Source organism: Coptis chinensis, chromosome 6 (genome assembly GCF_015680905.1).
Source record: "Coptis chinensis isolate HL-2020 chromosome 6, ASM1568090v1, whole genome shotgun sequence".
Taxonomy (NCBI): Eukaryota; Viridiplantae; Streptophyta; class Magnoliopsida; order Ranunculales; family Ranunculaceae; genus Coptis; species Coptis chinensis.
The window spans coordinates 36,318,672-36,390,760 of NC_141461.1; the positions used below are offsets into that span (position 1 = coordinate 36,318,672).

Genomic DNA, 72,089 nt, shown 5'->3' on the forward strand with positions numbered 1-72,089 from the left:
GACCAAAACCTTAAAAATCCTAATTATTATTGTTGGTCAAAAGTTCATGGAGACAACGTGTTGAAGTTTCCACACTAAGTAGCGTTCGGGTATGGGTTTGACTTTTGAGACTGTTTTCTTGGACGGTGATTTCCATTGGATGGTCGACAGGGACTGTCGAACTTTTGTCTCATAGTGAATACTAGCACTTGATGTTAGTAACGAGAAGTTTCATACTATCAATTTCTTTCCTTCTATTGAGCTTCAAGACCCCTTGGTCTTAAATTCTTAATTAACTTTGTGGTGATCAGATGTGATCAATGGATGAAAGAAGTTTATGATTGAAGATTGAAAGTAAATTTAATATGAACTGAGTAAAGCTTTATTGATCTCTAATAGCGGTTACAAACTCTCTCTGTTTTCTCTCTTTCTCTCTCCAGTTTAAAATGATTTTGTGGGGGAGAAGATAATGATCTCTTTCTTATGCATTCCTCTTTATATTGTCTTTCCAAATAGCTTTGACCCAATCAGATCGTGATGCATGTCCATTCTTCTTCTTTCTCCTTTTCCTCCCGCTCATACCGACAACATTTCAACATATGGTATGGGGAAGATACACCTCTTAACAGTGTTTACCTTACATTGTCACAGACAAGGGCAAAGAAAAAATGGCTTCGTATGATATGGGGAAGATGGGTTTTGCCTTGGCATGCATTCACCACTTGGCAACTTTTTTCGAATAGCATCCCAACTCAAGATAGGTTGGTGCAAAAGAACATTATTAATCAATCTTCTTACTGCTTTTGTCAAAACAGTAGGGAGTTCTCCCAACATCTATTTTTTGAGTGCAGTTATTCAAAAGAAATCTTCTCAAGAGTTAAAATTCTATTGGGAATATATATCGACAGCAGCAATGCAAACAGAGAATGGTCAACCATTATTCGACTATGTAACATAGATGATCTGGGAGAGATTTACAAGGTTTTTGTTTGTGCATCAGTGGATTACATTTGGAAAGAACGAAATGCTCGTAAATTCCAACAAACTTCAAGATCGGCATTAGTAGTCTTCAACAAGATGCTCAGAGACATTAGAATATATTTGCAAGTCTTAAAGCCTTAGGTAAAAGACACGGCCTCAATCAGAAGCTTGTTTCAAAGATTGAATATTGAGGTTCAATACAAGCAACATCTCAACGTGGATTGTTGTTGGACACCACCACTAGGAGACAGAATCAAGGCCAACACTGACGGTGCATTAAGTAACAAGGGACCGGGTCATGGGGGCGTTATGAGAGATGGAAATGGTCGGGTACTAACTGGTTTCACTGGAAGTGGGGGTTTACATTCGGTGATATACCAAGAGCTCAAGGCCATTGAAGTGTGTATATATAGATGTATTGAGGAAGGCTATAAAGAAGTAGAAGTGGAATCGGACTCATTGAGAGCCATCAATGCAATTAACAAACTCAAGAAACCTCCTTGGTACTGCCTAGATGTGCTTGCTGCCATTGAGTTAAAAAAGCAAGAATTCAACTTCATATCCTTCCCACATGTTTTTAAAGAAGTGAATAGAGCAGCAGACTATCTTGTAGGCTTAGATCAATCTATTAGCTTTAACACTTTACATTTTGTTCCTCCTATAGATCATGTCCTACAAAATATTGTAAATGAAGATGCGAGGGGAAATATTTATGTAAGAAGAGGTTAATTATTAATACAGGTGAGGGTCTGCCTAACCCTAGCTTATCTTTAAAAAAAACATTTCAACATATAGAGAGATATCGACCCTTATGTCGATATCTCGATATTTTGACTATGCATAAATGGGTTGAAATATCAGCTGACAATATTTTCCCACGACATCACCCCCTCTCGAAACTTTCAACTTTCCCACTTTGAAAATTGAATGTTTCAAGAAGAAAATGATTACCCATATCTTTAAAACAAATCAAATTTTTGGGGAAACGAAACGGTTGCGTCTGGAAGTTGAAAAGACTCCCAAACTCGTGAGTATAAAGCTTTGCTGGCACTTTCTCTCTCTTCACTTTTGTAGAAAATCTCAAAAAACAACAAACAAACACCCAGAGCTATTATCTCCAGGTTTCTCAACGAAGCATTGATTCTCTTTTCTTCTGCATACTCAAGCAAACAAGTTAGATTTTAACAAAAAACCTTCCTATTTTAACTCTTTAAACTCTTATTTTTATCGTATCTGTTCGTCTTCTTTATTACTTTTATCATGCATGTTCATCTTCTTATACTATTTATCTGCCTAGTTAGAAAAAACTAGATCTAGGGTTTTTACTTTATGTTTTAATGTTATGCACTGTTTATATTTTTCGATACTATGATGGCTTGAAAAAGGATTTTCTTGAAATCCATGTTTTTTATTTGTTTCAGTATGGCTAGGAGAAAAACTTTTGGTAATTTTAGACAAATTACCTCGATGCACTTTTAGCTTTGAAACCGAGGCCTTATGACAAGACGTCATATTCCACCTCTTAGAACTCCATCACCACCACCTCAAAATTTCGATACATGTATAATAAATGATATAATATATGATCGTAACGAATATAGTGATAGTAGTACCGATAGAGGATATAATTTTAATGAAAAATTCCTTTTTTCTAGGGATAACAAAATGTCTAGTGAAGATACCGAATCTGTGATAAGAGTTAGTACCTCTACCTCGGCATCGACATCGAATAGACGCGTATCGGAAGAACCATGGGAGATTACCTTTGTTGATAATGGGTTGCCGTGTCATCCTTTCGAGACGGTGACCTCAGAATCAGAACGAGAACTCACCGAAGACACGAGTGTATGGAGCCACGAGTTAAACCCTTACTTTCCTAAAAGATTCAACCTAACTTTGGTTCGAGCTGCTTATAATTTACCCGATATTGTCCATATTCGACACTATGCTGGGGCAAGAAAAGAGACCAAGTGCCAAAGTGGTAATCCTCATGCCATTATTATTATCGTTGGTCAATTAGCTGCAGGATTACGACTCCCCTTCACCAGCCTCGACCGCGAAATGCTTAACCATTTGAACATCTCTCCTGGCCAAGGCATGGGCAACTTCTGGAGATTGATGTATATCTGTAATTTCTATAATGCCCATTTAACCTCCGACGTGTACGAGTCAAAACGGATTAGGTTGATTGATATTCTCAATCACTACACCTTTGTCGAGGGTACTATGAAAGAATCTACTGGCCCCGACAAATACACTAGCTATTTCTATCCCAAGAAACGAAATAATACCTTAATCAAGGGCATCATTAGGGTAAACTGAGACAGTGACCGACAGTGGCCTCGCTATCCCATAATAGTTTCCAGCCAATGGGAATCAGCCGAAGCCAAAACGGTGCCTCCCTTGGTGCATCAAGTTTTCAATCTTGGAGGTACACTAACCTTTACCATCTTTTTGATAAAAAAATCCAATTCGTTACACTGTCTCCCAATTCCATATCTAATAAATCCAATTGTTCTGACGTTCTTAGTGTTACGACCTGCCAGGAAACTCAGCGAGAGTGATAGAGCTTTTGAAATGCTCCAAATAAGAAGTAGATGTCAAGACTAGTGCCGATATCTACGGGAATCCCGCTTCTCACACCTTGCACGATGTAGATAACTATCTCCCTCCTTTATACTTCTCAAAAGTAGTGTGCTCAAAAAGGCTGAAGGTTGAGGTCGAGACCCTAAACCAAAGACCCAAGCTCAAGGTTCCTTACAACCTTGCTATTCTCGTGCTTTTCGAAATACCTTTAATTTGGAACTGCCTCAGAATGTGTCTCAATGTTATTTTGATTATGTAGATAGTGGCTTAGTAATAACTAAAGATATTTTCCCTAAAATCAAATAAGAAGTCCCATATTTCTATAATTATGCTCTTTTGCAAGATGTATTTGATCACCATTCGCTACTGTACACATATATAACTTCTAGAATTAGGAGAAACTACGATCTTCAAGGATTTCTGAATGCCTTTCAGCCAACTACTGGAGGTGAATCCTCAAATGCTCCTTCTCGAGAAAAAGAAACTCATTCCGACTCTAACTTGAATCGAAGAAAAAGAAAGAAACTATCCGAGATCGAGTCCGAGAAAAATGCTCCACCTCCTCGCACCTCGGTTGCTCCGATATCACGACCTCCGATGGTTGGTCATACTGCTTTTGAGCTTCAATTTCTTCTTGAGAAAGGCCAAAAAATCCCTCTCCATGCTTCTCTCTTTGCTGAAAAACCGATACTTGGGCTCAGCCGAACTCTTGCCACAACTGCCATTCTTCCAAAAGATCGATCAGTGATGAGTAAGCTGAACAATTTTGATCGTTTCAACATCTTTTGTGATTCGATGGAAAAAGTAAGTATTCTTTCCTCTCCTCTTGATGATTTATACAAGGCTTTGCAAATTTCTAAATAAGTTATTTATCTGATTTTAGATGAGGGATGTTGTGGTGAGCCAGTTCAAAGTCGATGCTGCCACAACTAGTATTTTCAGGTGAGAGAATGACATTCTGAAGAATTCGCTTGATGGAGAGAGAAAACACACTAGTCAACTCTCTAACCAACTTGCTGATGCGGAAAAAGCTAAGAGGGATTTATGTAATGTAGTGAAAGAGAAGGATGAAAAACTGAAGAAAATAAAGGCTGATCTAGAAGAAAATGTAGTGAAAATGAAGAAAATGGAGGCCGAGTTTGAAGCAGAAAAAAACAAACTCATTTCTGAGTATGAATCTGAGGGTAACACATTGGTGGATTAGATGGAATTTTGTGTGAAAGTAATGAAAAGCTTCACTCCTTATCTGCCTCAAGAACTAATTGATAAATATCACCTTGGTTCTGGTAATGGTAAGGAAGATACTACTGAGACTGTGGCTGAAGAAACTGGTGATGAAGTAGTTGAAGTTGTGAAACTTTCTAAGACTGAAACTGTGAAGGCAAATGAAAACGAGGATGTTATCCATGATCCTGATCTGCTTCAAGCTGCCCAAGATCTGGCCGATGTCAATGCTGCCTTGGATGAACAAGCTAAACAGTAATATTTAGCAAAAAAATTGTAATAGTTATAAACAATTTTTTATATGGTTTTGTAATATAATACTAGTTTTTATCACTTTTATCCATTCTTGCCCAATTTTATTTTGTTGATTATTGTTGACTTGGAAAATATGAGTTTTTATTGTATACCATATATTTGCTTGCCAATTCAAATAGTACTTAATATTAGTGAACAAGAAAAGAAACCTTTGATTTCAATACCACTATCACCAAAAAATAGTATCAATTTAATACTTAATATTTTTTAATCTGAAAAAGAAACTTGGGTTTCGGTACTACCATCACAAAAAGATAGTATCAATTTAATACTTAATATATTTTTAAATCTGAAAAAATAAACTTGGATTTCGATACTACCATCACAAAAAAGATAGTATCAATTTGATACTTAATATATTTCAATCTGAAAAAAAAACACTTGGATTTCAATACTACCATCACAAAAAGATAGTATCAATTTGTTACTTAATATTTTTTAATCTGAAAAATAAACTTAGATTTCGATACTACCATCACAAAAAAAAAAGATAGTATCAATTTGATACTTAATATATTTTAATCTAAAAAAAAACTTGGATTTCGATACTACCATCACAAAAAAAAAAAGATAGTATCAATTTGATACTTAATATATTTTAATCTGAAAAAGAAACTTGGATTTCGATACTACCAAAAAAAAGATAGTATCAATTTGATACTTCATATTTTTTTAATCTGAAAAAGACACTTGGATTTCGATACTACCATCACAAAAGATAGTATCAATTTGATACTTAATATATTTTAATCTGAACAAGAAACTTGGATTTCGATACTGCCATCACAAAAAGATAGTATCAATTGGTACTTAATATATAAAATACCTGGATTTTTGCCCTGAGCCTGATATTTGATTAATGCTCCTAACATCATGATATTGCTTTCTTTACCTGGTATCGAGCTCGGCGCTACAGATACCAGGATTTCCTTTATTTACCTAGTATCGAGCTCAACACTACAGATACCAGGATTTTCTTTATTTACCTAGTATGGATCTTGATGATACACATCACCAGGATTTCCTTTATTTACCTGGTATGGATCTCAACAATACACATCACCAGGATTTCCTTTATTTACGTATCACCGGATTTCCTTTATTTGGTATCTTTATTTATGTGATTATAGATTTCGGTATGGATCTTGGCGATACACATCATTAGGATTTCCTTTATTTACCTTGGTATCGATCGGCCTCGACGAGATTTCCTTTATTTACGGGATTTCTTTATTTACCTAGTATGGATCTCGACGATACACATCACTAGGATTTTTTGTCTTTGACCTGGATCGAGCTTGACGCTTCTGAGATAGGATGATTTTTATTTCTTGGATCGATGGATCGAGCTCTTTGCTTCGAGCTGATCCCAGGAGTTTTTGGCATAATATTTCACCGATACCAGTATACTTATATTTTGGCATGAATATTATAATTTTGGAAAATTTGAACATACATGATGATATTGAAAAAATATAATTTTTTATTGCCAGTGAATTACTTATTTACTTGTAATCATATACAATGACAATGAATCAAACTATTCTTTATTGATAAAATGCTTTCAAATTATTTACATTTTGAGGCTTTGGTAATATTACACTTTCAACAATTTTTAAGTAATAAACTCCATTGATTCCAACCTTATAAATGATATAAGGGCCTTCCAACTAGTTGCTAATTTGTCAACCCCTTTTTCCTTGGTAGCTTGAGTAACCATCTTTAAAACTAGATCGCTTTCTTGAAAATGTCTTTCTCTTACTTTCTCGCTGAAGGTTTTTCTGAGTTGTCGATGATATGTATCCAACTTTATTCTGGCTTCATCTCGTTTTTCTTCAAGGTTGAGTACTTCTACCACCATTGTATTGTTATTCTGGCCATTCATCAAGTTTTTGGTTCTGGATGTATTTACCACCATTTCTGCTGGAGTTATTGTTTCCATGCCATATGCTAGAGTGAAAGGAGATTCTCCTGTAGCAGTTCGTGGTGTTGTTATGTAAGCCCAGAGAACACTATTGAGTTCATCGACCCATACACTTTTCTTATCTTCCAGCTTAATTTTTTTTTATATTATCCATGATCGTTTTGTTCGTTGCCTCTGCTTGGCCATTGCCTTGAGCGTAATATGGTGCAGATGTGAAGTGATTTACCTTGTTCGATTCCAAGAAAGCTTTTACTTTTTCTCTTTTGAACTGTGGCCCGTTATCTGATATGATGGCATAGGGCAATTCATATCGGCAAATTACTCTTTCGAAGAGAAAATTGATTACATCTTGCTCTTTTATGTGTTGTAACGCTATGGCTTCTACCCATTTGGTGAAGTAGTCTGTGACAGCCAGCATAAATCGTCTTTTAACTTTTCCCGATGCTAAAGGATCGACAATATCCATGCCCCACAGAGCAAAAGGCTACAAATTCAATAGCAATGCAACTCCTCAGCTGGAACTTAACATGTATAGCTTTTCCATGTATTTGGAGTTGAATACACTTTTTAGCATATCGAAGACAATCTCATCGCATTTTAGGCCAAAAATAACCTTGCCTTGTTATTTTATTTGCTAATGATCTTCCCGCTTAATGATTTCTACATTCTCCTTTGTGAAGCTCATCAATGATTGAATGCGTGTCTGCAGATGATAAACATTTCAGATGCGGGCCTCCTAGATTTTTCCGATATAATTCATTATCAAGTAGAACATATCTTTGAGCGCCCGACTTAACCCTTCTTGCTTCGTTTTTATCCTTAGGTAATTTACCATCGGATAAGAATGATATATATGCTTCCATCCATGATGCCCCCAGCGTGTCGATTTCCATAACCTCTAATTCATCGATATCAATGCTTGGCTTCTGTTGAACTCCGATGTACAAGGTGCAACCTTCAGTATTTTCTAACATTGCTGCAACATAGGCCAGAACATCGGCCCATGCCTATTTTCATTTATGTTGAGGTGTTGAAGCCTTATCTTATTAAAATCTCTCAGCTTGGTTTTTATAAAACTCAAGTAATCCACCATGTTTTCACATTTGGTTGAATATCCTCCATTAATTTGGCTGAAGACTAACTGTGAGTCATTAAAGATTGGCAGGTCTTTTACTTTGAGAGATTTGGCCATTTCCAGGCTTGCTATCAATGCCTCATATTCTGCTTCATTGTTAGAGGCATGGAAACCCAAAGTGATTGCTGTTTTGAGCCTTTGGTTTTCAGATGCGACTAATACAACTCTGATGCCACATCCCTTACTTCCTGACGACCCATTAACAAACAGTTTCCAACCATTTGTTCTAGCCCATGGATCATCTTCATCAATAATATCCTCAGGCTCTTGCAACATAGAAAATTCTTCTTCTTATATTCCCCAATTTGCATCTTCACATGGAAAATCTACAAGGAAATCTGCCAGCACTTGGCTTTTTTTCGATACCCTGTTTTGGCATTCGACACCGAATTCGTTCATCAATACCGACCACTTCAACATTCTTCCTGACTTAGCTGTTTTGGTTAGAGTCTGTTTAAGTGGAAGATTTGTCATAACGATCACAGAATGTGCTTGAAAATAAGGTTTTAGCCTTTGAGAAAAGAACAAAAGTGCAAGAGCATATTTTTTAAGCATTAAATATCTTGTTTGTGCCTCCAGCATTGTCTTGCTTTGAAAATATAATGGCCTTTCGACACCCTTTTCTACTTTCACCAATACGAAACTTATGGCAAATTTTGATACGGCCAAATAGAGAAGTAAGTTTTCTCCCTCATCTAGTTTCGTAAGAGTGGGCATTTCTTGTAAATATTTCTTTAACTTAGAAAATGCCTTTTCACATTCCTCATTCCAATAGAATACTGTATTTTTCTTAAGCAACTTGAAAAGTGGCTTACATTGATTTGATGTTCGGGAAATGAATCTATTTAGAGCAGTTATTCTTCCCGTTAACCTTTGTATCTGTTTCCTTGTTTTTGGTGATGGCATCTGCTGAATTGCTCGTATCTGATCTGGATTAGCATCGATACCCTTTTGGTTACAATATATCCCAAGAATTTTCCTAAGTTGACCCAAAAAGTACACTTCTCTGGGTTAAGCTTCATGTTAAATTCCCTCAGTACCCGAAAGACGGTATCGAGATCTTTCACGTGGTCTGCAGCTTTCTTAGATTTTATCACCATATCGTCGATATACACTTCGATGATTCGTTTAATGAGCTTTTCGAACATCTTTTCAACTAGCCTCTGATAAGTAACTCCCGCATTCTTTAAACCAAAAGGCATTCTAATAAAGCAATATATGCCTCCGTCCACGACGAATGCCATTTTGAGTTGGTCTATAATGGCCATTAGAATTTGAAAATATCCTGAGTATCCATCGCAAAAGCTAATTAATTTGAATCCCGCTGTTCGATCAACCAGTTCATCTATCCTTGGCATCGGATAGTGATCTTTGGGGCATTTTTTATTTACATCGGTAAAGTCAACACATATTCGCACTTTACCATTCTTTTTAGGTACCACCACGATGTTGGCCACGCACCCAGTTAGAATAGTCTACCTCCTTAATTATGTCATTATTCAACATCTTCTTGATTTCTGCTTGCACCGCTTTTTCATACATTGGTCTTACTTTTCGATGCTTTTAATGGACGGGTATTACCTTTTCTCCATATTCAGCTTATGTGAGCAAATAGATGGGTCGATAGCGGTGAGATCCGCCATCGACCACGCAAAAACATCATAGTTTTCTTTTAAGAAAACCATCAAATCATCTCTTATGGTCAAAGGTAGTTTTGTACCGATGAATGTATGATGATCATTCTCTCCTGTGCCAATATTAACCTTTTCCATTACTTTTATTGTTTTTCTTTCCCACACTTCATTTTGTTTTAACTCTTGTGTGAACTTTACCTGCTCCTGTGTCTGCTGCATATCAGTATCGGCAGGTAAAGTTTTCTGTAACTGCTAACTAGAGCTTTCCAAGACGCCCTAATGTCTTGCTTCTTTTCCTTCATCATACCCTTAACTGTGACAAAATTACATTTTTCTGACTCAAATTGGTCCCCTCTTATCTCATGTAACCCATAAGTCGTTGGGAATCGAATCACTTGGTAGAACGTACTTGGAACTGCTCTCATATCATGAATCCACTTTCTACCAGTTATTGTGTTATGATCGGAATAATGTTTGATAACCACGAATTTGGTTATCACTGTTTGTGGTCCCATTATGACGGGCAACTTGATCTCCCCAGCTGGTTTGGTGGAGCTTCCGTTAAAACCATATAAGCTGAACTGTGGCACTTTTAAATGAGTCTCATTGAGACAGATGCTGGTGAACACTTTCCAGAATAGAATATTCATGGAACTACCACAGTCTACTAAGATTTTTTGTACATCATATACTAAAATGCGCAACGTGATTAACAACGTGTTGTCATGAGGCAACATAACCTTCGATAAATCCTCTGGAACAAACATTATTGCTCCTGGGATACCGGTTGACATCAGATTTAGATTTACCGGTATGGGCTCTATATTAACCTCTAGAACCTCCCTTACTGTTGATATTTTTCTGATTTTGTCTCAGATAATCTTCTTCTGAGGTATCACCCCTTTATAAATCATATTGATGACTCCTAGTGGCTTTTCATGTATCGTGGTCATGACTTCTGGTCGAGCATCAGCTCTAAATTGTCGCAGCAATCTATCTTTCATTAATCTATTAATCTCTCTTAGCAATTGCAGACACTTGTTTATTTCATGATTCTTAATTTTGTGAAACTGGCAATAGGGCTTATCTGGCAATTCTTCATGAGTGAATTGCGGATACTGATAAGAGCCCAAAACTGTAGTTTTAACCCCTTAACTATATTACTTTTAGACCAATTATGTGATTAATAACTAAGAGTTAGTACTGTTATCGTGTTCTTATGTATTTCAGGCATTGGAGTCGAATATGTGCAGAAATGCGCCCTTTTTGCGAGATAATAGAGAAAAGGTTGGTTGTTAAGAAGTTTTATGATTAAAGGCCAAGATCCAAGGAGGAAAAGCCCATTTAAAGCCTGGTCAAAGCTAAAAAGTCAAAATCAACGCGGGTAGAAATAGTGCACAAAAGTCAGCAGAACTTTCGGAAGCCGTATTTTTGGACTCAGACCTCGGAATTGGGCCTACCTTATGTCAAAACGACCGGCTCGGAACGATTTTTCTAATGGTCTAAGACTTGATCCAATCAGAGGAGTAAAAGTGGATGAAAAAGCTATTGAAGTTAAATCTAGCTGAAAACCCCTCTGTGGGATGAAGAAATTGGGTTTTGGGCTCGATTTTTCGGCCCAAAACATGGCTCCTCAGCCCATGCACGAAAAAGTGAATCTTGTCTCCTCCATTTGAAGACACAAGACTTAACTCTTAAGCATCTAGTTTTTTAGTTAGCCATTATCCAAGAACTGGTTTTAGATCTAGTTTTACATTCAATTAATTAGTTTTAGAACAAAGTAGATTATTATTTAGAATTAGATTTAGTTTTATAATAAAATATTAGTTTTTCATTTCAATTTAGTTTATTGATTCAATTCTTATTTAGATTTAGTTGTCTTAAATTCATAATTAGTTTGTTTTAATTTGATAATTAGTATTCATAATCTTAGTTCTAAATTAGTTTTAAATTCGGTTTAATCCATTTTGAACCTTAGACTAATGTTAAATTAGATTATAAAGTTTAATCATTTATTCAATAATGAGTTGTTATATTTGTTATTGTTTATATATAAATGATAGTATGATGATTCAAGGCTAAAACCTCCATTATAGGGGTTTGAAGAAGCCTTGATGAAAACTTGATTGTTGTTAGCGTAAAATAGTTCGTAATATTCTATTCCATTTTAGAAAGTAATTAATTCTCTATGAGAATGGGTTTGATTGCTTCACATGCTAGTTGTTAGTTGGTAGAGATTACCATGAACAATGAACAATTAGGGATTAGAAACACCCAACTGTTATGCGGAAGTATTGCAATTCGGATTACGACAATTTTTTGTTAGTAAATTAAATCGAGTTAAGGTGGAATCAAATTCCCCTAAGTCATTATCATATAGTCAAATTAGTATTTCCGTATTTTGAATTATCGCATCTTGATTAGTATAATTTTCCATCGTTACTCTCATTAACTTTGGTAGAACTGATAATCGTAGTTAACAATGAATTCTAAAGAACTACGAGTGGAATGAACTTTCTATTCCAACTATATTGCAATAGCATCGAGAGTAGAAAACTTTGATAACATAGCAGAAATCAGTTTTAGTTTTACTTGCGTTTGAGTTTCGTTGCTTATGTGTGGGTAAAACTATTTGTTTTACCGTTTATCAGATACCGCGCATAATCTTCTTTTCCAACACTTCTCAATATATCCTCAGGTGTCGTGTTGATAGCAACATAGTTCTTGGGATCTAACTCTTCTTTTAATGTTATCTTAAATCTCCTTTTAGGTGGGTATTGAGACTCCGCTCTTGCATAGTTAGCCTGAGATCTCCTCTTATCTGGTTTTGAATACTCTCGATTTTCACCTCGGTCTCAAGTATCCTTTTCCTTTTTTCCCAAGTCCGACACCTGAAGCACAGTTTGAACTGTAATTGCTTAGATCCCATCCTCGACTCGAATATCTCTTTCCGCTTTGTGATAAGTACCCAAAACTGTAATATTAAACCCCGAGAGACATAACATTTTGGTCAATTATGTGTTTAATAATCATGTAATAATTATATTTTCGTACTTTTGCAGGTTTCCGCAATTAAAATGAATATAGTGATAAAACATGCATCAAAGTACAGGAATACGGGAATACTTGGAGTTTCCCACTCGACCCCGTGAAGCCGAAGTTTCCAAAAGAACAGAACCAGTGCGGAACGGGCCCACATATAAAGAAGCAGGAAACTTCCGAAGCTCAAATCGGATAAATCTACGTCGCCGGCGTTGGCTAGTGAAGTCGCCAAGTACAAGAATCTGGGAATATTTGGAATTCCCACTCAATTCCGTGAAGCCCAACAAAAAGCGACTAGAGGCGAAGTTTCCAAAAGAACGAGAACCGGTCGCGGGGCCGCCCACATATAAAAGGCGAGGAAACTTCCGAAGCTTAAATCGGATAAATCTAGGTGCCGGCGTTGGCTAGTGAAGTTGCCATAGCGACCGGCGGCGAACTTCTGTATAAGGACAAAAGTCGTAAAAATGCCAAAATCGGGCCGCCGCCATTGGACACCAAGTGGACACTACTCCGTGGGCCCCGAAGGCATGATGAGTCGGCATAGGCGGTGGCAAATGATGGTTTCAAATTGATACCATCGGCAAGAAAGAAGAAGACGTACCAATTCAAACCGGGTGGTTTGAATTGAAATTAGCTAACAAACAAAACTTAAAAGCGGCAAAAGGCGAAAAGTTAAAAGCGGTTAAAACAAAACTTTGATTCTCAAAGTTTTGAACCATTCAATTAGCATAAGGCCAAAAGCAAATTAAATCGATCCACGGATAGTCATCCTATGATGCCTATAAATATGAGGGGTGGCCTTCATATATCTTCCTTCGACATATTAATGCTTTAGCTACACGTTTAGTTTTCTTTTTCTTGATTACTTACCTTCCGCCAATTTTATTTATTTGAGCTTAATACGATAAGTTATTTTACCCTTAATACTTGATCATTTCTTTTCTTGTTTAATTTACGTCTGCATTTATTTACTTAATGTATCTGACAAGTTTTATTATTCCTTCTATGATGATGAGCTAACCCCGAGGAGGGTTATCTTTGCTTCGATGATGAAAAATCGGATTGACTTCGTTAATATTCTAGAATCACTACTTAGGAATTAGGCATAGAATTAACATCCGGTCCCAAAATGGTGAGACTGTACAAAGTTGGAGTGATGATGCTCGAAACGGTCGTAGCGATCTAAAAATATCGTAGCGACTTCTAACAGTGTCGAACGACTCTCCAATTCATCCGGTGATGTGAACTTGTGCGGGAGCTGAAATAATATACCGAGATGAGGTATTATCGAAACTCCTTATGCTAGTGAAATCGACCTAGAGATGTGGGCATGCACTAGGGATCAATACTTTCGGCGTCGTCTCAAAGCGAGGCGAATTAGAGATGTAGTGATTTAGTAATAAAACTGTTAAAAATGATTCTTGCATGAGCATGATTAACTCTCTCCCTGTTTCTCTACATTTTGTTTACCTACATATAATCGCCGTAGTAATTTATTTTATTTGCATTACCGTTATTTTAATTAAAACCAACTAAAAAGAAACCTAAAAATCCTACTCACTTAAAGTTGTAATTTCGGTTGTGAACCTATCCGAGCCCTAAGGTTTGGGCGATCCCTTACTCGACCTATCCTACCAAACCCGTGAGTAAGGTAACTTGACTAAAGCGTCACGACTATCTGAGGACGGACGTTGGAATTTGGACTTTGGACTATGGACCTCGGACTTAAGAAAATAAATGGCGAAAACCAATAAGCGTGTGTAAAGAACGCGTTTTATCAAATGGGCTGCACCGCAGAAGGACTCTGGACTTAACGCGTAAAAGCTGGAATACATCCATAAAACCCTCCCTTACCTCCTCATCTTTTTTAATTTCCATTTTACATTGTTACAATACTAACTATTTACCATATTTTTTTCTACTAACAAATATCTGTGAGCCAAGTTTTTTTAGCACGCAGTCTAAAGTACTCGTAGGAATTTGAAGTACTAAACGGATAAAAGAGTCTCGGACGAGACTGAATTAGTAAGCAGCCTTGAAACTAACACGGAGTATCAACACTCCGGTTTTCAGTCTGAGCCACTTTCCTTTTCGATTACTCTTTTTGGGCTCTTTGGTCTGTTTTTCTAGTAAGCATAAGCTTGGGAGTAGTCGATCGCTATCGAGGAATCGCGGGGCCTAGCTAGGTTTCAAACTCTTAAACTCCTTAAACTTTGTCGAGGATATTATTTGTTATAACCTGTTTTACCTCATTATATTTGTATGTTGGCATGAGAACTCTATGCATGTAAAGGTGGTTCGTCATCACATATTCACGTAACACAATTAATATGATTGAATATATTTTGATATATCGTAGCGTCAAACCACCTGCTTAGAATATTTTTGTATGTGTATGTTACATCAATTCCGCGTCGCAGCGGTATTCAATTGCATGAGTTAGTTCTCGACATTCCCCTAGCTCATTATAACTTACACATAGTTAGCCGCATTATAGGTAATATAGATTTGCATGGGTAGACTTTACGTGTAAACTAGTATATGCTAGTTAGTTTCTAATTTGGCATCTATCGTTTTTAATTGCATATTTAAGTAATCCGTCCCCATAATACACTAATTACGAAAAAAAAAAAAAAAAAAAAAAAAAAAAAATTAAAATTAAAATAAAAAATTAAAAAATCATAGTAATTAAAATTTCATCTAAATCATCTTAATAACACCCCTCGCATAATACACCATCATAAAATCATCCTATTCCATCGATTGCCTAGGAAACTTGAAAAAAATTGAGGTTGCCTAATTAAAGGGCGTCTTAGCGCGAACAACCTCCCTCAATTCTCTCGGTGACACGGCTGCTGGAATATTCACGCGTTATCCTAGCTTCCCCGCTTTCGAGTTAGCAACATTTCGAGGAAGGCGTGTTTCTACTCCTCTCTTTCCTAAATTCTAAAACCTCCGGTCATTATTAGTTTCCTTATGAGCACTAAATTAAAATTCATATTTGTATGAGACTACGGTCGGTAAACATAAGGAATTAGAACTTACATATCATCGTCGAAAATACAAGAAACAATTTGTTTATGTTATCTCCTAGGCATAGTTCCTCCTCCGTAAATCAACCTCGTCAAACATCTCCGTTTCCATTATCTCCTTTAATTATGGTGAAGAAAATCTCACAGTCGAGAAACCCCTTTCGGATTTCTATACTGCCCTACAGGAAGGACCTGCTTCCTGCATTAAACTCGATGCGATTGTAGGTGATTTTCAGTATTCGCCAAACATTTTCGGTTTGTTACCTGTTTACCATGGTTTAGACCATGAAAAACCGTCAATCATCTTCGTCGGATGCAACAAGTAGTCACCACTTTCCGCCATCCGGCCGTTACCAACGAACAAGTCTTGCTTAGGTTGTTTCCCTTCACCTTAGGCGATAAAGCTTCGGTTTGGCTCGCCCGGACAAAGCGCCCGCAATCCATTGACACATGGGCCAAACTTGTTCAAGCATTCATGATAAAGTTCTATACTCGAAGAAAACTTCTGAAATGCTTCAAAAGATTCAATTCTTTTCCCGGCACCCCGGGGAATCCTTTTCGGGCGTGGAGCAGATTTCTTGATCTACTTCTCGAATGTCCCCATCATCAACTTCGACACGCTGTATTAGTCCGTTCATTCTTTAATGGTCTCTCGACCATCAAAGGAAACATTAGATATCATGAATGGCGGTTGTTTTTTTCATGGACAAAGGTATTTATTGAAGCATATACACTTTTCTTGAGAAGCAGGCCTCACGAAGCACCCATTGGGGAAACAGCGATTCTTCTAGATCTTCTAAAGACACTCCTACCAAAGTTACGTCTATGTTTGAGGTCAAACCCGATCCGAATTAAAACTTTAATCGAGTCCCTAAACAAAAGGTTGATGCTCTTTCGGTACAAGTAAATGAACAAAAAAACCCAAGCAGGTCATGGCTGCAACGCTTCCCCATGCCCTCTTTGCTTAAGTCCGAACGCGCCCGATTCTTATTGTCCTTTGGTATCACGAGTGTCCTCCCCAACCTTCGAAGAGGTTTGTGCTTTCAACATCCCTAATGCACCTTGGCGACAACATCCGAATTTAGCTTGGGCACCTCTGTCAACAACAAGCTCCTTCGGTGGCAACAGCGTTCTGTCACGACCACTGCGAACTACAATTCCTATCGTCAAGGAAATCCTCCACAATTTCAGCAAGGGCAAAGTAATTTTCCCAACAAGCGCAAATATGGGATACCAAAACAACCGCAACCTTGTTCCGCTAGTCAAGGATATGGCTACCAAAATCAACCCGTGAATAATAACCGTGAACTAGTTCTGCTACCCCTTTAGTCAATCCACGGCCGATAAAGCGGTGAAACTTTCGACATACATGAATCAACGAGAATCAAATCCTAGCTTCTATCAGCGGTCTCTTGATTTTGTTATTTCGGGATAAAAGTCAAAGGCGTGTTCCACGGCCAAGCGGTTCAAACCCAAGCCTACTAACGCGCCTTTGAACCGAACAATGCACGGGACCTAGTAATCCAAGCGGGTGAGGTAAATGCCATTACCACTCTTCGTTACGGCGAACCATCGACAATAATATCATTATGCGGGCGAGGAATCGGCGGAAGCCCCGACTAACGTCCTTCCAACTCCTACCTCGCCAACCTATAGCGGACGAAGTTGTGCCATCAAAATCTACACCTACGTCCCTAGGAAAAGACACCAGCGATCCTTATATCGCGATTCGTCCAAAAGCTCCGTTCCCTGCCCGTTTGGTAAAGAATAAACATGGCCGAACATTTTGATGAGATCGTGAAACCTTCAAAAATTTGACCATAAACTTACCTTTCCTAGATCGCTAAAGCATTTGCCCAAGCATGCCAAGTTTTTGAAGGACATGTGCACCACCAAATGATGTCACGAATGTACCTCGACAAAGCGTTCCTCAGCGGCGGTTTCCCTCGATTACCACTACCAATGGTATAGTAAAAGTACAAGGACCGAGTCGACCAATTGTACCATGCGTTGGGAGACAAAGTATACCATCTCTTGCGGCTTTTAGACCTAGGTGCGGTGTTAACCTACTTCCTACTACTTATTTAAGCGGTTAGGTCTTCATGAATTGAAACCTACCAATATGACTCTGCAACTTCGCGGATCGGCTCCATCAAGTACCCAAAGGCATAGTAGAGAGCGTTATAGTAAAGGTCCAAGATTTTTACTACCCGGTTGATTTTGTCATTCTAGATCTTGAAGTAGCACTGTGACTCCATTCCTATCATCTTGGGGCGTCCTTTCCTTGCAACTGCCAGCGCTCTCATAAATTGTCGGGGACGGTTCAATGACATTCTTTTCGGGAACCTTTCTGTCGAACTCAGCGTGTTCAAATTAATGAAACAGTTTCCGATCCTATAATGGAGGGCGAGATTAAGCTTGGTTGATAGTGCGGAACATGATTATTTCACAAACTCTTTTCCCCGGACGAGATACACCAATTTCTTTCTTTTGATAATCCGGAGTTTGGCGATGGCTTCATTACATAAAGGGATGTCCATGCATTATTAGAGTCGATTACCACTATTTGACCCTAATAGCCCGGTGCAAACTAATTGAAGAACGGATTAAGCTCTTTTCCATTGAAGAGATGATCCCTCGCGAATCCTTGATCCCCGATCCTCAACTCGGTTTAAAACCTTTACCCCCGGATTTGAAATGCGTGCATCTCGATCCGATGGTAGTCACCCTATAATAATTTCTGCTCCTTGACTCTGGGCGAAGAGGCCGCGTTTGATTCATGTCATTCGTGAACACCGCTCCGCTATCGGATGGTCCTTAGATGATATCAAGGGAATAGACCCTAGCATATGCGCATCGTATACATCTTGATGGCGGCACCAAAGCGTCCACGAGAACCCAACGCCGCCTTAATCCCACAATGAAGGAAGTAGTCGAGAGGAAGTTCTACGTTTACTTGATCACGGGTATCATATACCCTATCGGATAGTGGTGGGTTAGTCTGTCCCACGTTGTTCCCAAAAAGTCCGGCATTCAAGTTGTGCAAAATGAAAATGGTGAGTGCATCTCCACTTTCGCATTCCTTTGAAATGGAGAATTTGCATTGACTATCGCAAACTTAATGCGGAACCGTAAAGATCACTTCCCTCTCCCATTCATTGACCCGGATGCTAGAGCGTTTAGCGGTCATGTTTACCTCTTGTTTTCTTGATGGCTATTCGGATACTTCCAAATTGTCATCGATCCGCCCGATCAAGAAAAGACAACTTTCACATGTCCCTTTGGAACCTTTGCATCTGAGGCGAATGCCTTTTGGTCTTTGTAATGCCCCGGGCTTTTCAATATTTGCATGCTTCACATTTTTAGTGATATGGTGGAGCGTTATATGGAAGTCTTCATGGGCGACTTTTCCATTTACGGAAATTCTTTTGGCGTATTTGTTTATCAACCTTTCTAAAGTATTAGCAGCGTTGCGAAGAGAAAAATCTGGTACTCAATTGGGAGAAGTGTCATTTCATGGTTACCAAAGGACTTGTTCTAGGTCATATTGTTTCAAAAGGCGGGATAGAGGTTGATAAAGCTAAAATTGTTAAAATTTCTTCACTACCCTTTCCCGTACGGTTCGGGATATCCGTGCCTTTTAGGCCCGGCTGGGGTTTCTGAGGAGATTCATTCGAGGATTTTTCTAAAGTTGCTTTCGACCCTTAACCAATCTCCTGCTTAAGGATGTAGTATTCGACTTCAATTTCAATTGCAAACAAGCTTTTGATACTCTAAAACCGCTCGACTACGCTCCTATCATTCAACCCCGATTGGTCTCAACCATTCGAACTAATGTGTGGCGCTAGCGACTTTGCTATTGGTGCCGTGCTAGGCCAGCGGCGTGACGACAAACCCGTTGTCATTTACTCGCTAGTAAAACTCTTAACGCGGCTCAGCGTAATTATACCCTGGCGAGAAAGAGTTCCTAGCTGTTGTCTATGCTTTGGATAAGTTTAAGCCCCTACCTAGTTGGAACATCGACCATAGTATATCTTGACCATGCGCTTGATTCGGTACTTACTTCGCGAAAAGGGCGCCATAAAACAACGATTGTTCATTTGGATCCTTCTCTTACAAGAATTCACCACGGAAATCAAAACAAAGAAAGGAACCGAAAATGTAAAGTAGCCGACCATTTATCAAAGGCTGGTTGGTGACATCGATAGTGATTACGAAGCTATCGGTGATTCCTTCGGACGAATACTTGTACTCTATTTTTCATCTCCATGAGTGCGGATATCGTTAACTACCTAGATTCTTGAGGAAGTCCCCTCCTTTTGGTCGCGTCGATCATAAAAGTTCTTATCCTTTGTAAAATATTATTTTGGGATGAACCCTACCTCTTTAAGTATTGTTTCGACCAACTCATTAAATTATTTGCATTCGGTAGGAACACGCGGCGTATTATCCTTTGCCATGAACAATCTTGCGGAGGTCATTTGATGGAAAGAAAACTGCGGCCAAAGGTGTTACAATGTGGTTTTCTTGGCCTACCCTTTTTCGCGATGCACATGAACATTGCGTAGCTTGCATTTGTTGTCAACACCTAGGTCGAATTACCAAGCGAAATATGATGCCCCTAAATCCTATCTTAATTGTGGAAATTTTTGATGTTTGGGGCATTGATTTTATGGGACCCTTCCCTATTTCTCAAGGTTTTCTATACATTTTAGTGATTTGTAGACTATGTGTCCAAATGGATTGAGGCACTTTCGCGTGTATGCTCAAATGACCATAAGGCTGTATGCGTGAGATTTGTAAAGAAAACATTTTTTCTCGTTTTGGTGTTCCCAAAGCTATCATCGATGATGGGGGGTACACATTTTGTAACAAAATTTTTGGGTTTTAATGAAGAAATATGGAGTTACTCACAAGGTTGCTACTCCATACCACCCACAAGCGAGTGGCCAAGTGGAAGTCTCAACGGAGAGAATAAAGTCTATTACGGAGAAAGCTGTCAACCCATCAAGAATTTGGTCTCTCCGCTTATCGGATGCCTTGTGGGCATACCCGAGCAACATTTAAGACACCTATAGGGATGTCTCCTTACGCATTGTTTTTGGAAAACCTTGTCATCTGCCGGTTGAACTTGAGCACCGTGCCTTTTGGGCCATCAAAAGCCTCAATTACAATATCATCGAGGCGGTGAAGCGAAAAATGCAATTAAATGAAATTTGGAGGAGATTGAATTGATGCTTATGATCTCTCGAAATCCTACAAAGCTAATATGAAAAGAGTGCCGCGACAAGCACATTTTGCGTAAGGATTTCAAAATTGGCCAAAAAGTTTTTCTTGTACAACTCAGTTACACATCTTTCTGGTAAATTGAAAACCGCGATGGTGCGGTCCTTTCATTGTGTCATTTTACCATGAAACATTATGGGGCAATCTCTTTGCTTAATCAAAAGATAACATTGAATTTCAAGTCGATGGACAAGCGCCTAAAACATTACCACGAATTCGCTCACGGATGTTGAGCGGACTTCTTCCCGAGAATCCGGTATACCTTGACTAGATGTTTTAGTTTGGCGTACTTTCGATCTTGTTTCTATATAGAAGTGCGCCATTTTGGTAGCCGGGCCATCTTCTATCTTATGATCTCCAAAGTTCTTTGAAGTGTGTGGTTGCAAGCGCCCGGAACCTTAGTCCACGAAAACTCTTTTCTGAGCGGAAGTATAAATGTATTACGCAACCACGAGCAAAGCGTGCTTTTCGATAAGCGATGGGTACCTAAAATTTCACCTCCTTCCTTCTCTTCCCTTTTCTACTCTCTACCTCGTGAACTTCAGCTAATCATTTGGTGTAAGTCTCACTCATCCGCGAATAGGAAATGGTCGTAGTTCTTTTGCTTTCGTAAGCGGCGTGCTTGCTGAAGGATGGGCTGGTGTATGCATTGCCAAACACCATACATCTAGGCCGGACTTCCTATCCGATACTAGCCGGTTTAAGGTATACTTTTGTCTAACACCAGGCTTAGCGGGATAATCTTTCGTCGCGGCGCCGTTTCTCCAGCGGGATGGGATTAGATCTTGAGAATCGGCGTTAAAAGACTTCGATTCGTCTTGAGGATCGGCGTTAAAAGACTCACCTTGTAAATATGTTTATTTTGTTACCTTTTCCCTTTGCATTAAGTTTTGCACAAAGGGATTAAATTATCAAACCTCGGATGTTGCATACTTGGAACACAAGCGGGCAATGGATTCCACCGGACCAACCCTATAATTGGTTACTTTGAGTCCCTTGGGGCGGTTTGAGGATAGCCAGGTATGTAAAAGGGCAATTTTATTAGACCGTAGTAGCGCCGCGGTCGGGATGGTACCGTCCGCCCCTAACCCATAATACATAGAGGTGAGCCCGCGGTCACGGTTTGGATTGGGTTAAAGCTCGAGGCCGACATGACCGGTTGTCTATGATTTAAGATGGTGACTCCCACGGACATCCGGTGTTTTCATATATATCTCCCTTGTATGTAAAAAAAAAAAAAAAAAAAAAAAAAAAAAAAAAAACAAAAAAGGGGCACTCCTTGTCACATGCCCCATTCTTCTCATCCACACTTCATCCACTTTTAGCATATCTTAGAAGATACCGTGGTCTAACTACCTGTGACACCTCGAAGCGTATCTTTTACATTTTGGATGGGTGCCTATTTATACCAAGGATAGACACCTCAAAAAATTTAACTTCCCTTTTTCCAAAATAATTTTCACCCTCCATCTTTAATGGCCCTCACTTTCGAAGTTTAGATTGCACGAGCAAAATTTTATGGAAAATTTTCAAAATGGTCTTTTTCATCCTTTTTTTGACCTTGAAATATTACGTCGAGGATGGTACCCTCTTTTTACACCATAAGCAAACATTTTATTCGGAGAATTGGTCTTGTTATTTTATAAAAGCGGTTATTTCCAAAGCGGACAATTCTTTGTCCGTGCTAGCGGATCTGAACATGAATTGACTATGGAAATCATCTACGAGGTACTTCAAATTCCTATTACAAACCAAGGAGTACACCTTCCGGGATTCACCTTTTCGATAATATCCGGCATCGATGTTTGCAACTATCCTTCCGCGGCGAATACAACCCGGAAAAACCGTATTGTTTATCGAGAGATCTTTACAAAAGAACCAATTATCGTGATCAATGGGTAGCTCATAATGTCCTAGGCACGTCTAAGACTTCGAAATAACCAAACCCCTCCTCCATTTACTCACGGGTGTTGCGGACTAAGCTGCAATGATTTTTGCATTATTAAATTTCTACGGAATGCGATCGCGCGTGCGGGGAAAAAGGCAGCCTTTACCAACCATTGTGACACTTATCATGATACATTGGGGTTTTCTAGTACTTCTCCTCACACACCTCTTGAGCGGCTAACATTCTTACCATTCCTTTCGGTATGTAGGAGCGGATTGGAACCCGGCGTTGCAAAAGAACCATGTCGGTCGCGAGGAACCAGCGAAGATTGTTCCACCGACAACATCTTTCATGAAAATGCATTATGCAGCGTATTTAATCCCATGGAAGGGCTTGGCAATTCAACAGGGATCCGATGACATTATTCAAGCGTCGAACATTATTATCACCGACCTTCTTGAATTTCGGGACTGCGGACAATAAGCGAAGAGGAACAAGCACAATTCTTGCACGACCACAACCAATTCTTGGCAAATCACACTCTCATAATGGAAAACCACGCCAAGATTTACTAGAGAAAGCAAAATGTTGCAGCGGTACATTTGCCGCGGATTAATGGCATAGAAAATCTTATAAAAGCGGATCCCTCCCACAAAAGGATCCTCGCCGTTACTTGGGCCAATAAAACCATTTTATATTTTGCAATTTTATATTATTTATCATTTTCTTTTTAGTTTTTAATTTTTCATATGGTAATTTGTTTTTACTTAATTATTCTCATCATGCTCTAATATTTGTTTATCCTTGTCTAAGCAGGTCACATTTTTTTCACACAATGGAAGCTCAAAGATGATTCGAACAATCTTTCCATTCTTTGCTAAATTCTCCGGCATATGGACATCTTTTCGGAGACTACATCACTCAAGTTGGATGGAACTCTCTCATTCTACACCGGGCGGACATACTCCCAGGTTTGGCAACTTATTTTTATAATAACATGGAAGATCTACCGGTATCCGGGGTTTCCCTTTGAATGGGTTTACACTACGTATTGGTAACACCGACCGCCTTTTATGAGCCAACCGGTGGCTATGGCTCTAGACCTTCCTCCTCTTCAGCCGGATCTCCCCATCAATATATGATAGAGAATGACCTTAATGACTACTCTAGGGAAGATTTTCTTTGCCGCTATGGCGATGGCCTTGCCAGCGTCAAAGAAGCGCGTGCGAAGGCGGCCGATGGCGCGAATTCACTATTCCACTAGCCGGTATGACCATGAATGTTGGAGCTGCCATGTTATTTATTCTTCTGAACATCATGGGAGATTGGCATTTTTCCACGGCATCAAAGGAAGGCGTGTAAGACATTCCATGCATTGGCCCGATAGCGTACCACCCCGACATTCTGAGAACTAGTAATTGAGAATCTTAAGAAGGCTTCGGTCTTTTCGGCAAGACTATATCACCACCCGATTTGGCATGCGGGATAGTGAGGGACATACTTCCACGAGTTTGCAGCCACCTTTCAAAATTTGGGTAAAAGGTCGACTCTATGTGTCCAACAAACAAGATAATTAGTTCCTTGCGATTTGGGACATGGACCGCATGCAAAGGTATCTTAAGAAAGTTCGTTCTTTCCCTAATGATGATAAAATGATAGCTCATCTAGACAATGCAAAGAAAAGGAAGTGGAGTGAAGTCTGGAAAGCTATGATAGATTGGCGGGATCTTGAAGGAATGACATTTCTCTGAGGGGACGAGGCAAAGGAAGGACTATCCCCGGTTCAAGGTTGGGGCAATGTGAGTTGATGCATGTACATATTTGTTTTATGTTTTGATGTGAAATAAATAAGTGACCTAACGATTGTGCTACTCTAACGGTGTGCTTCTACTTTTATGATGTATAATATATAGTGTATTTACAATAAATTTACGTGGAAGATGTCGACTTTATTTTTGCTCAAAGCCTCACCGGTATACTCTTTCTTCCTCTTAACACTTTGAGGACCACGGTGTCCACTGTTTTGGGGTGGTGAGAACCTTTTGCAAAAATTAGGCATGCATAGTTGTATATAGTTACTTAATGTCTAAATAAGCGTATTTAGTGACAAATTCTCGTTTCTCTTTCTATGATGAAAAATATTTAGAAATCTCACCATAGCATCAAAATTAGGACTTGTTCTTAGAAACTTAATTTAATCATTATGCAATAGTTTTTACATCTTTTCATGAGCATTCATGCGGCGACTATCATTAAATGTACCACAGTGATAAGTTTAAGGACCCGCGGTTAGACAACTTAGTTTCCATATCTGTAAGAATCTAACCAAAAGCCTCAAAAATGTATGATATGAGTAATGACCACGGAGGAGTAGTTCTTCGAATAGAAGTTCACCGCGTCTACTTACTTGATCACTACCCAAATCTGGCGAGAATTTAGGCCTTCTTTGGATCGATATAGCCAAAAATTCTTTTTGTAAAATTTTTTTTACAGCTAGTTGCCCATTTGAACCTTTCATTAATCCTTTCTACTTCACAAAAATCATTACCCGTCTAAAAAAAAAAAAAAAAAAAAAATCATTACCCATCTAGTAACCACAAATAAATAAGCCTACCTAGATGATGAGTATGAGAAATAGGATGAAGTCTTGAGAAAAATGAAGAGAAAACCTTGTCACAAATCAAAATCGGTTACGTTTTGAAAGAAAGAAAAAAAAAATAGAAATATGTTTCCAAAAATCAAAAGAAATATCAAGGTTAAATTTCCCCAAAGATCAAATCAAAGGGAATACAAAAGCTTGAAAAATCAAGAAATATGGAAACCATGTTAGAAGCGGGGAAAAAAAAAAGGATTTCTCTAGTATAAAATATCGAAGACCTTATTCTCTCATACTTATCATTTTTTGAATTTTCCATTCGGTTTTTTTTACCACACTACCACCTAAGCCCCATAACACCTAATAAAGACCTCTAGCTCGATTAGGAATAGGATAGTGTGATAATAAGTAGTAGTTGTGACTTCTCGACCTCGGCTCCTCATTTGTCATTGAGTATGTGAGGAAGCGTGTACTTACTGCACTTGGAATATAGCAAAGCTTGAGTGGAAAAATAAAGAGAAATTGTGTTTCGACATACATACTGTGAGAACCTACTTAAGGGGCGCTATCCAAAGGATCTAGAAAGCGGCCCTGCTTTCGTACATTTCATTATTAGATCCTTTGCATGCATGCTCATACGTAGATGTTTTGATTATTGTATGTATATTAACTTGAATTTGAAAGAATAAAATCCTTGTTTCCCTTGCTAGTGAGATGTCTAGATACAAAAGATTAATTAAAGAAACAAGCCTTTGTTCTTGAGTCGTTGTAGTATAAATGAAGTTTGTGAGTATCTTCTCTGGAAAACTCTCACGAGGCTATAACTTCGTCCACTAGGGAATTCCTAGTGGTTCAAGGCCTTATTGCATCGCACGGTGATCAACCGCCGCTCTGCTTGAAATGAGATTTAGCTTAGGAATGACACATTTTTGATCACTTATCGTTTTAATGTCTCTTCTTTGCTTGAGGACAAGCAAAGTCTTTGTTTGGGGGTGGTGTGATAAGCACCTAAAGCTGTAATATTAAACCCGAGAGACATAGCATTTTTTGGTCGATTATGTGTTTAATAATCATGTAATAATTATATTTTTGTACTTTTGCGGGGTTTCTTAATTAAAATGAATATAGTGATAAAACATGCATCAAAGTACGGGAATCACGGGAATATTTGGAGTTTCCCCTTTCGACCCATGAAGCCCGAAGTTTCAAAAAAAAAGAACCGGTCTTGGAGCGGGCCCACATATAAAGAAAGGGGAAATTTTAGAAGCTCAAATCGGATAAATCTAGGTGCGGCATTGGCTAGTGAAGGCGCCAAGTACAAAGAATCTGGGAATATTTGGAATTCCCACTCAATTTCCATGAAGCCCAACAAAAAGCGACTAGAGCGAAGTTTCAAAAGAAACGAGAACCCGGTCGCGGGGCGGGCCCATATATAAAGGCGAGGGAAACTTCGAAGCTCAAATCGGATAAATCTAGGTGCCGGCGTTGGCTAGTGAAGCTGCCATAGCGACGAGGCGGACGAACTTCTGCGCAAGGACACAAAAGTAAGTAAAAGCGCCAAAATCGGTAGCCGCCATTGGACACACCTAAGTGGACACACTCTGTCGGCCCCGAAGGCATGATGAGTCGGCATAGGCGGTGGCAAATGATGGTTTCAAATTGATACCATCTGGCAAGAAAGAAGACGCGTACCAATTCAAATGGAGGTGGTTTGAATTGAAATTAACTAAAAACAAAACTTAAAAAGCGGCAAAAGGCGAAAAGTTAAAAGCGGTTAAAACAAAACTTTGATTCTCAAAGTTTTGAACCATTCAATTAGCATAAAGGCCAAAAGCAAATTAAATCATTCCGCGGATAGTCATCCTATGATGCCTATAAATATGAGGGGTAGCCTTCATTATATCTTTCTTCGACATATTAATGCTTTAGCTTCGTTTAGTTTTCTTTCTTGATTACTTACCTTCCGCCATTTTATTTGTGACTTAATCTGATAAGTTATTTTACCCTTAATAGCAGTCATTTCTTTTCTTGTTTAATTTACGTCTGCATTTATTTACTTAATGTATCTGACAAGTTTTATTATTCCTTCTATGATGATGAGCTAACCCCACCGGGGAGGGTTATCTTTGCTTCGTGTGAAAATCGGATTGACTTCGTTAATATTCTAGAATCACTACTTAGGAATTAGGCATAGAATTAACATCCGGTCCCAAAATGGCCCGAGGCTATTACAAAGTTAGATCTTTGATGCTCGGAAACGGTCATGTAGCGACCAAAATATCTGTAGCGACTCTACAGTGTCGACGACTCTCCAATTCGTCCGGTGATGTGAACTTGTGCGGGAGCTGAAATAATATACGAGAGATGAGGTATTATCGAAACTCCTTATGCTAGTGAAATCGACCTAGAGATGTGGGCATGCACTAGGGATCAATACTTTCGGCGTCGTCTCGAAGCGAGGCGAATTAGAGATGTAGTGATTTAGTAATAAAAATTGTTAAAAAATGATTCTTGCATGAGAATGATTAACTCTCTCCCTGTTTCTCTACATTTTGTTTACCTACATATAATCACCGTAGTAATTTATTTTATTTGCATTACCGTTATTTTAATTAAAACCAACTAAAAGAAACCTAAAATCCTACTCACTTAAAGTTGTAATTTCGGTTGTGAACCTATCAGAGCCACTAAGGTTTGGACGATCCCTTACTTTCGACCTATCCTACCAAACCCGCGTGAGTAAAGGTAACTTGACTAAAGCGTCACGACTATCACGGACGTTGGACTTTGGACTTTGGACTTTTGGACTTTGGGTGGACCTCGGACTTAAGAAAATAAATGGCGAAAACCAATAAAGCGTGTTCATCGGCCTTCGTCCGACTTTCTACAACTTAATAGCCCGGCCTAGAACCTCGCCGAGGAAATCCTTAAATGACTCTTTCTTTCCTTGCTTCAAATGAAACAAAGGCGATGCACGCTCGGCTTTATTTCGCGATATCCGCGGCCGATTTTCTAAACAATTAAAATAAATGAATAATTGAAATATAAATATCTGACCATCACTTGGTTCAATTGTCTAAAACCGGGCTATGGCCGGGGATACAACCCATGTAAAACCTAAAACCACCTCCTGATAGGATCAACTTAACAACAAAATCTCCAAATTTCTCAACTATCAATTTATTAAAACTTTCTTCCATCCCAATACAAACATAAACAACTTTAAGAATAACAATTTCCAACATCGTATATTCTCATGTCATATAAAAAATGTAACCTACGTTATTACATCCTTCCAAAGATCGGACCTAATAAACTAAACTCCCGTTGCTCGGTGAGAATCCCAATCACACGCCATGGTTCCCTGCCTTCCACCTATGTTCCCAAGAACACACCCCGTTGCCAAAACAAAGCAAACATAAGATTGACAAAATGGAATTTGCTGGTATGAGTGAACTAACCACATATAACATTATCATACTTTAATTATATTGCTACCGCTTTACCAACTCAATTCATGTGGCCACTAAGTTTACATGCAATCAAGAAGGGCATAAATCATTTTAATCCTCACATATTGCGAGCTCACAACACTTGATATCTACTGTTGCTTTATGGTGTAGCTGAATCTGTCACAGGTCGTTCCGTTCTCTACCCATTGCAGGCCGCTTTCACAGTTGCAAATGATCGACTTGTGAAATTTATTACAGTCAAACTTGATTGACTGAAAATTGTTGCCATCAAGTGCGTATATCGGTAACTTAAGTTACAATTCAAACTGGGGGCTAGCCAAAACCATCCATCTGAGCTGGGGCTAGTTATCGTCATCTAATCATATTCAATTTAGTTATTATTTTGAGCTCAATGCTTTATGCATATCCAGAATTACTCTTGTTAGTTCATACTAACTCTTTGATGCTAGCTTCGCATTTTATGCAGTCAATCAAGCTCTAAAAGCGGGGCTAGCTATATCATGCCAATTCAAGGCTACCTATCAGTCCAAACCTCCAAATCGAAACACTCACTCGAACTCTCCGAACTCAAACGCTCTAGAGCTAAAACTTAACGTTCTCTCTGACAAAACGCTTACTAGAGCTCAAAGGCTACATAGCCCTAATACTACTCACTAGTTGAGGACCTATATTTCTAGGATCAACTCAGTGTAGAACGCTTACTTAAGCACCAATGGTCCCTTGACCCTCGCCACTTGAATCGAATGCTTACATAAGTGCTAAAAGGTCCCTTGACCTCGCTCCACGGGAACGTAACGCTTACTTAAGCACTAAGGGTCCCTCGACCTCACGCTCACTCGGCGAACACTTCCATAAACGCTAAAAGGTCCTTTGACCTATTGGAGCGTAACACTTTTACATAAACGCTAAATGGTCCCTTGACCTACACTCACTCGAAAGGCGCTTACTTAAGCGGTAAAAGGTCCTAGACCTACACTCACACGAGCTCCAACACGCTCGATTGTTCCAATTGGACCGCGTGTCAAATTTTTCTCGTCGGATCGTTCTTACGAAAGCCGCGACCCATCTAACGAAGGGTTAATGAAGGACATATATTGTCATCAATATATTTGCGACACGTGTCATCGCCATTAATCATATCTTGAGACTAACTTATTTGATCATTTCAATTGGTCATCTCAAAAGTCATAAGTTACCAAATGGTTACAAAATGAACATGAATACATGCATAGCTATCAATGCAATACTAAATATCATCAATGAATGGAGCACCAAAAGTGAATATCATTCAATTGATATGAAGGGAGCACCAAAGGGGGGAGAGAATTCTATATATTTCATCTCCACTCTCTAACACTTGGGAGGAGAATTCTATGTTTCTTCTCCACTCTCCATCTTCTCCATTCGCCATCGATCATTCGATCACCAAATCCTAATATGAACTACGAACTGACTTGATTCCAGTTCTCCGGAGAATTGGATACGTAGGCAGTTCGATCATTTGAACTCAGTCACAACATCATTCTCCCTAAATTCCTACACATGTAAGATACGCCCAATTATTACCTTTACACTATTGAGACCGAGCGGATTGATAAAATGATAGATTGATAAAATGATAATAGATTTTACAACAGAATATAGCATTTCAAATTCATTAGAGCATCCGTACCGTCTTCTAACTTATAAGTATATAACAACTTTGAAAATTGTCAAATAAAAGATCTTCTGTTGCCAATTTACGTAAGTTCAAATAATTGAACTGTTTGAACTTTAAACTTTATTTTTTGTTCTCCGACAAAGTGTACAAATGGAACTTAAAATTGGTTTAACATTCTTGACTTACTGATGCCCTTTGTTCTAATTGTTGAATATGATAACTGTGTCTTTACAGGATATAGCTTTGAGATATTTTTTTCTAAAGTTTTTCCTTTGAAAACTATAAATACTCTTTGACAGTTTTGTTGCATCTGATTTTTGAAAACAGCAAATGACACTGATTAAAGCTCAAGCAGGAGTGAAGAACAACATGAGGAGGCTGAATTGGAGCATCATTCAGCAGGGGTCAAATCATGTATTGCCTGTTGTTCTGTTTGCTCTATTTTGCTTTTTCGTGGTCTACTTGTTGGCCAAAGGGGTCTCGAAGATGAGAATTTACAAGCTAGGGATCTCTGTGGATCATTGCATGACCAGTAGGTTTCAGTTTTCGTTGTAAAGTCTTACAAATTTTAGCCTCGAGTGTTATGCTCTTAAAAAGTTTGTCTAGTATACCTCATTTACAACCAAACTGGTGTTCATATATAATGTATCAAAGAATTGCTTCATACGTATTTATTTTCCTTCAGCTTTCTTCTCATATGAATTTTACGGACATGAATTCTAGACCCGAAAACAAGTGAAAGGATAGGGGAGGGGGAGGAGTGTCTGTGTGAGAGTCTGACAGATCTGGGAAATCTATATTGAGGTCATTAACTGACATTCTTAGACGCATACTTTACAGATTAAAAACAGAACTGAAATCGTAATTGTAGTTTATGCATTCTTGGTTTCAGGAATTGTTTGAATGTATATGAATTATTCATTCAACTACTCGTGCACACACACAACTTGATTTTGGTTGCTGGGTTGAGAACTCATCCTGCTTCATTACCTTCACTTGATTGATGGCATTTCTGGCCCACTCGGTGAAGAAAGTTTCATTGTGGCCAACTTGACCATTTTTGTAGATACCGAAGCATTCTGATTCTTTTTCAGGATGGGGGCATTCCTTCTCAACTTGTGGATCCCACCATGCTCCCAAGTGTTTCATTCCCGAATAATCTGCCATCCAATGGTGAGCATACTTGCCTATGCCTGCATACTCCCACCATCCGTTGGGGAAAAACTCCATAACACTGCTGTTCCTATCCATGAAGAGCATGTTCGTCAGTTGGGCCCCGTGTGGTGATGCTACAATGTCAGTAAAACTCATCGCCCTTACCTGAATATATACCAAAATGTTGTTTAGCAATGTGTTTGTAGAATCATTAAATATTGTTTGTTTGCCAGCAATCTGTTTTCTGTGTTAGAGATTTATATGTTGGGATTATATGTTTGCAGCAATATGTATGAACTATTTTCTGACATGTGATAGTTCTCAACATAGTTATCAATATTGTATGATACAATATGCTCGTATTGAAAGCAAATTGATACGTATTACACTGGTATATGGCAAACCAAGAAGGGAAACTGGGAAAGTACCAACCTGATCGCAAAAGCTGAGATTTTCTGATTGAGTAACAGTTAATTTGCATCCTTTAACCCTTGCACACTCGTTACTAAATATTTTAACCACCAATGATTCGTTCTTGAACGACCTTGCTCCTTTCCTCATCAGCAACGTTAGCCTTACAGCAGTGTCCTCTTTTTTATTATTCTCTGCATTACTACTCTCAAAGCTCACATTACAGAATGCTCTCGCCTTACACCTCAACATATCAAACACCTCAAGCCTTCTCTTTTCCCCATCTTCCCTATGTTGTGCCTCATGACAACAGCCTTTTCAAAGCAAGAAGATCCATTACTTTTTCCAAATCCTTCCACTTTTAATTCTCCAAAGGTGGCTTTCATGAGGTTCTCATGCCATGATCCCATTCCAGTGCGGAGTTCCCCCCAGTGGTACAACACCCATCTTGACGGACTTTCACACCCGTTCCTCTTGTACCAACTTACAAAGGGTGCCATTGCCGTCAACCCATGCCAGAGGTTTGTATAGTCATAGTATGTGTCAGACACGAATGTCAGGCCCTCCATTAAGGTTGAGTTGGCTGGAAGACTGTCCTTCCACGCGAAGCCATATAGATTCCTTTCTCCATAATGTGAATCGTTTCCAGCCACACAGAGCAACCTTCCCTTTGATGCCTCTGAGGGAAAGTATAGATGCTCTGTTTCACCTTCTTCACCTGCGTCGTCGCATATAGAGCTCATAAACCATGTATTCCCGTCCATAGCTGTGTGGGCGAATCTGAGGTCCTTAAGTGGGAGGAACGTGACGGAATGTTGGAGCTTAGAGGCCATTGCCTCGAGCTCCCTCGAGCAGTTGAAATGGTAAGTTTTGGTAAAGAAAGTCTTCAAATGTTGCAAGGTAGACCATGAAGTGGAGGAAGATAAGGGAGAAGAAATTGGTAGGATTCTTAAAGCCTGAATATCGAAAAGAGTGAAAAAACCGACAAAAGTGACTATGAAAAACAGTGCAAGTTTTGTTGAGTAGCTACAAATGCAGCAAGTCTTTGGTTTGAGAAAATCTTCAGGACTTCTCTCCATTTCTCTTGTGAAGTTGTGTTTTAAGTGAAGACTGAAGCACAAGATATGTAGGAGTTTGAGTTTTTAGGCTTGACCGCTTGAAAAGACAACAAAAAGACAATAATGCAACACTCTTAATTACTTACAGGATCTGAGAAATTTTGGACAAGGATGGGGTGCTAGTGTTATGAAGGTTAATGTAAATGAACTCAAGGATCTTCAAGTGTTAGACTGGTGTCTTTTGATGCCAATTATAATGATAGGGCTTTAGTCAAAGGTCTCTCTTGTTACATTTGTGAAGTTTCAATCGTAAATTCGTAACACAAGAAAGTCAATGAGATCCATGAGGGACGGTGAAGTTTGGTCTCGATATCTCAACTAAAGTCAGCTATGGGTTTTTTAGTTTTAATGTTAGTAAACTCTTAGACGTGCAAGGTGGTTGCTTATCAAAGCATAGACTCCTAGCAGAACTAATCTAGATTTCAAAGATAGGGGGTAGGGGGATGGAATGATGGCACTGTTAACTTGTTATTGTTTAAGTATATTATCAACTGCTTAAGCAGTTGTTATGTCATGTCTACTAATATAAGTCTATAACAGTTGCTCGAAAATCAATACAATTAACAAGAAGGTACAGCTTTTAATATATAACAGCTTTGAAAATTGTGATGTGTGTGTCTACTAATATATGAAATGTGATGTGTGTAATTCTCTGTAAATGTGAAATGACAAGATTTAATACCCCTATTGGGATTATTGTTGTTTAGACCCATTCTAGAAGTACGTTTACACCAACTCTGATTTTGTTATTCAGTGTTATCTAACATCTTTTGTGTTGCATTTGACTCAAAGTAAACTTTGTATCCCTTACTTTGCTGCTACACATTGCAGGTATCAAAAAGGTGTTAGAATTGGATGACAATGAGGTCACGTACACAACCACAACACCAAAAATTTCATTGTTGATAGACGAAACGTTGTGCAGATTAAGTTATTATGTTGATAGACGAAACATATAAATTCCCACTATTGCACTGACGAACATAGGATGAACAATCCAGTGGTTTATATGTTGCTAGTTTTGCAAAGTTAACTTGACATGAATGAGATCAAATTAGGCCAGCGGTATATTTAGCCCAACTTATGGGATTAGCGCCCCTTTAATAAAATCCATAGTAAAAGCACCCCTCTAATATTCTCAACTGCAAGTACCCCCATTGTACCCACCTTTACCAACAAAATAGACAAACGAGCTCTTCTCTCGCTGCCTCTCCTCCTCATGTCGAACATCACCTATTGTGGCCACCTAGCCACACTTTCCCGCTTCAACTATTTGTAGTTTTGTACAGATCAAATTAGATGAAAACAAACACAAACATGAAGGGTAGGAGCACTAACCTTATCAATCTTTTCGAAACTATCGGCATGTCGAGGACTCGAACCATTAATTGCTTCAGGATAACCAACAGAAGTTTATTCAACATCTAAATGTTTTGCAAAGTCACCCAACCTCAGCTTCACTATATTAGATGACTTTTTTCCTCTTCCCTCTTACTTCTTCTCTCTTTCTTCCCCATTCTCATTCCGGTGACTTTCGCTTCATCGTTGTGGAGATATTTTGATACAAAGAAACAACTAAATCACTCTATTTTACAGCAATACACCCTTCTCAAAACTTTGTTTCTTCTTCATGTTCTATCATAGCAACAAATCTCCGTAACTTATTGGTCTTCACAACTAAATGTGGAATTTGAGGTAATCAAGTCGAATTTTACTGTGCTCAAGCTCGGCTCGTTTGTTTATTAAGTGAGGCTTTGAAAAAAAAACTCAAGCTTGACTCATATAATATATGAACAAGTCCGAGCCTAGCCTTAGTAGCTCGGTTATTGAACACTTAAGTGTTGCTATTTGAGTTTATCGATTAAATGAACGAGTTTGAGCCAAGCTAAATGAGCTGAGCCCGAACCACTTGGCTCAAATTCCACCCTTACTTACCGTCACCTACCATCAACTTTTCCCATCAAAGTATCGAAGTGGCAATCAAATTATGTGAGTTCTTGTTGTTCAGGGTGCTATCTTGCCGCCGAAAATTCGAAAGTTGATTTTGTTTATTCTTGGGGTGTTGGGACATAGGTGGAATAACCTTTATTCTACTACCTTTTTGGCAAAAGGGTGCCAATCCCAAAAATTGGGGTGTATATACCGCCGCCCAAATTATCATATTGTGAAGGCACTAAGCGAAAAAAAATTATATGGATACTGAACTATAGTGGATTTTATATTATGGATACTGTATTATTATTTTTTACAAAATAGGATACCATATATTTCAAATATTACTAATATGAGTACTCGTTATGTACGTTGTTAAATATTTATACGTATTTGATGATTTGACCGTTGTACAATTATGAAGTAAACAAATTTTGACTATTGCAAAATTAGTTCTATGTTTGCCAAATCATCAAATATGTATAAATACTTAACATAGTACATAATAAATACAAGAAATTGGGTTAGAGAGTCTCATTTAAAAAAAAAAACAACTCAAAAGTTCCTACTCATAATATTTTTGGGTTTTAATACCCTTGCATTGTTTTTATTCCCCGTAAGTGTTTTTTTATAGAAAATCTTTAGAATCTAAACTTTTGACTCGAGACCAGGCCGCCACCTATTATTTTTTAATATAATTTATTCTCTTTTTCACCCTTCCAAGATAACTACCTGTAGATAAGATAACTACCATAATAAGATTGAATAATATAACTACATGTAGATAAGATAACTACCATAACAAAAAGATTAGATTTTGGGTTTAAATAAAATTTAGAAGAAGGTAGGAGGATTGCTCCACAAAGTAAATAAGAGACCCAATAACTCATGCTGACAGTGTTTATGTCAATTCCAGCTTCTCCTCCTAGTTACGGAAAAAATTTATTCTTTTTTTTATTTGATTATAATTTTTGAGAATTTGATACTGATGAAAAAGATGAACAATGTTTACTTTTGTATATCCATTTTATTGATCAAAATGTACTATTCTTTCATTTATTATTCGAATATTCTATGTTTCTATCTTTAAATTTGCAAAACTGTCAATGCCATTTCAATTGTAGTAGTTCAATTCTTATATATTGCTACTTGATAATTTCATTGGTGTATTAAATCTAGGCCACTCATAACAGCAAAAGGTACTGGTGTATTGCTCCACAAAGTACTGTCAAAGGCCTAGAAGCCTAGAGTAAATAACTTAAATATATGTTTTAAAATATATATTTTAAAATGTTGAGTTTCAAAATAACTTAAATATATTTAAAATTTATGAATTTTTTAAGAGATTATGAGAGAGGAAATCTCGTTGTTTCACATATTGTAGAAGTAGTTGCAAATAATTAAATAGGGTATTTTTGTTAATTGTTTCAAAAAGTAGTTAAACATGTGTCAAATTCTGGTTTTGGTCAAACTTGGGTGTAAAAACTAAAAATATTATGCCTCTGTTTTAGGAGTCCAAAATATTCTTAAAAGACTCTCTTAAACATTTTCTGATAATAAATACCCATATTATCAATATCTAAGACTATTAATACTGAGTAGTTGAGAATGCTCCAGTGACCCACGTCAGCCCCCTTTTTTCTCTCAGACTGACACATCATATTTTTCTTAAAAAAAGTAAATCTACGCCCTTTTTTGAAGATTTCAATTGTTCGTATCCCAAAATACATATAAACCCAAAATAGATAAGTAGATAAAAACCTCTTTCTTAAATTTTATCTCCAATCTTACTCCATTCTTAAACAAAAGAAAACCTAAAAAATAAGAGCCCCGGTAAATTACTTTTTGTTTAATCTACTTCACTTTTGTCTTTTTGGATATCTGAAGGTAATAGTGGAAACAGATTTGTGTGAAAGTTTAAGATATTGATTTCAACACTATCATTTTTGCTTTAGACAAATTAAAAGATGTGATGCAGGGATTCTACCGAAACCACATGGAAGAAGTCATAAGGTTCTTTGAGACTAACCACAAACTCTCTTCATGACAAACCCCTGCACACACGTAGTTAAAAGAATGAATGTTGCTTTTGGATGGATGTCATGACTAATGCATATAAGTTACCCCTCAATGTAAATTAGAGGTGGGTTACCTGTCTCTAATTTGACAAGATAAACAAAACGGTACTCTTTTTGGTTTGATTTTCATGTTGGACTCACATACTTTTTATATGAACGTAGAATATCTTTACTCCAAAACCAATGAAATGTGCTGGCCAACTTCACCTTTTTATGCATTTGTCAGGTTGTTATGGGCTTACTAACCAAGTTTCTATATGTAGGGAAAGTATAAAGTATATAACCTTTGCTCGAGAGGGTCAGATGACGCGTCACTATTTCAGGGCAAGGTGTGATGTTTTTGCTATCTTATTTTTGTCGTGTTATTTACTACTGATTGATTGCTTGCTAAGCATCTGGGTTGTTTTTTGTTTTGTTTTTAATAAATAATTTGCAAGTCATTGATTTGGTAGAGTTTAGAAATTGGAGAGTTACAAGAAAGGATAATAGGTTAAGGAAACTATGGAATTTGGTACTGTGATGTACAAGTATCAGTCAAGCATGTCATGATTTCAAAAATAGATTAGTTGATTATTCTTGAAATTAAGGACTGAAGCTGAAAAATTATGAGTGTAGTCATTAGTCGTTTATAGGAACTGAATCTTGAGAGATACATAGGTTCCTCTTGATTGGCTTAGGAGTTTACATGGTATCCATACATTGCTTTGTTCAATTTTCCTGTGTGTGTTGTGTACTTGAATTTCTAACTATGGAACCTTTTGACGACCTATATGATAACTATCAACTCCAATCCCCCTTGGTGAAAATCTTTCATTACTGTTTTATGATTATTACAACTATTAAATTAGAACACGTTCTAAGATAATAGTGTCAAATTCTTGTTTGTCGATTTGGTTGTCTACAGAGCTCATTGAATTCTCCGCCGTCCGCTCGAACTCGTTCAAGTTTGTCAAGTCAAGTAGGATATTGCGCATGGACTTGCATGTTGCAAAAGATATTCCCTCGAACTGAAGGTCATGTGGATGTTTTAAGGGTTACAATGTAAAGCTGTATTCTAAAAAGCGATCTAATTTTGTTTATATATTCTATCAATTAGTTGGTGAGGTACCTGAAGAGTCCAGAACTGTTTGATAAAATGGAAATAAAACCGCCTCACGGCGTCCTTTTAGAGGGACCTCCTGGATGTGGAAAGGTTAGTGTTACTTTTGAAACTGCTTTGCAATGACCAAGTTAGTTAGTTAGTAAGTTTTCTTAAAGATCGACCATTCATTGTGTTTTGCTCAGACCTTGGTGGCAAAGGCCATAGCTGGTGAAGTGTCCATGTTAGTTAGCTTATTTTGCATCAGAAGTGGTCACTGCTATCACTTAACGATCTATTCTTTGTTATAGGAGTTGATCTTATTCCCCAAGGATGGAATAGGAGGGGCCCAAATGTCCTGCAGGAAGGTTATGGAACTGCAGCCGTCCTTCCCGAAAGCAAGGAATATATCTAGCGATCTATATATCGACACGTGCTCCGGGATTTTTTTAGTAGCATGTATATTTCTTTGGAATGGATACATGGGCATCTTTGTGTATAGGCTGTAATCATCCGATAACGGGTCGCTAACCTACACAAGGAATTAATGCTGATTTTTTTGTGATGTTAATCCTCACAATAATTTAGTTCATTTGAGGGTTGGCCTTTTTTAACAACTTAATAAATATCGATCATTTGTGAGGATTATCTTTATGGTGTAGAGATCATATTTACTGAAAAATCAGCCTTTTGTTCCCTTTTTAGGTTAAATCGGTCCGGTTCGATGTACACCGAGATATAAAACGAGATGGTCATATAAATATAACATATATATTCCCATCTCCCACAAAAAAAATTAATAGTGAACAAAATATTCACGAGTTTGTATTGTTGAACTGATACATCCTATGGCTATGCCATTTGAAGGTCCAAAGTGACTTAATGGTTTATTTGCATCATGGATTTAAAAATATCTTTCACTTTACTTGGTTGTATACGATCAGTTTTGCCTTGCAACAGTTTTAGGCTGAAAATGTTAGGGTGAGCCATACATAAACCCAATTGAATCGTGACTAAAGGGACTAACTTTTTATATTTTTGGGTTTGCTTTTCTGATCTCTGATCTGGTAAAACTTTTGCAGTTTACTGATAAGGTTGCATCTTGGGTAAGCTCTATGCCCTTTGCAATCTATTGTTTGTTATGTGCATCCATGTGCAATGTAGCATGTCTCTTTGTGTGGATCACCAGACATCTGAAACTCAAGTTGTTTTTTGCTTACCACTTTTGATGATTTTAACAAACTATATCTGATGTGTTGATTTTAGTTTAAATTTTAAAACCATTTGCATTATGAATTCTAATGTTTTTGCAGGAACCAATGGACGCTTTTACAGAACAACATTGGGATAGCAGCACCACACATGCAGCTGCTAAACAACAACCGCGTGGTTATCTTTGATCAAACTGATTTTGGCCTGTCAAATATTTCGTTACCCAATGGCAAGTGTCGAAATGATTCTAATGAAAAGGCAGTTATCATATATCTACTTTAATTTATAACCAACGCCAAATACATTCATGGGATTGATGCTACAATATAATCGCCAAGTTAGCTGTCCAAATGCTTCGTTAAGCAGCTGAGAAAGCTAAGGTAGGACTCTCATCTAGATTTGAAATTGACATCGATTTGTCTTTCGCTACTGCTGATCTATCAGCCAGAAAAGATATATGTACGCTTTACACTTACTAGATCAAGGTTTGAGAGCTTGCAATCCCCTTCAAAAAATATTAGAAAAGCATAAACCCTTTAAACAAAGTATGCAATGAATCATTAGATATCAATATACATATATTATTTATTCAAGTGGACTTTAGGTTTTTGAGTAATTAGCTATCTATGTAGCAAGTCCGGCCATAGGCCGGGCCAAATGGCTAGTTTGAAAAAATAATACAGTTCCACTATAGTTCAGTAGGGCAGGGAATCGGGTCGGGTAGACCCGAATTTGACCCGACCCAATTACCGAATATATCGGGTTCGGGTTGATTTTTGTATCCGTTTATGTATTCGGGTCGGATTCGGATTCGGGTATGTCGAGTTCAGGTTCGGATTCGGATATAATTTTTGAGATTTTTTTGAATTTTTAGTGTTATCCGATCGGGTTAGTCGGATTCGGGTCGGATTCGGATATTAAATTTCAGATATAATCGGGTTTGGGTTCGGATACTGTGAAATTATTCAGATTCGGATATAACCATATTTGACCCGAACCCGACCCGATCCCTGCCCTATAGTTCAGTACCATGTCAATAATTTTTTTCGCCCACTAAGCAAAGCTACTTCAAAATAGTTTTCATGCAGATAACAGTGCACGATAATTGAGTTTCGTCAGGGATTTGGAAACCGACCCAGAGTTCCACTAGAGAGCAAATTGGTAGGAGGTGAAAACGCTTCAATTTAACTTACAGATATTTCCCAAGACTCGCAACTGAGCACAAGGCAAGATATGGACTTTTCACTAAGTTTCTCCAATAAATTTCTGTTAGCACTTAGCAAGTATGAAGGAGCATCTACAGTTCTACACTTTTCACTCAGATTTTCTCCAATCAATTCCTTTTACCAATTCCAATCAATTCCTTTTCTCCAATCTACAATTGTCTACTCATACATATTTCACGCATACATACAAGTTGTAAAAAATAAGTGCAAACTGCGAACATTAATGTCATATATGATTCAGTAGACAAGTAGATTCCATCAATACTCCATTGATTCATAGGGGCTACAAACTAATTGAGAAGTTTCAGAATAAATACAGAACCGCAACTTGTCCTAATAACGATAACTGGTTAAATGAGAAAAGACGACCAAAATCTACTGGGCCATGGGGATCAAGCCTTTCAGCTCTTCGGTGACACCTGTATAGCTTTCTTCCTGTGTAAGCTGCCCAAACCCAGTCCACAAGCTCCGTCACAGAAGCAAATACACAAACTATCTCCTGTGCAAGCTCCAAAACAAGAATGTTATTACATAATACATATGCACATAATAACTAGACGGGCACCTGTGCACTAAGTGTATTTACCGGGTGAATGACTGATTCCATATCATTCAAGGGTGAACTACCCAAAGACTGGACCAAAGGACAAGCCCGTCAACTACTAATAAGTGGATTTACTGGACGATTAACAAGAATCGTCAAAAGAAGAAAGAGGACTCCACATACCTTTTGCGCTTTGTTCCAGGAACAATTAATCCTCGTTTCTGAAGGCTCTTGAATCGATCTCTTGTTAGAGTGCAACAACCCTAACACAAAAAATAGGATATATTTCAGGTTTTATGCATAAACTATAAATCAATGACTGATATGACCATGTACATGTGTGGTAATGAAAAAGATGAACAAACCTTTAGCTTACGGAGAGATCCAGTTATTTCTTCAGATAATAGGACCTGAGAAGGCGCAGGTACGAATCTGAAAAGGAGAACTTGACGCAGTTAATTTATTGTTTGAAGGAATATGACGAAGTGAGATACTATTTACTACCTATACATCAAACACTAAATTAGTTTCTTAGTCATTTAGATTACAAAACTAACTACATTACAAAGGTACGACGAGTTCCATTGGAAATAGAAAGAAACGACCAGAACTGTGCTCAACAAATTTTTCTGATATTGACTAGACTCTTCAATTACACCCCTTATGGTGGGCAAGCCAATTCTGTATCACAGCACTTTGGGTGAGACCATCTACTCCCTTTCAGTCAATACAAGCAAAACTATAAGATGACCAAAGTATAGGGAATTTTAAAAGTTAAATGCTAATTACTTTTGTCTCCCCAATCGAGGTGGGCCGGATTTAAGTCTTTCTTGCTTAGTTGTAGCACGCCTGACATGTCTTTTTTGCTTCTCCTCATCATCCTTGGCTATTTCTTCTAATATATCTGGTAAGCTATAAGAATAACACCATAAGAAACATAAGTACAATTTTCAAACAAAGTATTACCTTTCGAGATTCGAACAATGTTATACCTGTCAATCTCTTTAGATAGTTTTTCTATCTTCTTTGCTTCTGTTTCTGTCTTTAGCTTTTCTTTGCGTCTGATTCTCTTGTTTAGCTCTACTCGAGTAACTCTCTTTCTTTTAGAAGGCCTGTAGAATGACACACATTTTCTTGGTCAACATGTGGTATATATTCTTATACAGGGAACCACAGTAGTACCAAAACTCTCAAGATTTAACACAATGATCAGCTGGATAAACTCAGACATCACCATATTTTTGCAACAGAAAAAGGAATGATATGTCTAGTGTGTTTAAAGCACTACACAATTAGCTAAAATATGTCCTTTTTTGTCCTCTAAGTACTAAAACGAAGCTGTATCACAACTCTTCATAAGTGCTTGGGCCAACTGTTCAGTTCAAAGCAAGGTCAAGTCCGGCATTGTCCAAGAGGGGCGTCAGTGTACCCCAACTAGACTGTTATTTTGTTACTATGCAACTGATTTTAGGACATATTCGAATCATGGATTCCAATGTCCACACTATCCATAGGTCACATTAGTAATGAACTAAATTCTAATACAAATTTAAATTGCTTGATAATATTGATTTCACAATTGCAGGGAGATAATACCAATTACCAATCCCAAACAACATGTGTCATCATCCACAAATCTCCCCTAACATGCATATGCAACCTACACACCAACGACTTGTACTCAGGCGACCTACTCTCCTTCACACTAAGGACCAATAGTCAAGGGACCTAGAGACGTATGTCCAAGGTGTCCCAAAAGACACCAGCAATAAATGAAACGATGAAAAGAAATAAAAGTAAATGTTCTAATCAATTAAATCAAAGATCATAACAGTCGAGCATTCCAATATATAGCCAACCTGGTATTCAATATTCCTACAGTTACACTCTGCAATTCATGTTACTCGATACTTAGCAGCACGGAGAAGTACCGACACGAAACTACGTGCTGAAATCCTATCATCAGATAAGTTTTTCGTGTTGCTTTTGTTATTGGGTAATTTTCTTTTGTAAAGGTTATATGCCTAGTTTATCACTTGCTCTTACAATATCAGGCGTAAATTCTTATATATCAATTCATAGGATAAACTATGAAATTGAGAACTTCCGTGACTCCAGTCAGATGTAGTCCTTGGTGCATTTGAACCATTGAAACCTTCGTGCTGGTTGCTAATCTATACAATTTGAATCGTTTAAGACCTGAACTAAAGGAAGAACTAATTCAGTTTTGTTCCTTAGGTTCCAACTTTAAAAAGCCTTTAACTACCATTACTGCTACGTATAATCTAATGCTATTCCTTTCAAAAGATCCTTTATTTCTTAAAGAATACTAGCGACAACATATTCTGATGAGAAATAACAACATAGGGTGCACTATTATAGTCTAATTTTCTCTCATTTTACTTTTACGCAAGTCCTTTTTGTGCTGGTTCATTACTTCTTTCTTTTGGTTCATCACTTTTATTTGTAAACCTTTGTCAACATTGCAACTACATCTTTATTATCCTTTTCAGATGAATGGGGAAAGAGAAAGACAATGTTAAGACAAACTTGTTAATGACATTATCCAGTGTTCATGATATTGTGCAACTAGATTAAAATCCCGTTACTGAAATTACCTCTATCTGCTCAATAACAAGTGTTCTTCATTTCCCTCTATAGTCACTTTTCTGTTTTCTTTATCAAAAGGTCCCTTTATCATTCACTACCACCCCACCAACCCCATCACTACCATCAATTAACACAATCAAATTTATTGAAGGACTGAGGGGTATAATAAAGCAAGATTTCAATCAGACACGAGAGAGTAGTAGTTTTCGTCTTTATCGATTGAAGCCAACAACACAGCCATTACTTTTATGATTCAAAACCCTTTAACCTTCTAAATCGTGATGATGGAGAGATTTCCGAGACAGACTCTTCGGTTTTCTCATTCTCTTTTTCTTTTTCCTTTTTATTCTTTGGACTAAAGGTTAACCAATCCATACATGTTGTCTTTCAGGGAATGGGCACCGAACCATCAAAGAGGTGGGCTCAATACATGTGGTTACAAAATCTTTCCATACAAAGCACCAAGAGTCATCTATGGAATCTCTATAAATGAAGACAATGAACCACACCCTGACTTGATTTTGGTCTGCTCAGACTCAGTTAAGTAGGCAATTCCTTCCAAGAAGTGCAGCCAATTCTTTCTCAAACTCACATCTAGTTCATATAAAGGGATATGAATTGACTCACACCTCTATAATGGATAACAGAATTGAAACTCTTTTAAAGTTCATTTCTACAACATACAATGATTGAAACCTCCAAAATTCCTACATAGCACCAACTGTTTGTACCTCCATAATGATCACAAGAATTGGTAAATTCAATGCTCTGATCATAAACACAAGGATCTGTTCCTCTAGACATGCTCTAATTCGTCTAAACTTGATAACTAAACTAGGAGTTTGCCTGTTTCATCAAGCTCGATTAACCATTTCTCGTCAGGCCGTTTTCAATCAAACAACCTAATGAAAAGGAGCTGTTTAAGGAGATTATACTAATCACCAATCCAAACACAATACATGCTATCTCCAAATCTCACCTATCACACTTATGCAACCTACACGCTAACGACTTGTACTCAGGCGACCTACTGTCCTACACACTAAGGACTTGTTGTCAAGGGACCTAGAAGACATCCAAAGACACTAGCAATAAATGTAATAATGAATTAAAGCAAAGCTCATAACAGTCAAGCATTCCAATATATAGCCAACATGGTCTTCATTATCCCTACAGTTGCACTATCCACTTGATATGGAATAGTACCTTGTCCTACATCAGGAGATGACCTACAATGGGGTTTGATTCCAATCTTCTTAACTTTAGATATGTAGGCAACTTCTCCTTAGAAGTGCAGCCATTTCATAATCTAACTCTCATCTAGATTATGTAAAGAGTATACTCTTTACAATAACAGCTTCATTTTGTACGTTCCTTGTGTTTTCATGTGTAAATTACAATATAGTAACTTTTGGTTAGCACTCCATACTTTGAAGGCAATCTAAGATACCACCTCTTTGATCAACCAGTAGGGTCAAAGGTCACCCCTTCAGGTGGAGGCTTACGCAATCATTTGTTACTGATGGAGCTTTTTAAGAGAAAATGGGCAGCCATTTTGTCACTCAAAACTTAGGAAGATTGTAAAATGAGGTCAGCTTTGTCATTTAATTAGATATGAAGGGATATTGTGACCTAAAACGTTGGAGGACATGTGTTAAAGGGAATTGACCCTATTTACTTTTTAGAGAATGGTATTTCAAATTACCTTCAGAGTAAGGAGATACCTTAAAAGTACTCCCTGGATATATCATATATTCATTCATAATGCCTTAGATTAAAGTAGCAAAAACTCAAAGGAGTTTCATATTATAATACTAAACAAAGACAACACCAAAAAACAATGGAAAGAAGAAGAAAGCAAACCTCTCAGTTCCGGTGTCAGTGTTCTCCAAATTCTCATCCAAATCATCATCATTTTCGTCATCCACATCAAGTAAGTACATCTGGAAGAAATGCCACATATGAATATCTGTGCGCATAAAATACTACCTAGAAAAACATAACATCACTGTAACACTAACACATAAACTAGTGTTAATGTCCACTAGTGAGTGCCAAATACGTTGACTGGGTGAATCCATGCAGGCATCGGGCAAGTTTTATTTCTCCAGTTGATAAATATCAGGACACCATACATTAATATCAATAAACCCCAACTACTCAAACTGAAAAAACATTTAAGTTAAGAAGCTTTAAGTAGAAGAGACAAATCTAGCATTACTAACCAGTTATTGGGAAAAAAACACACACATCAAAGTCTCAAGGCACTCTGCCTCAGTGAGGCTTGAGGCAAGCCTCAATTAAAATAATAACAAAGAGAATGAGGAAAAATGGGTTTTGATGATGTAATTATGCCATTTCTAATAGAATGAGGTAATTTGATGCTCAAAACATAAACTAGTAGGGAATTTTTAATCTTTAAAGATGCCAATATGGGCTGCGTCGTCAAAGAAACAGAACAGAACAGGGGAAGTAGAACGAATATTGAAACACGATAGGCCTAAAAACCATAAAAGCATTAAGGCACACCTTAAGGCTTAAGCCTTGGTGCATTTGCTAAAACCTTTTTAATAACCAGTTCAAGTGTACCAAAGACAAGATCAGCCTTTGCTCGACTCTCTCAACCTTACGAAAGTTTTAATTGATCATCAAGACGGAACAACCCCGACTTACACTTTCTTCATCCACAACTTCACCAGGAACGGTTAGAGGTACTGGTAGTGGGCCCAACTCACTTTTGTAGACTTTTTGCATTTCCTCGGCAACAGCAGAAGCCAGTGAATCCTGAATAAACTCAGAGTTGGATTTTTAAAATAGGAAATAGTAAAACTAACTCTTCTTAAGAAACAGTAAGACTAATTATGACCATAAATAAATAGAAAAAAAAAACCTGATGATCTTCAAAAGAAGGGTTGAATGAGCATCCAGGTGGTTCGACTTCAACTGCCGGAATAAGGGATGGCTTGGACTTCTGTACAAAATTTCTCAATTAGTAAATAAACAAACTTCAATCAACATAGATAATACTCCACAGATTCTCAAAATCTCTTCAATATTTTAAAAATAGAGAAACCCTACAACTACAGCACTAAACTACCACCCAAGAGAAATAAAAATACACATTGCCCTTTGAGTAACATGTTTCAAAATAGTTTAAATTTTTCTGATCTCTTCACACACACACACCCCGTGTGGCAGCAAGAGAGTAACTAAACCATTAGAACTTGACAAAAATGATGACATCATACCTTTACGGCCTTGACATCATTTTCTTCATCTGCAAGAAAAAGAATCTCACTCAGACCTTGTAATCACAGAGAAACAAACATGCGAAAAACTAGGACCACGTATAAGATAAAATGAAAAAATGGTTATTAAGATGATACCTTTAGTATCCCACAAGTCAACCATTCCAGATACTTGATCCTGTTGAATGTCAAGAAACGGCTGCTTTAGAACATAAATCAACAACCTCCTCTAAGTAAATAATTACTCTCTTACCTTAGAAACATCTTTGGTTGTTTCAACAACCACTTTCGGTGCTTTCTTGGATTTCTTGAGGATTGAAGATGGTACAGGTACAACAAATGGATTTTTCTGCAACGATCTATCGCAATGGAGAATCTTGTCCCTATTCTTGTCAATTTTTCTCTTCACCGAGAAATCTACCGAGAAAATACAATATAAAAAACAAGTTGCCCATAATAAAGATTCATTCTTTCCACAATTTATGTAACACCAAACAAAGTAAAAAGATAATACCAGTGGATTTGTCGAGGAAGAAAAGAGAGTCGTCGGGTGCAGAAGCAAGAGAACCACCAGTCAATGCATCTTTAGTTGATTTCTCGAAGTAGTCTTCCACGTCAGCAGTGCTTATGTTTGCTCTCCATGCTTTCTTTCCCTTTCGCGAACTCTTCTTCGACGACTTCCCCATTTTTATTATTGTTCCACAGTCCACACAACACGAAGCTGCTGCTGCTGCTGCTGCTGTGAACGAAAACAGAGTTTTGAGGAGGGGGCTTATAGTTCTGTGTTTTATGTTAGGGCTTTAGGCTCGTGAGTTCGCACACATTATGATGACGTGGCCATATAATATATATTTGGATATTCAAAAAAATTAATAAATCATGAAAATTATGGCCCATTTGGTATTACTAGTATACTGCGTGGCAGTGGGGAGTGAGCGGAGCTAGAGAGAGAGTTGAGTGAAGGAGAAAGAGTATTGGGGAGAAGAAAAAACGAGAGAGACTCACGAACACCAAACAATTGACATTCTCAAACTTGTTAATCAAATTAATCATTAAACATAAACCTTCACAAAACCTTAATTCCAACATTAAAAATTTTAAACATCATCGAAACTTCAAAACCTTATCAATCTTTGAGTGCAAAGCTGATTCCCTCATCAACTAAGCAGATGTGTGTACTACAAGATTTATTCCTTCTACCGTCTCTAAGGCTAACTCCAATGGTTTGGTGCGCCAAAACACCAAACCACAATAACACAGTAGATACAGTTAGTGAGATAGCGAAATCAAATCCAATGGTTTATTTTTCCAGCCGCCAGTGTCACTGGCGTCCAACACAAAATATTAAATATCGGTTAAAAAAAAAATCAAGCTTTTTTGTACGCCATCACCAGTGGCGGGCAAGAAATTAAAAAAAAAAACCAAACTTTTTTGTACGCCATCACCAGTGGCGTGTAGTTATTTATCTTCCTATATTGCCCTTTAAAAAAACCCCATAACACAAAAAAGAAATAAAAAAAAAAAAAAAAAAAACCAAAAAACCAAGTTTTTGTACGCCATCACCAGTGGCGTGTAAAAAAAAAAAAAAAAAACCCAAACCTTTGTACGCCATCACCAGTGGCGTGTAAAAGAGATGATATTGGCATGAATAGAGATGAGCATGTTGAAATATCCAAGCAACATTTCCAAATTGTCTACTGTGGCATTCTCCTCATTACCAAATATTTAAGATCATGACTTGTTCCCCTGTAGAAGACTAATAGATAAGACAGTTTAAATGAATTTATTAATGTTAGTTATTGGCTTCTCTGTCACCTTTTTATTCCCTCCATTTTTCATAAATGAAGTTATATTATAAATGTTGTAATCTCATGGGACGTGCAGTGTTTGGATAGGAGGGAGCATTCTTGCAGCTCTGGGTTCCTTCCAGCAAATGTGGTTCTCCAAAGCAGAGTGAGTTTGTTATATTCAAAACAGATCTGGGCTCTACACCCACCTTTATAAATCCCTTCAAACTGCATCTGCTATAAATCAAAAAAATTAACACCATTGTTCATCATCTGCTATAAATCAGAGATACAAAAAATCAAAAAAATTTAAAAGGGTAGGATAGAATGGTAATTGAACAAATTAAGTTATTAAAAAAAAAAAAAAAGAATCAATTCTGTACGCCATTGTGAGTGGCGTGTAACTTATTATTTGAATTAATAATTGAATTCCGTACGCCATTGTGAGTGGCGTGTAACTTATTATTTAAATTAATTCACATTCCTACCCGCCACTGGCTACGGCGTGCAACACTAATAATGATTTTTTTGATTGCCCGCCATTGGCAATGGCGTACAGAGCATACGCTATAACGTTAAAATTGACTGCAAAAATAGAGAAATTTATGAAGATAGCGTTGGCGGTATAACGTTTTAACGTACCATTGGATCACATTTTACGTTAAATTTGATGATTTGCAGCACCATTGGACTTAGCCTTAAAGAATACTCACTGAGTCACTAGCACTTGCGTCCAACACTCCAACGAGACAAAAAAGCGCAACGACAACAACTGCCCAATAACGAATTATTCCAATCATTAACTTTGATTAAAAAACAACAAAATTATATATTCGGACAACACCATTTCAAATGAAGCTTCATTTGTCCAACTCAAGAAATCGACATTGGAAAAAAAAAACGTACCTTTAGTCTGACCAAACACTTTTTCATCTACAAAGAGTGGAAGATGGTAAGCTGTTTTTGAGCTCAATGGGTATTAGAGAAATTTGAGATGGGGTTCAAAAATCAGTCATGATTTTGTTCTTCTCTAATTTCTTATTTCCACACATCAATGCCGTGTTCAGTTTATTTGGTCGGAATTATGGAGAGACGTGTCATTAGGGAGAATTATCGCGATTGATTGAGTGGGAGAGGAATAATAAAGGATTGACTGAGGAGAAAGAGAGGAGAGTGTTATTATGGCGTAGAAATGAGAAATGAGAGAGAAGGTGAGGACAGACAGAAACTAACCAAGCAACGTTTTGGGCCACCTACCCCATCGGCCCCAAAATCGTTCGCTCCGCTCACTTAAATATATATTTGATGTTGATGAATGATGGGTGAACCAAGATTTTTATCAAATTTTCAAATATTTGGTGTTGATATTTGAGTCGGTGTCTAGATTGAAGATGCTCTAAATTATTTGAAACTTGATGCATCATCATCAATAACGGTCAATAATCATCATAAAAATAAAAAAAAAAACTACATTTGACGTTTATTTAAGTTAATTTGTTATTTTTTTGCAAATAAAGATGAGAATAAATAGGAATGAAATGGCTTACAATAGGGGTGGGCAATGGGCCGGGTCGGGCTAGCCCGGCCCTAAACATTTAAAGCCCTTCAAATATTATGGCCGGGTTGACCCGGCCCTAAAGTCAGCATAGGGTCGGGTCGGGCCGGGTCACAAGTCTAAACCTCAAGCCCTTACCCTACCCTAAGCCCTCTTTAAAGGCTTTAGGGTCGGGCCTATATATTTTCTTTTTTTTTACTACATCAGTTTTAAAACTCATTTATATTACAAAAATGTACAATAATCTACAAACTCAAAGTCCAACCAATCTAGAAATAATCCCTCAGATAGGTCCAAAATTTTAAAATGCACATTCACAATCTAATGAACTGAAGTACATCGAGAGTTCGGAATTTGTTCTTCCTTGTACTCAAACCTCACTAAAATTACATTTTAAATTGAAATACATAGACAAATAATTATATTATCATTTTAAAGGAAGAAGTAATAGATATAAAGAAGAAACATAATAGTTTTGGTTAAGGGTCATGGAAGTTGTTAAACTATTTGTAATATCATAAATTATTTCTATAATAGATTCAAACAAATATAATATTACCTTTCTTCTAATTTAAAAGTGATTCAAACTTTGTATATGGAAATGAAAATATTGGCTTTTGAACAAGTGATGGAGAAAGGTTTGAGATTACAAATGTCATTTTTCTGACAAAAGGTTGTTTTTGGTTTCTATGTTACAAATGTCTGCTCTGTATTTTGCTTTAATGGTGTGGAATGAAATCTTTAGTTTTAGACTTGGCTTGGATGTGAATAAAAATATAATTTATAAGAAATAAGTGAGAAAAGAAATTGAGAATAATAAGTTATGGACTTTGACTTGATGATCAAAGGAATAAAGTCTTATTTTTTATTAGGCTAGTGCTCATTATTCTTCATGGCTGTTAAGTTGACAAGTTTTTGTTATATAAGACAAGTTATTGGAAGTACCCTTGGGTGTAAGTGATAAATTACAAAGGACAATGTTATTTTAATTGAAAATATTTAACAAAGAGTTGGACAATTATGGTATGTGTATTTATAGTGAAAGTGTGAAACATGGCCGGTTAGGACTTGGTTAAGGTCGGGCTAATGAGGGCTGAATTAGGGTCTGGCCTATGTTTTAGAATCTTAGCCCTAGCCCTGCCCTAGAAGGCATTAGGGCCGGGCTGGCCCTAAACTCTGTGAGGGCTTTAGTTGTGAGGGCTTTATAGGGCTTAAGGTCGGGTCGGTCAGGGCCGGGTTAGGGTCGTTAGGGCCAAATTCCCACCCCTAGCTTACAATAGTTTGATGATGTATTACTAAATAATGAACTATCAACGAGGTGCTTACATTCATGTCCGATAAGTATTACTATATAACGAGAAACACGAGAGAAAAAAATGTGTTCACTGGTTAGATAGGATTCTGAAAAGTCCAGCAATCTAATAGTGTAGAGTTGGGTCAGTTCCGAACATTTACAATTCACACTCAGAATGGGGGATGTTGTGCGAGTATCTACAGGGCGACTTGTTCGTCAATATTCAATATATAGTAGCATAGAGTTGAGATGTGTAAAATAAAATCATTAATTAGGACTCAAGTTTGATGCTCATCTCTATTAGTAAAGTACACCATAATTAACCTGACCTTTTAAATTAGACCAACTTTTTATCTATCACTAAATACCCTTGATTAGATATTAAAATAAAATATTCAATGCCTTTAAAAAGGACTATTCTGTCATTTCAACTTTTATTTCTATTTATACCCTTAAGTTATAACACCATCACAAAGGAGTTTTGTGTAAATTCAGGTTGAAAACCAAATGCACGCACTATATGACTATATGAATTGTACGCCTATATTTATTAGTCATAAATTAAGACTTAAATTACCATAAATACACTAATCATTTCCCTTTTCATCTCCCTCTCAATCTCTACGTATCCTATCTTTTTTTGCAAACAGTAGGTAAAAAAAAATCGTATTATCTCTTGCCTCTCTTGAAATACTTGGGATCAACAGCCTTCTCTTCTCTGTCTCTTAAATTTAAAAAAAAAACATCTAATCACTTAACCTCCGGTCTCTTAACCTCAACAAACAATTCAGAAACGTATCGAGTTTTTTAACCAATTCGATTGCCGCTTTTCTCCATCCTCTCTCACCAAAAGGTGTTCCCTGTTAGATTGTTGATAGTGTGGTTTGATGACATTATTTTCAGCTTTTTGTTTAAGTTAAATTTTGATAACTCTGGTAATTGAAACATTGAATTGATTTCTTCAATTTGTAAATTCATAGAAAAAGAGAAAAAAGCTTTGGACTGCATGGAAAGTTGAAAAATGCTTCAATTCCACCGTCAGTCAGTTCTATTATCTTATTTATTACTTTGTCTAACTTATATTCTTGAGCAGAGGTTGGCTGCAGGAGATAAACCTTCGGCTGCTTTTGTTCTCTCATCGGAAGCTACATTGAGTGGCGGAGAATCAACGAAAAATATGCATGCACAGGTGACCATCCCTTTTGGATTGGCTTATTCATCTTTTGAGTTATAGTGAAGACCATATGCTTAAGATTAAAATTGTAGTAAAATTACATGGGCACGAGTATCCTTCTCTATAGTGGTCATTTTGTGGACATGTATCATCGTGTATTCTGATGTTGATAGACCTCATGTAAACCATATGATCTCCAAAGTAACTTGCAACAACCCAAACTTTTGTAGTCGGGCGTTCCTCTTACATTTCTCCCCGAAATCCTTGCTTCATACATGCGGATCCCGGAGCCATGGTCGTGGCGGCATGGTATAGAGCTCTTAAAATTAATGTTAAGGTTTGTTCTATTCAATTCAGCAGGTATATTTACACTAGATTTATGTGTAATAGTGTGTTGGTCTCATGGTTAACAATATGGTGTAGGCTGGTGGAAGGAACACAATTCGATAGATGCACACTCCATAAGAATGGCAACCGCCGAGAAACCAACGATTATTTTTGGTGTGATGTTACTTAGCCCTTCTATTGCGGCTGTAAGTTGTTCTTTTCTTATTGTACTTGCTGATGTGTTACCTACATCCTTCCATATTTGAAATGTATCTATTGCGGTGGTTGCTTCCATGGACCGCCGGAGATATCCACATACAAAGGTCCGGTCTCGCATTGCAACACCATCGCCAAGAATTGATCCAAGAACTTTACTCATTGGTTGAAGTTGGGAACCAATTCGACCAAAATATTGATATTACATATTCTTGCTCTCAAATGATGCTCCACCTTCATGATTTTTATGACCCAAAAAGGTTAAGGGTTTGGTAACTTTGTATAATGATATGTGCGGATGTGCTTAGTTAGCTACTAACTCCTTTTCTAATTGTACTATTCATCGGAAAATATCAAGATCGAGATTGTTTCGAACACCATGTGGAGCGGTTGATGTGGAAGCTAAGCTTGCTCAAGCCAACCGGGTTGTGTTGGTCAAGTAAGAGCAATATATCCAAAAGCATATTTTCAACTTAAATGCATGCAATTTTGGTTCTCGACAATTCAAAACTTGGTAGTTCTTACTAAAGCTTTACTTTTATGTTGTATGCTTCCCCCCATTGTTCTTCTCTCCTCACCTAAAAGTGCAGTGCCAAAAAAATAAACCAACCGTATGTCCCAAAACTCTGCGGCGATGAATACACCGCCATTGAAGGACATAACGGCAAGCATGACTTAAAATGTAAGAACATGAGAGTTCCAGTTCGCGAGAGTTCAGGAAGGGACTCCTCTTCCAAAGGACATTGACATTGAGGATCAGCGGGTGCCTTGAACGTCAATAGGTACGTGTGGGACATCTTACGTCTAGCTAATGAGTGGTTATAGGACTTCAGAATGTACCTTAATCCTTAGGTCGTCTATCAAAATCACTATAAGAGTGTCAATAATAGAGCTTTCGTGTACAGTCTTTATGGTCTCCCATTGATTGACTATGACTTACTCTTAACAATCTTTCAGCTTGAGAATGCTATTGCATATGTCAACCACGCCTCAACCATGTACTGGAGTTCAACGCATACAAAATTCAGAATTGGAGGATTTATGGTCTGCGAGATCTTTGGTGAGCAAAGTACTACAAGACAGTCTGGAGCAGTTGCAAAAAGAAGCTATAAATCCAAGATTGTCCATCAGATGGGAGCTAGGAGCATGTTGGGTACAACATTTGCAAAATCATGCTCCAGAGAATACTGATGCGAAAAAAACTGAAGAAGCAAAAGTCGAGCCAAAGATCAAGGGTCTTGGGAAGCATGGCGGCCTCTTAAAAGAAATCAAGAAGAAGACAGATGAAAAGAGCCTTAATCTTTGAAAGCGGGGAAAGGACAATGTGAGCACTAATGGTCCTAACCCGCGTGGAAAATTAGAAAGCATTGATGATAAGGAATTAGAAAAGAAAGAATTAGAGAAGGAAATGATGTTGAGGAAGTCGTTTCACAAGGCGACTTTTTTCCTCAAAGACTTCGAAAACGGTTTTCACCTTAAGGTGTGTAATGTTTGCTACCTTGAATTCACGTTTATCCGATTTATCGATGAAATTGTTGGTGGTAGCTAAGTAAATTATGTAGCTAAGTAATTACGTAAGGTGTCCATTCACATCGTTCAACTTATTAGTTAAATTTTACGTGTATACAAGAACTTTCACTGTCTCGATTAGTTAGAGCATATTCATATAGCATTATTTTTATTTTTTGTGATTTCACAGATGTTTACAGTCACTTGTTGAGTTGATTGAGATGGCGCACAACTACTACAGTGATACCGCACTTTCAAAACTGGTAACTTTTACCCTTCCCTTCGGTGCGATCCCTTGGCTTCAGAGTTTATGGAACACACTGACTTCATTATCCTCATCAAGTTTCTCTCAAATTCACTAGGTTGCAGATTTTGGTTCCCTTAAACTTTCTCCTGTTGATGGAAGGACGATGACAGATTTCAATCATACATACTAGGGGATTACAAATGTGCTCCTTGGGATTAGATATGGACATAAACATATATACATTTACCATCGGACAAGAGGGTAAAGGCGGTATGATAGCAGTGTGCGTGGGCCAGTTGGTGACATGATAATTGTTTGACGCTCCTAATCACATTTTGTCGTGCTTAGTAGTTCTGACTGTTGTCTACATATCACGGAAGATTGTCGTCTACATAGGCTCCATCACTATATACCTTTTTCTACAATCTTAATCACATTAAAACAATGATTTTGATGATGATGACAATATATAAATTGGATCAAGAGATTTGTTAGTCCATGATGAGTGCTATTGAGGATCAAGTTTGTTTCAAAATTTTGAAATGCCGATTTCTTTGGATCTGTTGCTAATTCAAAGGTGTTTTAGTTGAAATGTTAGGTGATATATGCTTATAATTGCTTAATCCAGTATGCAAACCTTTCAGCAAGAATTTATGTTTTATAATTCATTGAACGTCTGATTCATCATTCAAACATTTTTAAGTAGTCCGCCACTCCGCCTCTCCATTTAACATCCACAACTTAAAACAAACACCAACTAATTACTATAATGGTCGAAAGACTAATTCAATGAATTATAAAAAAGTTCATCCAATTAAAATTCTAGATAACTATAACAATATGAAATTTTATTTCTTTCACTGAGTAAAGAAATATTTTCTAACTGAATTAAGTTCATTCCAAACATACTCGGTTAATATTGGAGTATCAATGGATTCAATGGGTAGTATTCTTGATAATTTCTTGTGTATATGTGAGTATGTTGCATTCTATTTTATAATGCAGTTAGTGTACGAGAATCATTCCCTTTGACAATTGTTGAGTTTATGGTCGTATCGAGGACCCAGTTTCAAGCCAACGCCCAATGCATGAACACTCATAAGAAGAACGTACTTCACTAGATTCCCCACCAATCTCACTCTATATGGGAGTAGTTGCTTACGAGTAGATGGTTGTAACATATCAGCTATTATAGTGGAGGACAGGTCATAGCAACCTACTTCTTTTATGTAATTGTTGTACTTTAATTCTTATATTGATGTAATATCCTATGTAGATTGAGTATGCCGTTGTACTGCAGATGCCATTGTAACTCTATTTTGGATGAATGATTAACAAACCAAATGACTAAGCTTTGGAGGTTATGTCCCATTCTTCCATTTCAATATGTACGGTTGTATATTACCTATTTACCTAAGGTTTGGATACTGATTTCAATGAATAACGTTACATAAATGTTTTTGATGCACTAAACTTTTATCTTTGTCGTTTGCAACGTGCACTTGCTAGGATTAGAGGCTCAAAGTACGTATGATTTGGAGCTATACTTAAAAGTTTATTGCTTACGTATGTCTAAAAATCAAATAGGATTAGAGGCTCAAAGTACGTGTGATTTGGAGCTATACTTAAAAGTTTATTGCTTACCTATGTCTAAAAATCAAATAGGATTAGAGTTCACTTCAACTCAAATTTTTAACCGCTGCCAGTGCGTATGTTCAAGCATAATGTCAATTGTAAGGCTCACCCAAATTATGTTTACACTCTTCGGTAAGTTTTATTTGACATCGCGTGCATAGCACGTGCATCTTGCTAGTGCATATAATATCCCTCGTGTATTTTCACTCAAGTATGGGATTTGATGGACAATTTTTTGTTTTCCAGTGTGAGGACACTTATTCCATTAACTCAGCTTATTATAGATTTATAGGATCAAGACAAAAAGTTGTGTACAAATCAAAGTGTTTATATGTGAATCAGTACGAGTACTTAACAACTCAAAATTCTAAATCAAAGACAACATGAGATTTCTAAAAGCAACTTGACAAAGCTAAATCAAACACAACTAATCATTCTCATATCATTAATTAACATGAAAATTTTCATCAATTAAAACGGGACACTCATGCAGGACCAATGACCGGTAGGATCGATTATGTAAAGAAAATCTTTGATTTATTGATAAAAGTGTTTTTTTTTTTTGACACATGGGCATATTTCTAGTTAAAAAGTAAAATTAAATTATATATAATTATATATGTAAAAAAAAAATTAAAAATTAAAAATAGTTTTCTAAATAATCTAACTAATTTAGACGTAGGGCCGACCACATCATCTCCTCACCCTTGGATTTAAGTTGTGATGCGGAGGATCCGAGTGCAATGCAAACACATGAATAGTGGATCATTGGTTAACAAAGGCTGCATGGGGTGGGCTTTTTACGTCAGGCCCTTTACACCGTGGGTCGGGGTTCTTATAGCGGGTTAACTTTAAAACAGTGTAATGGGTTTTTTATGTTGAGCCCATTTACACCATGGGTTGGGCTTCTTATATCGGGCTAAATTTTAAACAGTGGCGTACAACATGGCATACACCGATACAATTAAGGGTGTCAATGGGTACCCGTTTAATCGGAACCGCAAAAAAAATCATAGTTACGGTTCCTACTTTACTTTTATGAACCATTTAGGAATGGGTACTAAAAAACCTAGACTATATAGAACCAAAACCGAATGATTTTTTAAACAAAAAAAATGGACCATAATCGAATGGCAAATCTCAAAGAACTTCATATTTTTTCAAAGTTCAAATCTCAAACGACATGGCCACACCGTTTGGGACCACACCGGTAAGTTTTTTTCTTTTTCTAAGTTCAAATCTCAAACGACATGGCCACATCATTTTGGATTCAGTCCAGACGGTGTGACCAGACTGTTTGGTGTGCAATACGAACGACCTAGCCGGGTCGTTTAAGCCTCGGGTGTTCGAATTTTCTCTTTCAGTCCTATATATCACTGTACACATGAATAATTACTACATGCATAATTACATTTAATTTAGATTTATCTTATTCTTATTAAATGCATCATCATCCATTCCTCTATTTTCTTCACTTTGAACTTGTTATACATTTTCTTCTTGAATGGGGTCATTTGGAACTTGTTCTACATTTTCTTCTTGAATGAGATAACTTGGAACTTGTTATACATTTTCTTCTTGAATGGGGTAATTTGGAACTTGTTATACATTTTCTTCTTGAATGGGGTCATGATGCATTATATTTTCTTCTTCATCTTCATGTTCTAAAATGGGGTTGTGCTCTTCCATTAGTGTTTAGTGTTAGTGTTAGAATATGGTTTTCTTTAGGGTTTAAGGGTTTAAAGTTTTTGATGGTGGAAGAGAAGAGAATAGAAGAGAAGGGCTGAAAAGGTTGCAACAAGTCAAATTCACGTTGGTTTGGTAGGTGCCAAACACAAAACAATTTTTTGGGTCAATGACACATTTGTAATAATTGTTTTTGTTTTTGGGGTCTGCCCAACACAATATGGGATCCGGCAGTAACAAACACCTTACTAAATTCTATTTATTAGTGTAATATGTGGTTTTCGTGGTATTTATTATTATAAATAATATAAAAATATAGTTTACAACCTTAAATATATAGTTTTATTTAACGGTTTGGCTATATCGACACTCTTATTCTGCCACTCTAATCTCACACCCCTCATGGTCCCTCAGATCTCATCCTGATCTAACAGCTAAAATGATTTGGCCCAAATAGAAAACAAGTGGGGGTATAATCGTTATTTTCTTTCACAAATTAGGAATCCACGACCATCTTCTTCTCCGATCCTCACTCACTCACTCTCTCAACCTAATCCGATGAGAGCTGGAATTCTCTCTCTCGGCTACATTATTTTCTCAAAACCCCGTCGACTTCTTCTTTCTCACTTTCTCTCTCGCTACCCTCACCACATAGAATTCGAACCCAACAACGATTTGCTCTCTCAAATACAAACAATTCTCCATCTCTTAACATAAATCCTACTAAAATCGCTATAAAACTTAGAGATTTTGTTTTTTTTTCCGATTATCAAGCAATTGCAATTAAGGTATGCTTTCTTCATTATTTAATTTGTTTAATTCGTTTGATAATGTTTTTTTTTATTTATTATATTCAAAACTATATTGTTTAATTTCTGCAAATACAATTAATTCGTTTTATTCGTTCATGAAAACTTGGTATTCTATGTATTAATGGTGTTTGCGAGTATTTCGATCTGCAACATATTGGTGAATTTGGTTGTTCTGTAGGGCTTCCTTGTGTATGTGAAATTTATGAAACACATTGCAGCCTGGAGGTCCTTTTATGGTAACCTTTCTCTTAAAGACACATGCTCAATTCTCATCAAGACCAACATTAAATAGGCTGACGAGTTGTTAGAGTTTGGAAAAATATGGGGAGTCAACATCGATGAAAGCAAAGGCCTAGAACCCAACATTTATTCTAAGACAAATTGATAAAGCAAAAACGTTCTCATAAAAAAAAAACAGCAAAAACCTAAATACATTTGGAGTCGCGCCTGTACAACTCTTACTCTGTTCAGAATGATCATGTCTAGAGTTTCTCATGGTGGTTCCCAACTTATGGTTAGATGGCTGATACACTTGGAGATTGAAAAAAGTGACACAAAGTTAGATTAGAAAGCGTATGCGACAACCTAAATTAGTAAAATATTTCCAACTATTTGCTTGCATTGGTAAATTCTGTTTACTACCTCTCCCTTGCAGTGTTTTCCAACTCTAATTTTTCATGTTGTGTATCAATTGTTCTGTTCAGAAAATGTTAGTCAAGTTTAATTTTTATCTAAATGTTTATTGATTGGTTTTCTACGAAGGGATTATGGGGTGGGATAATATCTGGAGTTGGTCTACATACCATCATTCTTATTTTACTGCATCTCCTTGATTTGATTCAATTTGAGTATTTCTTTTTTCAATTTTATTTGTTTTAATCAATTACAGGTAATGAGTTTGAGCTCAGTCACTTCGGATTATTCTTATTTTTGTGGAAAGCGTGCACCCATTCAAGTTTCTTTCACAGACAAAAATTCAGGAAGGAAGTTTGCTAGATACAAGAAATTTCCAAATGGGCACTGCGAGTTTTTCGTATGGGTTGACAAAAAGATGAATCCAGGTGTCACAGCCCGATTTTCTAAACAATTAAAAAAAATGAATAATTGAAATATAAATATCTCAACCATCACTTGGTTCAATTGTCTAAAAACCCAGACTATGACGGGGGATACAACACATGTCAAAACCTAAAACCCATATCACAACAGGATCAACTTAACAACAAAAAAACTCCAAATTCCTCAACTATCACTTTATTAAAAACTTTCTTCCATCCCAATACAAACATAAACAAACTTTAAGAATAACAATTTCCAACATCGTATTCTCGTGTCATATGAAAAGAAAACTACGTTATTACATACTTCCAAAAGATCAGTCCTAATAAAATAAACTCCTAGACTGCTCCAGACAAGAATCCAAATCACACGCCGTGGTTCCACTGCCTTCCACCTATGTTCCCAAGAACACACCCACGTTGCCAAAACAAAGCAAACATGGGTCAACAAAATGGGATTTTCTGGTATGAGTAGACTAACCACATATAAACATTATCATACTTTAATTATTCAAACAATCACGTTATATTTTCCCATAACTTAATCATTCACAGCTTGGAAGACAGGTAGTTCCGTCATTTCAACCGGCATAAATTCTTCCCAAGCAAGACTTCCATCTTATTTACTCATTCTAATAACTTGTTTTAATAACTAAGTCATTTAATTAAAACTTACCGATATCCATTTCTTTATATAAGGGTATAACCGCTGCCTCCTCTTGACAAAATGTTATTAAGTCCTACCCTCCCGCAAAAGAAAGTTAGAACTTCTAACATTTGTCGATATTCTATAGGTATTCAAAAGTAAACCCAAGCACACTCGCACAATCAAATTAATTTCTCTTATTAATTAATCAATTTCTTTTCTTATACACATATTTCACAACCTATGTACCTTAGGTCATTCCCGCCACATTCAAGGAATACCCAACCTTACATTCCCGCATGACACTCGAGGAATACAACTAACCCGCAAGGCGAATACCTTAGTTCCTCTCTAGGGTAGTCCAAACAATCTGGTCATTCATGGCACATTCAATGAATACCCATAGATAACGCTAACGGGCCATTTATGACACATTCAATAAATGCCCACCTAACATATGACATCAACAGCCATAAAACTCAATTCTAAAACTTTAGACGTGGAGAGTTCTAAAAGAGGTGGTAAATTTGTTTACGCATTATTGAACTTTATTGTATATATTATTTCAGAGAACAAAGGAGTATCTTGATAAATGTATTTTTTTTTGTTTACGCGTTATTAATTTCATGGATGTATAAGTGTCATAATGCCGTATATCCCAAAATACCACAAAAACACATAGTAGTTAATACACATACACACGTATATATAAAGGTCTTAGCCTAAAGTCAAGTATGCTAATAGCCCTAGACCTATATGAATAACCCAAATCATAATCCGAGTTAAAAGGTTAAATTAGGTCAATCCGGTCAAAGTCAACCCCTCGGTCAACAAATAACTCGGTCAAAGTCAACCCCCTCAAAAAGTCAAAGTCAACCATCATGGTCGAAGTCAAACTGTCGTTTCCATGTTCAACAGGTTCAGGGTTATAGCCCTGGTTCATGGCTAAGGTCAATGGTGCATGGCTCATGGGCTCATGACCAAGGTAATGATTTGGACCCAACAGTCAAGCCCAAACCTTAGAACCCGGAAGTCTAAAACCAACTTATTTATTCCACTTGACCCAATTGGGGACATAAGGACCAGCCCACATAAATTAGAAACCGGCCCAAAGAAAACTAATTGGAAAAGGCCCAAACAAAACTTAATTAAACTGGTCCAAAACACAAATGGGTTCGGCCCAAAAACTAAACTGAAAATGGCCCAACACTTAATCAAAACTGGCCCAACACATTAATGAAACTGGCCCAAGAAAACTAGTTAGTTTTTGGCCCAACCAACTTAATCTAAAAATGGCCCAAAACTTAAGACAAAACCGGGCCCAAGCCTCAAGCCCAACTAAGATGAACAGTATCATCTTCTCCAACAGCCACCACCAATTCCGATCGACCACCCATTTTGACCCCACGGTTTCGATCCCCATACCAACCCATACAACTTTAATGAAAAACGAAAACAACAAATATTAGTAAATCCAAAACTCTTTCTCAACCTAGATCTACAATTTTCGCCACCATTAATAATGCTTCAAGCTCCACTCGGCGATACTCATCACTCCACCAATATCGCAACAATCCATCCTAAATAAATCAACACAATCCATTAAACAAAAAACGATTCGAATTATTATCGAGGAATGGGCGTTAATTAATGGTCGCTTGAGCTTTCCACAAAGACTCACACGACCTCCCCACGAATCTACACTCAATCCCTCGCACAATCAATTCGCGATACAACCCAAAACAACGACCATCCACATATGATCGAACCCTTCCTCCACACTATATATACGCCATTAACGACTTCTGAGCTTGAATAGCTCATCCCATCACCGACCACCAACCTCCAAGATTTAACCCCCGCCATCAATCCACAAATTTCCAATAGGTTCAAAACCGATCTCGAGAGATCAACAGTTCAAATCAAATCTAAACATATCGACGGAAACTAAAATTAGAACAAAACCGGTCTAAACACTCGACAATAAAATACGTAAATATTAAAATGGGCCGAAAAATCATAGTTTTAGTAGTGGTGAGATAAACTCTACTCACCTCAGAATCTCTCGATTATCAACCAAATTACCGGAAAAACCTTCCTTTCCTTACTTCAATAAAACCCATTTTTTTTCTAAAACTCTCACCGTTTTTTTCCAAAAAACTCTACGGAAAAACTCCCCAAAAACAAGGACAACCTTGTCACAAACCGATTTTCTAAACAATTAAAATAATGAATATTTGAAATATAAATATCTCAAACATCACTATATTCAATTGTCTAAAACCCGTGCTATGACGGGGATACAACACATGTCAAAACCTAAAACCCACATCACAACAGATCAACTTAACCACAAAAATCTCCAAATTCCTCAACTATCACTTTATTAAAAACTTTCTTCCATCCCAATACAAACATAAACAAACTTTAAGAATAACGGTTTTCCAACATCGATTCTCATGTCATATAAAAATAACCTACGTTATTACATTCTTCCAACAAAGAATCGGACCTAAAAGAAAACTAACGAACCGCTCGGGCATGAATCCCAATCACACGCGCGGTCCATCGCTTTCCACCTATGTTCCTAAGAACACACCCACGTTGCCAAAACAAAGCAAACATGGGTCGTTGAAAATTGAATTTCTTTGGTATGAGTAAAGTAAATACATATAAACATTTCAAACCTTATTTATCCAACTAACACTTTAAATCTATCATAACCTAATCATTCTCGGCTTGGAAGGCAGTAGTTCCGCCATCTCAACCGATAGTTTCTTCCCAAGCAAAACTTCCACTTTATTAACTTCTATTTTATTAACTCATTCTAATAACTCCTTTTAATATCTAAATAATTGAATTACACTTTACCGATGTCCGGCACACACATAAAGAGTAGGACCGCGATCCCCGCACAAAATATTATTAAATCCTACCCCGAAAGAAAGTTAGAACTTGTATATATAACATATGTAGATATTCTATATGATTCAAAGGTAAACCCAAGCACACTCAGATAAACAAATCCATTTCTCTTATCAATTAATCAATTACTTTTCTTATATAGACATATTTCACAACCCATGTACCTTAGGTCATTCCCGCCACATTCGAGGAATACCCAACCTTACATTCCCGCATGCATTGAGGAATACAACTAACTTCGCTGAGGTGAATACCTTAGTTCCTCTCTCAGGGTAGTCCAACCAATCCGGTGGTTCATGACCATTCGAATGAATACCCCTATATAACGCTTAATGGGCCATTTATGGCACATTCAATAAATCTTGCCTAACATATGACATCAACGAATCGTAAAACAAAATTCCAAAACTTGAGTCGGTGGAGTTCTAAAAGAGTCGCGGTAAATTTTGTTTTTACGATTATCGAAATTTATTGATATATTATTTCGGAGAACGAATGAGTATCTTGATTCCTCGTATTTTTGATTTACGCGTTATTAATTTAAATGGATGTCTTGAGTGTAACGCCAGTTATCATAAAAAAATCTTTGAAAATCACATAAGTAGTTAATACACATACACACGATATATAGAAGTCTTGCTTTAAAAAGTCAAGTATCTTAATAGCCGCAGACCTATCTTAATAACCCAAATCATAATCCGAGTTAAAAGGTCAAATTGGGTCAACTGGTCAAAGTCAACTCTAGTCAAAAGTCAACTCTGGTCAAAGTCAAAGTCAAAGTCGGCCTGCCAAGGGTCAACAGCAGTCAACCAGTCCAAACTTATCTAACCCCAAAAGCCCACAGCCTAATGCCCAAAGTCTAATACAAAAATCCAAATAGCCCAAAATCTAATACTAAAGCCTATAAGCCCACCCACGATTGGGCCCAAGCCCAAATCGTGAGTTACTGTTCATCTTCCTTCCTCACCTAAAACCTCCACCAGCTCTAGCCACCACCGGCCAGCCATCACTCAAGATGAGTTGGTTATTTCCAACCCACACTAGAATTGGGTCGGCCCAAGCCCAACATCAAAAATGAATTTCGCTATCATCTTCTTCCTCACTCCACCAGCGCCATCACCACCACAACAGCCACCACCGGCCACCTATAAACAAAAAGAACCCAGCGGTTCCACTCCCCTTCAAAAACCCAATCTGCCGATATCCAAAAATTTAGATTTCCTTATACTGCGAAAATATCAAACCGACGCCATTAATGGACCTTTGGAGCTTCGACAGCTCCTCTACCCACTACGAAATCAACTCTCCAACAATACAAAACCACCACAATTTAAAACGAATTCAAACAATCAAAAACACAAACCCACAACAATTAAAACGAGTTCAAACAATTCAAACGTCATTAACGTTGGTTTGGGGCCGACGCCATTACTGCCGGATACAAAGCTTCGACAGCCCCATCCAATCCAGCATCACAACTAAAAGAGTCCAATCAAATCCAAAGGATTTCGTTCTTTTTTTTCTCTCTCTCTGGGCGACGCCATTAGCGCCTGTTCAAAACTTGAACAGAGCTTCAATAGTTCTATAAAATCTACAGGCAATACTATCGGTGGGGCTTTAGCCGCCATGAACAGCGCATAAGCTCCCCAAATCGCGACCACCAAACAGAAATCAACTCACACACAACACAGTTTGTTCAAATACAAATTTTCGATATTTAACGAAGCTTAATAATACAACAGGCACGACGTCGAGTAAACCAAGATAATAAGCAGTATCAATAGACAGAAATCTTAGACAATATTCACCGATACACGAAAACTATAACTTTGGTGAAATAGCAAAAATAACTACTCACCTTAACTAACAGCTCGACGAATTTTCCTAAATTAATCGTCGGTGCTCCACCTCTCCAAAGAAACCGAACGCTTCTTTCTCCGCCTCAATTTTTTATATTTTATTATCTTCAAACCATTCTTCTGAATTAATGTGTTTATATATTGGGTCCTAAACCCCAAGTTTAACACCGAATTCGCCCAAAACCAAGCCCCACGATCCCGAGTCCAATCCGGATTTAATTTTTAAAATAAACAATTAAATTAATTAATTAAATAGAAAAATACGATAAAAAAACGGGTGTTATAACCCTTATCCATTTACCTACGAGCTTTTATCCGTATCTGATAGTTATCTATATTCAGTTTAACCTATTATTATTATTATTATTATTATTATTATTATGAAAACAAATAATAAAAACACGGGGTGTTATACCAGGGGGAAAATATATGGAGTTGTATATGAGGCATGAAGCACTGAAGCATATGCATGAAGCTTTGAGTGATCCAAGGGTGAATTCAGGGCAAAAATATCAGGATTTGTGTATGAGACGTGAAACATTGAAGCAAAGATATGAAGCTTTGAGTGACGTGAACGTGGAACTGAAGAATTTGAACAATTTATTAAGAGATTCCATAGATGCTGAGAAAAGGCGCAAGGTGGAGTTGCAGGAAAAATTTGATGAAATGGAGAAGAAGTATTTAACTTGTAGGAAAGCATGTAGGAAACTCTTGATTTTTATCATTATTGTCGTTTTATGGTTGTTTCTTAAACGAAATTATTTGCTCATGTTTTCTATTGCTATGTAATCGTATTTTGGTGTAATTGCAATTGTAGTTTGCTCAAGATTTCGTATTTTGGTGTAATTGAAATTGGTGTAATGGTAATTGCAACTTTATTTCCATTATGCTGATAGTAGATTAAAGCCACTTGATCCTATAAGTTATGCTGGTTGGTACCAAAACAGCATGACTTATGGATATTTATATACATAATTTGATTAAATTGTGCCTTAAATGATAGTATGATGCAGCAGAAGACATTTATTATAATAAGGAAAAGTGGGCAGTTAAATTATATGCGAAGAAAACAATAGTTATCAGCTATGTGCTATCTTCACTGTGAAACTGGCAATTAGATAATTGTCTTAATACTGTAGTTCTGTGCACTATCTAACGGTAACTAGTAGCATAGTTGTATCAGATTCTCTTTATATCTCTCATTAATAGGTAAGAGATACTATATGATTAATCAAGGCAAAGGTAAATCAAGACTTATAAAGATTAGCCAGAAGCTAATGTCTTAAGTCCACTCCAAAAAAAACAACAGCAAAACCAGAAAAAACATAAACATTCTAACAAGAAAGAAAAATTACAACAACAACCACCACCACCACCAAAAGACATTAAACCACCACCACAGACCTAAACTTACTGACTCACATGGACTCCACAAACCCACGACCTAAAAAACAGCTCCGCCAGCATCAAGCAGAATCTGAACACCCATAACTCCTCCCCGTGACCTAATAAATGTCTTCTGACTAGCTTAACATAGTCTGGCTGGTTGCAGTCCTCTGCAACTACACATAGCTAAGCTGCATGTTTCTCAATTACCTTGGCACCTTCATGGATTCCTCAAGCAAGCCCATCGTGGGCCAGTGATTTCTTCAACACTAGCTGCAGAGCAGTCATAATATCCATTGGCTCACCTAGAACCGGAGCAGCGGCCTTAGCTGGTACACCCTCTTCGCCTGACATTTTCTTCCAAGTAAAACATAATTTGATGTTAAGAGATTAAGTAAAATGGAGATAGGCGCCCTGGTTAGAGGGATTTGCTTGCTCTTAACATCTCAGTGAGTTGTTGAAAGCTTGGTTATTGGGGTCATGATGCAGTGTGCGTGTCAGAAGAATGCATGTCAGACGAGAGGGAGTGATGCATGTCAGAAGAGTAATGCGTGCGCTTCCATGTCAGGGCCTAGTAGAGGGCGAGTGCGATAATCAAAAGGCTGTAAAGTCAGATATACAGTTAAACTTAGAAGCTATAGAATCAGTCCATATATCAAAGATACTTCGTAGAAGCTATACTTACATTTCACAGATTACGTATTATTTTTCTCCGGACAATTTCTCTAGTCATGGTTAGCAATCTTTCCACATTTGTGACACTTTCTTCCTTAATTGTTTAGCGCTATCTCTCTAGGGGATTTCAATCTATCCACTTTCTTTTTCCCCCTATCTTTTGTTTGAGAATATTGGGATTCAAAATCAATAGCTGAAATAAAGATTTGAAAGTCAAAATAAACGGCAAAATAAAATAAATATTTATATCAAATTAAACACTAAATTTATATCAAATTAAACATTCAAATAAAAAAAAAACTTGTGATGTATTAACCGAAGGTATTGAAGGCCCTACAACTGGAAGCTCTTCATCATCTGCGTCTCCTTTGTAGAAAGTTTCATTAAACTTTGAAATTTCAATAGCCATTTCACCAATATTTTCAATAAAATATGAATAACCCTCAAAAGTATGTGACACATCGTAAGCCACTTGAGAAGCAACCTTGATACAAGGAGACACTCTCAAAGGTTCATGTGAGATATTACTCGACCACAAATCCAATACAAACTCCGCTCTATAAGTATTTGCCTTTTGCATCCACCACATCAATCTAAAATGGCTTGGAATCTCTTCAATGTCATAACGAATAAAAACCTTCAAGATGTGACCACAAAGTAACCTCATAAACTGAAAATACTTGCATTCGCAGTCTGCCTCTAAGGTTCCACTATCGAAATTCACTTTCCAAACGGACTTCTTATACGGGTCTTTGAACTTTAGCATGTAGTTTCTAGTTCCATTGTTGCCCATCTATTGCCCATCAATTTTGTACTCCATCTTTGCCTTTTCTAGTTGCTCCTTAAATTTATTGAATATTGAGATCATATAGACCTTCGCGGCATGCATAAGGAGGAAAATATCATTAGGCACAATCCGTGAACTATGCTCGGTGTGATAATCAGAATCTCTTTCTTTCCTAGTAAGCAAAGCCAAGGACTTCTCATTACTATGTACAAACTGCATAAGCGTAGTCGTTGAATTGACAAACTGGTCATAATGAGCATTCATCGATTCACTTCGACTAGTCGTGTGCATACCAACAAAAAAGGTGTCATTTTTTATTTATTTATTTATTTATTATTATTTTTTTAGAGATAAAAGGGAATCACTTCCAAACTAGGAAGTGCTCCCCAGAGAGTGCATACATAATTCAATCAACGACCTTGTCGTAGCAGGGTTTAAACTATAGTGCGGGGGGGAAGGGCTCGTCGTCCCCTAGCCGCAAGCGCATCAGCTACAAAGTTTGAGTTTCTATTAATATAATAGAATGTACAGTCATCCAAAATATAAATACTGGCATAAATGTCGTGAGCCACCGAAGTAGCTCCCCAAGATAGGTTTGTCCCTCTACTCTCCAAAATCTCAGTAAGTCTCTGACAGTCTGTCAAAATGGCGATGTTCCAGATCTGTATGCGCTGTAAAAACTCTAGGCCTCCTTGGATGGCTCGAGCACCTGCCTCTTCTGGATCAGCACTTCTGTCTCTGTGATGTCCCGCACTAATGCAATAACCAAAGTTATTTCAAATAGCAAAACCTAAACCCACCTGTTTTGTATAACAATCCCACGAGGCATCTGTAGTGAGGTAGCAACAGTTATCGATTATATGAGGCCAGGCATTTATGTGTTTGTTTTTAGCAAACGACTTCTCAGTGTTAATGATAAAAGTTGAAGCTTTGGAGATGATGCCAAAAAAATTTGTTTGTTTGTTGTTGAAGATAAAATCATTCCTGCTAGTCCATATGGAAAACATGATTGATGTGAGTTCACTTAGGGTGTCTTTAATATCATTATTAAAATTTAGCATAGTGATGATATTTGTGATGATGGAAATGATAGAATCATCGCTATTCCAATTATTGGTTCTGATAAAGAGTTTAGAACCATACCATATGTGTCTGAGCATGACACAATGAAAGAGTGCATGATGAGTAGATTCCACCTGATTACTGCAACGTGGGCAAGTGGATGAGGAGATGATATTCCGATTTACCAGATCTTCTCTTGTGGGCAAGCTATTTATGATTGTTTTCCAAAAGAACAATTTGACTTTCTCCGCTGTGTTGAGATTCCAGATGCTTTTCCAGAGTTGCTGATTTTGGTTTTGATCTGCATTTGTGCTTTTACTGAGGTATTTGTAAACAGACTTCACTGTTAATTCTCCATTTGTTTACTCTAACCATCTGATAGAGTTATTGTGTTCTTGTCAACTGAGAGGCACTTTCAGAATTTCCTTGACATTGGTTGGGAGAAAAATGGTATCCAAAACATTTCTTTTCCATGAGCGGTTTTCTGGATCAATGAGGTCGGCTACGCACTTATATGGGCTTACAGGTGGCATGGTTCCCATGGGTTTGTTGTATGGTAGAGTTGGTATCCAAGGATCGAGCTAGATATCAATGTTATTTCCCGTCCCAATATGCCAACATAGCTTAGGGAGGATCTCATCTCTTACTTTAAGTATACCTTGCCATATCTTGGATGCCCCTCATCTAGGGCATTTTACTTTCAAGATCGAATTTCCACGAACGTACTTCTTTAGAAGGCTTACCACCTAAGGTTTGTCTGGCTCTTTAAGGATTCTCCAAAATAGTTTAGCTTGAAGTGCGATATTGTGATGAGATGCACGCCTTATCCCCAAGCCCCCACTTGATTTTGGTAAGCATATTTTGTTCCAGGAGATATAGTGCACCTTATTTGTGTTGTCTTCTTTTCTTCCCCAAAAGAAACTAGCATTTAGAGAATCTAACTTGTTGCAAGTAGATGTTGGCAGTTGGAAAATGGACATCATGTAAGATGGGATGGCCGAAGTAACTGCTTTAATGAGCGTTAATTTTCCGGTTTGGGAGAGATGTTTGGCTCTCCACCCTTCCATCCTCTGAAAAAATCTTTCAAGCACTTCATCAAAATCAATACGACTCTTGCGCCTGAGGATTAATGGGGCTCCCAAATATTTTTCATGGGTGATTGTTTTCCCAATTTTCAGAATTCTTTTCACAATGCATTGATGACGATGGTGGGTGTTGTGACTAAAAAAAATACCTGACTTCTGGAAATTTATCTCTTGACCTGAAACATTTTTAAAGAGCTCCAAAATATCCTTGAGATGATGTGTTTCTACAATATTTGCTCTGCATAAAATGAAGCTGTCGTCTGCAAAGATAAAGTGAGACATAGGAGTGTTACTCCTACTGATTTTGACCCCATGGATTTGTTTTTCTTTTTCTGCTTTGGAGAGAAGACGAGAGAAAACTTCCATGCAGATAATGAACAGAAAGGGTGATAGGGGATCTCCTTGTTTGATACCTCGTTTGGGTTTGAGGAAATCCATGGGTGATCCATTTATCTTGAACGAAAGAGAAGTAGTAGAAATGCATTGATTAATCCAATTCCTCCATTTCTTGGAGAAACCAAGGGTTTCCATAGTTTATAGAAGGAAACTCCATTCTACTTTGTCAAAAGTTTTGCTCAAATCTAGCTTGATGGCCATACAACCCAATGCACCTTTTTTTCTTTTCAGAGTACGAACATTCTCGTGAGCGAGAACAATGTTGTCAAAGATCTGTCTTCCCTTTACAAAAGCACTCTGGGACGGAGAGATAAAAATGTCAAGAAGAGGTTTTATGTGATTTGCAAGGATTTTGGAGATGATTCTGAGGCTGATAGGTCGAAATTGGTCAAGAGTTTCCGGTCGCTGGCATTTAGGTATTAGAATGATGTTGGTGTGGTTCAGCTCTGCCAAGATATGATCGGAGTTCATGAAGCTCTTGATGGTGTTAAAGGAGGTCAGAAGAAATGATATCCCAATACTTCTAGTAGAAAAGAGGTGTAAAACCATCGGGACCTGGAGCTTTATGGGGTGGGGTTCATAGAGAAAAGAGCTTCCTTGA

At 37.4% G+C, this 72,089-nt stretch overlaps 3 protein-coding genes and 2 long non-coding RNA genes across 6 annotated transcripts; 3 read left to right on the top strand and 2 right to left on the bottom strand.

Annotated features, from left to right (window-relative positions):
- Positions 1–2,904: 2,904 nt before the first annotated feature.
- On the top strand, positions 2,905–5,141 carry LOC147492781 (uncharacterized). 2 transcript variants are annotated; one of them, XR_015198471.1, is made up of 3 exons: positions 3,228–3,391; positions 3,507–4,350; positions 4,430–5,141. It is a non-coding gene; the product is annotated as an uncharacterized LOC147492781 (long non-coding RNA). The 2 variants fall into 2 exon arrangements; XR_015198470.1 differs by having other exon boundaries at positions 2,905–4,350.
- Positions 5,142–31,612: 26,471 nt separating this feature from the next.
- On the bottom strand, positions 31,613–35,308 carry LOC147492782 (uncharacterized). Its single transcript, XM_086568878.1, is given in 4 exon segments — positions 31,613–32,075; positions 32,343–32,602; positions 32,605–33,431; positions 34,778–35,308. Coding segments are annotated over 4 exon segments (1,575 nt in total). The 5' UTR covers positions 34,864–35,308; the 3' UTR covers positions 31,613–31,673.
- Positions 35,309–41,166: 5,858 nt separating this feature from the next.
- LOC147492783 (ribosome biogenesis protein NOP53-like) lies at positions 41,167–48,128 on the bottom strand. The gene is made up of 12 exons (XM_086565200.1): positions 47,882–48,128; positions 47,621–47,784; positions 47,506–47,545; positions 47,368–47,396; positions 47,010–47,090; positions 46,793–46,903; positions 45,983–46,062; positions 42,502–42,621; positions 42,299–42,421; positions 41,875–41,941; positions 41,693–41,772; positions 41,167–41,464 (listed from the first exon to the last, which is right to left on the bottom strand). The coding sequence occupies exons 1-12, from the start codon at positions 48,051–48,053 to the stop codon at positions 41,458–41,460; spliced, it is 1,074 nt and encodes a 357-aa protein (XP_086421326.1). The 5' UTR covers positions 48,054–48,128; the 3' UTR covers positions 41,167–41,457.
- A 7,044-nt stretch (positions 48,129–55,172) lies between these two features.
- LOC147492784 (uncharacterized) lies at positions 55,173–55,973 on the top strand. The gene is made up of 3 exons (XR_015200096.1): positions 55,173–55,200; positions 55,420–55,492; positions 55,592–55,973. It is a non-coding gene; the product is annotated as an uncharacterized LOC147492784 (long non-coding RNA).
- Positions 55,974–59,464: 3,491 nt separating this feature from the next.
- On the top strand, positions 59,465–66,984 carry LOC147492785 (uncharacterized). Its single transcript, XM_086566496.1, has 3 exons — positions 59,465–59,585; positions 60,499–60,670; positions 66,516–66,984. Exons 2-3 carry the CDS (start codon positions 60,502–60,504, stop codon positions 66,884–66,886), a joined length of 540 nt encoding a protein of 179 aa, XP_086422622.1. The 5' UTR covers positions 59,465–59,585; positions 60,499–60,501; the 3' UTR covers positions 66,887–66,984.
- Positions 66,985–72,089: the final 5,105 nt, after the last annotated feature.

Excerpts from the sequence above, each read along its gene's own strand:
- LOC147492783 (XM_086565200.1), bottom strand. The coding sequence starts at position 48,053 with ATGGGGAAGTCGTCGAAGAAGAGTTCGCGAAAGGGAAAGAAAGCATGG. Across the intron at positions 47,546-47,620 it reads CAACCAAAGATGTTTCTAAG|GATCAAGTATCTGGAATGGT; the intron begins GTAAGAGAGTAA and ends GACATTCAACAG. Across the intron at positions 41,942-42,298 it reads CCTCGATTGGGGAGACAAAA|ATTCGTACCTGCGCCTTCTC; the intron begins GTAATTAGCATT and ends TCTCCTTTTCAG.
- LOC147492785 (XM_086566496.1), top strand. The coding sequence starts at position 60,502 with ATGAGTTTGAGCTCAGTCACTTCGGATTATTCTTATTTTTGTGGAAAG. Across the intron at positions 60,671-66,515 it reads TGACAAAAAGATGAATCCAG|GGGGAAAATATATGGAGTTG; the intron begins GTGTCACAGCCC and ends GTGTTATACCAG.